At 32.5% G+C, this 70,328-nt stretch overlaps 9 protein-coding genes across 15 annotated transcripts in view; 5 read left to right on the forward strand and 4 right to left on the reverse strand.

Annotated features, from left to right (window-relative positions):
• The first annotated feature begins 1,850 nt into the window (after window positions 1-1,850).
• On the forward strand, window positions 1,851-7,125 carry LOC114712824 (metacaspase-1-like). Of its 4 annotated transcripts, none has more exons than XM_028897374.1 (7): window positions 1,851-2,325; window positions 2,464-2,659; window positions 3,269-3,599; window positions 4,085-4,202; window positions 4,306-4,485; window positions 5,007-5,070; window positions 6,887-7,125. In XM_028897374.1, exons 1-6 carry the CDS (start codon window positions 2,020-2,022, stop codon window positions 5,064-5,066), a joined length of 1,191 nt encoding a protein of 396 aa, XP_028753207.1. In that variant the 5' UTR covers window positions 1,851-2,019; the 3' UTR covers window positions 5,067-5,070; window positions 6,887-7,125. The 4 variants fall into 4 exon arrangements, with proteins under 4 accessions (XP_028753207.1, XP_028753208.1, XP_028753206.1 ...); XM_028897375.1 differs by lacking the exon at window positions 6,887-7,125 and adding an exon at window positions 6,137-6,563; XM_028897373.1 differs by lacking the exon at window positions 6,887-7,125 and adding an exon at window positions 5,196-5,472.
• LOC114712826 (metacaspase-3-like) lies at window positions 6,894-9,758 on the forward strand. The gene is made up of 6 exons (XM_028897377.1): window positions 6,894-6,987; window positions 7,533-7,998; window positions 8,376-8,712; window positions 8,874-8,994; window positions 9,095-9,295; window positions 9,548-9,758. The coding sequence occupies exons 1-6, from the start codon at window positions 6,913-6,915 to the stop codon at window positions 9,605-9,607; spliced, it is 1,260 nt and encodes a 419-aa protein (XP_028753210.1). The 5' UTR covers window positions 6,894-6,912; the 3' UTR covers window positions 9,608-9,758.
• An 8,874-nt stretch (window positions 9,759-18,632) lies between these two features.
• LOC114712726 (metacaspase-1-like) lies at window positions 18,633-21,945 on the forward strand. The gene is made up of 4 exons (XM_028897273.1): window positions 18,633-19,005; window positions 20,364-20,697; window positions 21,411-21,531; window positions 21,736-21,945. Exons 1-4 carry the CDS (start codon window positions 18,633-18,635, stop codon window positions 21,943-21,945), a joined length of 1,038 nt encoding a protein of 345 aa, XP_028753106.1.
• A 4,175-nt stretch (window positions 21,946-26,120) lies between these two features.
• On the forward strand, window positions 26,121-29,216 carry LOC114712780 (metacaspase-3-like). The gene is made up of 4 exons (XM_028897316.1): window positions 26,121-26,579; window positions 27,416-27,870; window positions 28,430-28,615; window positions 28,911-29,216. Exons 1-4 carry the CDS (start codon window positions 26,201-26,203, stop codon window positions 28,968-28,970), a joined length of 1,080 nt encoding a protein of 359 aa, XP_028753149.1. The 5' UTR covers window positions 26,121-26,200; the 3' UTR covers window positions 28,971-29,216.
• A 55-nt stretch (window positions 29,217-29,271) lies between these two features.
• LOC114712781 (monoacylglycerol lipase ABHD6-like) lies at window positions 29,272-32,650 on the reverse strand. Its single transcript, XM_028897317.1, has 4 exons — window positions 32,005-32,650; window positions 30,686-30,778; window positions 30,024-30,091; window positions 29,272-29,947 (listed from the first exon to the last, which is right to left on the reverse strand). Exons 1-4 carry the CDS (start codon window positions 32,638-32,640, stop codon window positions 29,764-29,766), a joined length of 981 nt encoding a protein of 326 aa, XP_028753150.1. The 5' UTR covers window positions 32,641-32,650; the 3' UTR covers window positions 29,272-29,763.
• A 1,703-nt stretch (window positions 32,651-34,353) lies between these two features.
• On the reverse strand, window positions 34,354-42,805 carry LOC114712720 (outer envelope protein 64, mitochondrial-like). The gene is made up of 13 exons (XM_028897268.1): window positions 42,442-42,805; window positions 42,102-42,254; window positions 41,897-42,021; window positions 41,236-41,361; window positions 40,571-40,753; window positions 40,238-40,382; window positions 38,292-38,460; window positions 36,853-36,987; window positions 36,533-36,736; window positions 35,731-35,858; window positions 35,588-35,639; window positions 35,096-35,165; window positions 34,354-34,774 (listed from the first exon to the last, which is right to left on the reverse strand). Exons 1-13 carry the CDS (start codon window positions 42,684-42,686, stop codon window positions 34,692-34,694), a joined length of 1,818 nt encoding a protein of 605 aa, XP_028753101.1. The 5' UTR covers window positions 42,687-42,805; the 3' UTR covers window positions 34,354-34,691.
• A 1,629-nt stretch (window positions 42,806-44,434) lies between these two features.
• On the reverse strand, window positions 44,435-50,630 carry LOC114712813 (probable protein phosphatase 2C 9). 4 transcript variants are annotated; one of them, XM_028897358.1, is made up of 6 exons: window positions 50,370-50,630; window positions 50,099-50,190; window positions 48,351-48,590; window positions 47,769-48,045; window positions 45,874-46,028; window positions 44,435-44,981 (listed from the first exon to the last, which is right to left on the reverse strand). In XM_028897358.1, the coding sequence occupies exons 2-6, from the start codon at window positions 50,132-50,134 to the stop codon at window positions 44,841-44,843; spliced, it is 849 nt and encodes a 282-aa protein (XP_028753191.1). In that variant the 5' UTR covers window positions 50,135-50,190; window positions 50,370-50,630; the 3' UTR covers window positions 44,435-44,840. The 4 variants fall into 4 exon arrangements, with proteins under 4 accessions (XP_028753191.1, XP_028753190.1, XP_028753193.1 ...); XM_028897357.1 differs by having other exon boundaries at window positions 50,099-50,195; XM_028897360.1 differs by having other exon boundaries at window positions 50,099-50,195; window positions 50,537-50,624.
• Window positions 50,631-58,888: 8,258 nt separating this feature from the next.
• On the forward strand, window positions 58,889-65,894 carry LOC114712727 (tobamovirus multiplication protein 1-like). The gene is made up of 11 exons (XM_028897274.1): window positions 58,889-59,050; window positions 59,724-59,814; window positions 59,898-59,950; window positions 60,216-60,308; window positions 60,401-60,472; window positions 60,600-60,672; window positions 61,156-61,201; window positions 61,271-61,334; window positions 61,775-61,828; window positions 61,932-62,013; window positions 65,806-65,894. Exons 1-11 carry the CDS (start codon window positions 58,889-58,891, stop codon window positions 65,892-65,894), a joined length of 879 nt encoding a protein of 292 aa, XP_028753107.1.
• Window positions 65,895-67,973: 2,079 nt separating this feature from the next.
• LOC114712794 (calmodulin-binding transcription activator 2) overlaps window positions 67,974-70,328 on the reverse strand; it is a 10,287-nt gene continuing 7,932 nt past the window's right edge. Inside the window, exons 10-12 of the mRNA XM_028897334.1 lie at window positions 69,162-69,747; window positions 68,466-68,792; window positions 67,974-68,363 (exon numbers count right to left, since the gene is read on the reverse strand). Of these exons, the coding sequence (XP_028753167.1) occupies window positions 68,253-68,363; window positions 68,466-68,792; window positions 69,162-69,747 (1,024 nt within the window). The 3' untranslated portion in view covers window positions 67,974-68,252. The remainder of the gene's footprint in view (window positions 68,364-68,465; window positions 68,793-69,161; window positions 69,748-70,328) is intronic.

Raw genomic sequence — 70,328 nt, forward strand, 5'->3', positions numbered from 1 at the left:
TTTTGTAATATGATTTATGTAACAAAATATGTTTTACATGAAAGACTAAAGGAATAATAAATATTATATACCTCATTATTTGCTATTATATTTGTAACTTTGTATTTCATAATATTAATGTAGGCATTTTGTTTATATAATATTTGATATTTGATACTATTGGATTACATTTGATTATTGTGGAGCCTAAGATGAAAGGTAGCTCTCCCAGACAAATATGTGCACACCTTTTCTCTTGAATAAACATTAATAGAGATCATATTTCATTTTTCATTATAAAAAGTTATGGTTAATATAAATTTTCATCCTTCAAATTTGTTATCATTTTCATTTTGGTCTCTCAAGTTTCAAATCATAGGTTTTAATCCCTTAACTTTCTTTTAATTTAAAACATTGATTCTTATAATTTAATAAAAATCTAGACCATTTTACTTTTTGAGGGACCAAAATTTACAATTTGAAACTTGAGGAACTAAAATCAAAATAAGGATAAACTTGATAGATCAAATATTATATTAATCCTAAAAGTTATTATACTTCAATTAATAATAGTGCAACTTATATTTGACAAAATGTGAGTTCGAACCCTAGGTTTTTTATGCGTTTTCTTTGAGATAACATTAAAGAATTTTTTCCAATAAAAATAAAAATGACATTACCTTCGATTCTAAATATAAGATTTACTTGTTTAGATTCATGATTAATAAACACACTCATGTAAATTGAAACAATTTACCCTATAAATTATATTATATATATAGAACTGAGGGTATAATATATTTTTAGATGAAACCAATTTGTAATCTTAAGGAAGTAAAAATGATTAACAGTATGAATATGATGACTTTAATTTCTATTAAAATTTACAAGTCTTATGCTAAGAACATATTTTATACATTTCAAATAAAAAAGAAGATATCTAAAAGTGTTCTGATTAGTTTTTCAAAACTAATTTTGCAGTTTTCCTGATGAACAGATAAGTATGTGAAAATTTTTATGGGTTTTTCAAATACCCCTAAACAGAATATTAAACATTTTAGTTAATCAATCAACCAAACAATCTCAGTATATGGAAGAATCCGCGTCGTGGGGTACGTTCTGTAAGCTGTCATGCAGTCATGCACAAGGTGACACAATATTCCGAGGAGAATTTCTTGCTCGCCGAACTACGTAAGTCGCAAATTGATGACTGAACCACAAGTTAAATTACCTCAGCCAGACGTTTGATCTCGGTGAGAATCGCAATCATGAATCCCGATGATTATCTTGAAGCTTTTTGGTCTTTATGTTCAAGAAGCCAACGATGCCAATCAAGCTACGCTATGGGAAGAAGAAGAAACAAGAAAGAAAAAGGAATACCGATGACAAATTAGTAAATTACACTTTCAGCAACCAAAGAAATCAAAAGTTGAGAGCATCTGGTTCTAGCTGCTTTGTTGGGCGAATCAAGAAAAGCATATCTTAGCTTAACGCGCAAATGAGATGCGTCTTTTATCGACGCAATTTTCCACTTGTTTCATATGAATTAGGTCTTTTCAGTGAATCTCGGCGTTTGGGGCCAGCTTTGCACTTCAGGATTGACTAAATTGTACTCCGACCTATCAAATTCAGCACCCTACATTTGCCTCAAGGGTGCGGTTTGATTCTATATCTACCATAATTTCCGATATCCCATTAATCATTTTTCTGTGTTACTGTAACCATTTTAGAGTATTTTCAGATTTTGTTTATAACGCAACTCTCTTATTATTGATCGCATTCCCTGCGAAGTATTCATAGGATTTCGCTTCGAATGTGCTTTCCTCAAAAGACACTTGCTACGTCTGGGATAAACTTCTTCAATTCGAGCGTGTGCCCCTTGATTTTGAAGTTATTAGTTGGCAATAGCTTTCAGCCTTTCTATACGCTACTGCCTCCCATCATAACAAATGAATTCACAACGGTGAAAGTGGTTTATGTGGTTTCATTTCATCATATGCATTTTGGTCTACTCTCCCTCAGAAAATTACACAGAAAACTATGGATGCTAAACCAAAATGCGGAACCTGCAGAAGGGGTATCTTGTTTCCCACAAGTACAACTGTATATCGTTGCCATAAGTGCCAGACGATTATTTGTTCACGTCCAAATGAGCAAGCAAAGATTAACTGCTCAGGCTGTGGGGGAGAATTTATAGTTCCCATAAAGACTACTGCATACCGATGCTCTATCTGCCAAGCTGTTACTACGACTTCAGGGCATGGGCAATGGAGCTCTGATAGTCCAGTTCCCGGCCAAAAGCTAAAACTTGGTTCTATATTGTTCAAACATAATCGGCCTGACAAGGTGATGTATTGAATTCTTTACACAACAGTATTTTAATTTGAGAGTATCGAGATTATTGAATTGTCTTCAGGAAGTTTTTCTCGAGCATTTTACTTTGCTACCGCATAACGGGGTTAACAGACATATGCTAATATGCAGAGTCATCAGTTGTCATCATCTTCAACAGGGTCCTTCACCTTGTCTACCAGATGTAAAAAGCGAGCAGTGCTCTGCGGAGTTACCTACAAGAAAAGGAGATACAAGCTCAAGGGAACCATTAATGATGTTATGAACATGAGAGAGATGCTGGTTAAAATATTCGATTTCCCTAAAGAGAGCATACGTATACTCACAGGTGTCTCTTGAAACCTTTTAGCTGGTGATACTATCTTGCGTGCTCTTAACTGTTAACTAATATTTAACTTTTCTGCTCGAGTATATGCAGCTTCTCTGAACCCATAATATGTTAAAATGTCCTCAAAAGTTTGTCTTTTGAGCAAAAGCCAATGAATAGCTTGATAAATAAACCTTTACTTTTCCCTTAAGACTTTTATTTGGGAATAAGACAATATGAACTGAACTCCGAATCACCGGGTTATTAAAGACTCTGAGATAGCATCAAGATCTACTGCTAAAAAACTACGTAAAACCTCATATGTAGTTTATTATAATCTTGAACTTCGATAATCCACGGTAAGGTATCTTTGATAAAATTTTGAAGATGAAGAGATTATTATCAGTTTGTTTCTCAAAGCTTTGAAGTAATCTAAATGTAATTGTCATTGAAGCAATTTTTTAGGTAGCATCATTGATGCAAATTTGTCATTTACCAGGGTTCTTTCTCCCTTAGCATCTGATATCTCTTGTGTCCCATAAGTAAATGCTCAACTTTTCCCTTGTTTAATATTGCAAATACTGATATACAGATGAATATCTTTCCAAAATTAAATAAACCAAATTGCAGAAGAAGAGAAAGATCAACGCTTAGTTCCAACGAAGAAGAACATATTAGAGTCCTTAAAGTGGCTTGTGGACGGCTGCCGACCAGGAGACTCACTGGTCTTTTACTTCTCAGGACATGGGTTACAACAGCCTGATTTGAAGGAAGATGAGCTTGATGGGTTCGATGAAACTCTTTGTCCGGTTGATTTTGTGAGAGAAGGCATGATCGTTGACAATGAATTGAACTCTATCCTTGTTTGGCCACTAAAGAATGGCGTCACACTTCATGCTATTGTTGATGCTTGTCATAGTGGCACAATTCTTGATCTTGCCTATGTCTATAAACTAGAGAAGTAAGTCCATTTTGGGTATTTTCTCTGTTTGTTCTGTTTCCAACCAACCCAACTTCGACTTCCTTGAAGTCAAAATGATCAATCTCTACACCATGACGGTTTCAGATCAAACGATTGGTATACCTCGGGCTTGAAATTTTGTTACGTATCTGGCTCTCAACTACTTCATTATAAAGGCCCTAGGAACATTTCCATTCAAATGCCCAAGCTACTAAATCAAAGCCCTTAACCTGTAATATTTAAGGTTAATACAATCTTTAGTTCCTCAAGTTTCAAATCATAGATTTTGATCTCTTAAGTTTTTTTTTCCCAATTTACCCCCGTAATTTAATAAAACCTTGGATCATTTTGTTCCTTGAGGGACTAGAACTTATGGTTTGGAACTTGAAGGTCTAAAACCAACATGAGAACAAATTTAAGGGACCAAAAATTATATTAACCCTTATATTTATTATAATCTGGTAACATTTGTTAACTGCTTGCAGCCATGAGTGGGAGGACAACAAACCACCTGCAAAAGTGCCTATGAGAAAGCATACAAGTGGTGGTCTAGCCATTTCTTTCAGCGCTTGTGAAGATAATCAGATTGCTGTTGATACAACAGTAAAATTCTTTTTTCTTTTTCTTTTTCTTTTTTCCCCCCTATTTTCCCCGCACAATGCAATGTGGATGCTTATTCAGTACTTGTTTTGACCGACTTATGCAGGCTTTTAGAAAGGGAATGCATGGTGTTATGACATATCTTTTTATAAAAGCAATCAAAGAAAACCCAGATATAACATATGGAGGGATCCTAGAGAAGGTCCGAGAGGGAATTGCAGTGGTTAATCAAAAGAGCTGTAATCCCAGAATATTTCATCGTCGTCACCGGCATTATATTTCTCAGGTTGGTTCCTTTCCCGTTCATTGATAGTACTAGCGGGAGAATATATCCTAAGATACTGTTGAGCAGGTGATTCTCTGACTTCTTCACTAGTAGGTGATGATGGCTACCTCGCTAGCAAAACATCTCCTTTGTAAATATAACTGTCATACCCTTGCCGATAAACTTAAGCTTCCAGGTAGGTTGATAAATATCGAACATAATCTTTAAAACCCCATGCCATGTGAGTAGAATATGATTCTTCCCAATTGGGAGATTCTGTCCAGCATAAAATAACCAAACATACAACTCTCAAGCAAGCAGGAACTTTCTGCAAGTTTTCTTGGGCCAGAAGTTTCTCTTTTCAATTTCTTAAGCACAGAATCTGATTATATAGTTCATCAATGGTAATGAAAGTAGCATTGGGTTAACTCCTAAACAATATTAAGAATATCGTGTAACCACCATTCATTTTCTCCTTCCGAATCATAATTAGCATGCATGATTTATATTAACGTGAATTGAATTTACGTGGAAATTTTCAGGATACTATTCTATCCTCATCTGAAAAATTTGATGTTTTTAAGAGGACATTCGCATTATGAGCTGGTAAGGTGGCAATAACAATCTTATCCGTACAACTTTTACTGTCTATTCTGTCATGGTGTTTCCTTCTAGTAGAAGGAGTTCTTGTTTTGTACAATCAAGCGGAGACAATGTTAATTTTTTTTTAGTTTCTTAGTGCAGGGGTTTGCAAACATGGAGTTCTGAAAATAGATCTTGAGATCATGAATGGGGAAACCAGAAATTGAAGCATAAACTGGGTACTTACTCTGACACTTTCAAGTAAACACTTTCAAGAGCGCAAGGGAAAAATGGAGAAATTCACGAAGAGGAAAACAATTTTTTAGAATACTTAACAGGACATCTCTGTCACTTTACTTCTTGACCCAATATTCCTCCCGTTCATCTGTACCACCCATGCCATGAATGTTACGTATGATTTCATGATGTTTTTGCTTTTGTCATAACCTAACTCAGTAATTGGATAAATATATATCATATTCAGTTTAAACGAGAGACAAAACTTTATAGAATATTTTGTCATTCCCCAATAGAAAAAACATTTTGTCGAGAGAGTTTTGCTGAAGAACTAATCATGTAATGGAAGTCGTGAAACATATTTTTATGTTGGGTGTTTATCTATAGCAAACATTCTAAAAATATAAATGATTTGTATCCTCCAATAAGCAAAGCATCTTTGGTTTCCAGAATCAAGAATCTGGTTCCTGCTTCCTTTGTAATGAGAAAGTAAATCAAGAACAGAAACACTTGTTTTAGTCGGAATTGGCATGCTATGAATGGTCTCTATAAATTTAAAAAAGTTTTCACAGTATTCTTCCCCATGAGGACGCAATTTCCATGAAGTGTGAATTTGTCCGTAGCAGCTACTGCTTATGTCCTGTAGCATTGTATCTTTATGAGAATTAGAACTCTGGTTATAATTGAATTCTTCATAAATGTTGTAATAAACCCATTGTTTAATAGACATAACATAATTTTGTTCTATATCAAGTTTTAGGTAGAATTTTTGTCTTGTCAAAATATTGTAGTCTTGCAGAGATTTTCTGTACTAATTGTTGGCCTAATTTGGTTTTATGATCACCATGTCCAGTCATAGGGATGCAGACGTGGAATTGCATATGCAAAAACTGTGTCATATGAGACATTGCGAAGACACAACTTCGATATAAAGTGATAATTCTTTGGTTAGGTGATGTTTAATTAAGACATGTCAGGATGCATAATACGTCTTCACAAACTAACATGCGTAATGGATGAAGTGACGATTCTTTGGTTAGGTCGTGTTTAATTGAGACATGTCAGCTTACACACTACTACACAGACTAACATGCCTAATGGCATAGAATACTTTTCATAACATGTAAATATGCAATTTTCAGTCTAATCTATTCCTTTTCTCGTTGTGACATAATGTAGGCTGGGCAATAAACAATCGAAGATGTACAAACACGGTCCCACTCCCCCCCAAAAAAATAAAAGAAGTCTTAGCAATTGAAATCTAATTGAACAGAATGCATGATTATTCCCCACGCCTTAACAATTGACATCTAATTGTGCATAATGCATATTAATTAACTGGCCCCAGGTAAAACAATCACTCTAAAATGACTCCAACGAGATGTTTTCTGTTCTGGACATTGACCTATCAAATAGTTCAAAAAATGAGCATTTGAATAATTCTTGAGACAGAGTAGCAGATAATCAATATGGACATATTTCCCTCGATTTCCTCAACTAATTAGGAATTTAGTTCAAAAGCATGTGTTTCTGTAAAAGGACTCGCACGAAGGATGAAACCTCTAAACACTGCGTTTACTCTGACTAATGCATTCAGTTTCAGAAGTGTTCTAGATTTCAAGGTGAAGAATGGAATGCAGAGAAGAGGGGTCAAAGTTGACAATTTTATCAAGATATCATCCACTTCCTCCAATTTCCAATTTGGTACTCTACCTTCTTTTTAATATCATTGTAGCACCTGAAAGCATGACAACCTTCTAGTCCTCGAAACATTGTGCAGATATTATTTTATTAGCCTGAAAGGATGATGTTGGAATGAAATCATATTCTCTGATTACTGAAGTGAGACCAAAAAATCTCACATTGAAAATGACACAATATTCGGAGGATTGCACTAGTATTTTTGTCCAGATAAATCATTGGCCAACGGTTCACAGCCGATTATGAGTCAAAGTTTTTAAATTTATAATCATATTAGAAAGCTAGAAATCACGGATTGCTTATTTTGCGGTTCATGTTTTTATTCTTTGTCTACTGTTATATACATTGAAATTGGCAGCAACAAGAAAGTCAAGATATTCTATCTCCACTATAAAAAGCTAGAGGAATCTGATTCTATGCATGGCTCTCCAATCCCCAGAACAGATAAGATTAAATTTTCATAGAGGTACCTCTAATGAGAAGTCTCCTATGGTTTCACGTTTTCTAAAACCTTTCCTTCTTTTATTTGCCTCACCACTCTTAAAAAGAATACAAAAGTAAACCAGACCATGGCAGAGAGAAAAGAAAGGTGCGGCCACTGCGGAAGACTACTGCTAGTGGCACCAGAGGTTCACACCTTCAAGTGTGCAGTGTGCCATGGCATCACTCGGATTGGTCAAGCCAGCAATACACTGAGTCTGGTTTATAACTCTATGTCTCATGCTGCAAACAGGTTAAGAGGGTTCATAAATACTATGATCACTGGTTCATTTAACAGCAATGTAGGCTATGGGATACCTAATTATGGCTATTATCCTCAGCCTCAGCTATTAAGGCCACCAGCTCCGTTGGTTCCTGCCTCTGCATATGGTTCAAAGAGAGCATTGCTGTGTGGAATTTGCTACCATGGACGAAGTTACAGGCTTAAAGGTTCTCTAAATGATGTTAAGTTCATGAGATATTTTCTTATCAACCAGTTTGGATTCCCTGGCGACTCCATTCTTATGCTCACGGGTAATAATTTCATCTCAGTTAACAGTTGCCTAGCTCTTACAGTGGGTCTAACTCAGTGTAAATTATTTATAATGTTCAATTAGTCCTATGAAAGTGTCTTAATTAGAAAAGTCCACGTGTCAGTCGGGTTGGCTTATTTATACGTATCATGGCATAGCACTATGACAGTGGTTCCCCCCCCCCCTCCCTAAAGTATGAAGCAAATACAAATGTACACTGTGATATCTAAATTTAGCCAAATGAAAAATTCGGGATAAAACCTGTTTCGAAATGACAAGAAAGAAAATGGCAATGAGGTACTGGTCTAATTTGAATCATTAGATCTCAGTTTGCTTCGCTCTACACTAATTTCGAACATTTAAAAAACCTATCTTCAGATGATAAGGAGGAGAAAAACCCACTGAAAATCCCGACCAAAAAGAACATTCAAACAGCAATGCGTTGGCTGGTCGAGGGTTGCAGGCCAGGGGACTCACTGGTGTTCCACTTCTCAGGGCATGGCACACAAGAAGTGGACCATAACATGGACGAGATAGACGGGTACGATGAAGCACTATTACCAGTTGATTATGAGCTCAATGGGATGATACTTGATGATGAGATCAATGCAACGATAGTCAGGCCACTGCCTCGTGGTGCAAAACTTCATGCCATTGTTGACGCATGCCACAGTGGGACCATTCTTGATCTACCTTTTGTGTGCAAAATAAGCAGGTTAGTTGTAGAAAGTCTTGTTTTCTGAAACCTCCTGTTCTTATTGTGAATTAAGTTCTTGACGTAGGTCATGATGGAGAATAAACGAAAAGGAACAAAAATTTTCACAGTACATCAGTTTGATATGTTAATACATTAATGCTTCCTTTTTGATCCGTAAGGGAAGGGTTTTACACCTGGGAAGATCATTCACAGCCGAGGGCTGATTATAAAGGTACAAGAGGAGGGCTTGCAATTTGTATATCAGCTTGCGATGATGCAGGATCCTCTGCAGATACATCAGTTCGTATAATTCATTTCTCATTCTTTTGACTTTCATGTGAATTGATCAAAGGTGTTTGTGAGCATCATGGACTTACGTGGGGTTGCCTGTTTTTGGTAGGCCTTTGGTGGAAAGGTTGTTACTGGTGCCTTGACTTATAGTTTCATACAAGCAGCGCAAAATGAACCAGGATTAACCTATAGTCGCTTGTTCAGTGCCATTCGTGCTGCAATCAGAGGAGCTAAAGTTGGTATAGTTGCCCTAAATGGTCCCATCATTTCACTGCTAAATAAAATGCTAGGCATGGATCGCATCAGACAGGTATTGCATATCTAATATCTATAATATCCATGCTGTCATTATCCATAAAAAAGTATTGCCCATCTACAAACAACCGTTTTAATAAAAAATTACATTTCCTTTTTTATTCATTTTATTCATTCAATCTTGTGCTACTGCCATCACTTGGTCTATCTCTGTACATATATGAATATATATCAGTTCGTAATATTGGATAATTCATCATGATATGTGAAGTTGACGCTACAGAAGGTTTTGAATTGGGCTTTACAGGATGCACAACTATCCTCTTCTGAGAAGTTTGACATACATTCACAGCGGTTTGTGCTATGACTTGGTTTCCTCACATCATTGCTCTTATAAGCAATTATGAGTTCATTCTCAAGTTGAATGAAAAAAAAACAACATTAATTTTCAGAAAATCTTGGACAAGTTGTTGGCCTTTGAATAGTGGAAATTGTAGTCCACATTTAGTTACATTTTAGCTTTGATGGAAATTAATTTCTCTGTTGCATTTTTATATCATGTTAGTGGCAAATGTCTTTACCAATCTATGTAGCCAGCATCCATATTTGTCATGCATTGGACACAAAGAGTATGTTTGGATTACCGTTTGGAATGAAAAAAAACCTATCGGAAAGCGTGAAACTACAGTTTGTGACTTATTTAGGACCAAATGGTTGTTTAGATGGGACTAAAACCCAACCAACTTCTGGCTTTCAATCTCAGTTGGATTCAATGGAGGAAAATATGACTTTTCGATTTCAAACTATAATTTCACGCTTTCCCATATATTGTTATAACTGAACTCACTTTTCTATTTAATCATCTAAACAACTTTTAACTTTTTTAACTGACTTTTTATAAACACCTATCCAAATATAAATCAAATTATATTAACTGACTTTTACTCCAACTTCAATCACAAAAGTCAGTTAGACTAAAAGTCAATTTTACCGAATACCAATCCAAACACAACCTTAGATAGTACCATTTTGGATTCTCTCTTGAGCTTTCTCTCCAGTCGTTTCTGTATACAAGTAAAATTCTGTTCATTCCATTTCAATTTATACAGCTTTTTTTTTTTTGGGGTGTGTGGAGTAATTTCATATTTTATAACATAAGAAAAAATGATTCATTAATGACCTTGTCCCAAAACACCTGCCATTAATTAAGTGTGAGTTAATTAGGGATTAGTATTAAATGAAAGTCATTTTTGAAAGTTTGCATTCTTTATAAAAATTAAGAGTTCGAACTATATCTTCTTGGTATTCACAATTTATTTCAAAAACATCTTATAAATTGAAAGGGAAGAAGTAATAAATTTGAGACTATAAAAACATGGTTTACTGTAAAGTATTAATATTTTGCATTACTTTGAAGCATCCAGACAGGAAGGTAGAAAAATGATGGGAGAGAATCCGAAGACTTTTCTTTTCAATAAAAATACAAATACTATTAAGATAAAAAGATTATAACATAGAGTTAATATACAGCTAATAAAAGAAAATGGAAGAATCACTCATCATAATAGAAATCGTAGTAAAAGATTTTAGCATGGTAAGAAAATCATCCCAAATCGGAAGAAGGGAGAATCCAAATAGTTTATAGCATGTGAATTCTAAAGGTATACACAAGCAAGAAAGGAACAACGTGAGAGTCCATTTTATTATCGGGCTCTTTTTTTTTTAAAAAAAAAAATTCTTAAAGTATGCTAATGCTATCTTCTTGTCTTGTTTGGTATACATGATGAAACAAATTTTTTAAAAAAAATAGTTTTTGGTCTCTGTTTTAAAAATAATATACATAAATTTTTTTAAATAATAAAGATTGGTATAATTCATAATGATGAAACTCACTCAATTAAGTTTTTACCTAAAAAAATTAATGGAAATTAATTATTAAATAAAAATTATAAATATATAATAAATATAATTGGCAAGAACGGGAAAAATAATGTATTCTTTTTCCATGATATCAAAATGGACTTGATCCAACATGAATATCACTCCCTCTAATCTTAATAAAAGAGCTAGATAACTAATTTACAGATATTAAAAATTAGTTAAATTTGTTATTTGTAATAAATATTTATTGATTTCTCCATAATATTTTATTCTAATCATGTTCATTGTAACTACCTTTAAGTAAGAATCCCTTACAACGTGCAAATCAGTGTGGATATTCTGGAAAAAAAATTACTCTTCCGATTCTTAATATAAGATCTAATTATTGAGTTAATTTTGGTCCTAAATATAAGACATATTTCTCATATTTATCAATTTTTTCTAAATTACTCTTATAGATGCTTTATTAATCATAATTAAGTAGAAGAGAGAGATATATGATATCAAGGAAGACGATTATGGTATTTTAGGAAAAATATATCACATTTATTATAATTAACTAATTTATCTCACTTTCTCAATCTAATCAAATTAGTTAAATATGTCTTATATTAAAAATCAGAGGAGTATAAATTTAGAAAACAAAATAAATTAATGTTTTATATTTGGAATGAAAGTAAATTTGTTATTTAGGATAGGGGGCAGTATGGATTCTTGTACTGGGAGCATAGAAAGCAAATTCATCCAACTATAATTTTGCACCCAACTAAATAATGGAAGATCCATAATTTCATAGCTCATACTTCTCAACTTTAATATGATATTCACTTTTATTTGAGATCCCTCAAAAGTATTTAAAAAATTATTTTCATACAAGCTGAAACAAGATTCTTCTTATATACTTATCTTTAATTTGGTAAAATTATTTCTAAAAAACTAATCTAAACAGTACCTAAATCAATGAGAAGATGTAGAGCTTAGGTCCTATTCGAGTAAACATTAAAATTACTCTTCTTAGAGAAGCTTCTTTAAACCATGTTGAAAGAGCTAGAGAAGCTTATTTAAACCATGTTGAAAGAGCTATCCTCAACTGTGACTCTGCAATCCTTAATTTGATGGGTATTATTGTCAGATACGTATCAAAGGAAGCAGCGCGGACTTAGACTATTGACTGCCCTGGAGAATCAAACATCGTTTGAAGCTCTTTTTCGATTTGGTTTTTTGGGGATTGATGATCAAAATTAGTAAGATCAAGGGATAATTAATCCCATCAAGAAAACAAGTCCAACGCCTATAAATTTCTCCGTCATTATTATTGCTACCAACAATCTCGGATGATATTAAAAACGCATAATATTATTATTATTTTAAGGATATTTCATTTAGTTTCGCCTGTTCATACCTGCAGAAAGTCACTAGAACCATAATCATACGACAAAAAAAAGGCTTATAATTGAGGGAAAATTGATGATGCAGATTCATAAGCATCCAATGGCTCCGATTCGTGATCCGAGCCTTTTTTTCAGACACGTGTCGCTCTTTTGTCCATCAAGTTATTTAATTACTTAATTATGACTTGACAATGATTGGCCATTTTGGAATCTATTTACTCCCTCCGAACTTAAAATTTAAGATTCTTTGAAGAGAATTTGCTTCCTCGAACACATAAGATGCTTTTCTAATTTGTCCAGGACACCAATTGAGTTTTCTATTTTTACCTCTTACTGTGAGCCGGTGGCGCCCTCTCAAGTCCCTTGGTTTATGGGTGGTTATGAGTAGTTTGTATTCCTCTTTTTTGAGACTCCAAACGGTGTTTAGTTTGGCAGGGTTACAGCTGATTCAAATTGGGACTTATGCTCCGTTTTGGATAGAAAGAAAAGTTGGGAGAAAAGAAAATAGAAGGAGAAAAAACAAAGAGAGAAAAAAACTAGAGAGAAAATATTATCTTCCTTTCTGTTTAGAGGGATGAGAGAAAATAGAAAGAAAAAAAAAGTAAATATATAAATGATTAAAATACCATTATTCTTATATCAAAATATATCATGTTATAAATTAAATTAAATATCATGGTAAAAAATCATATTAGTGTTAATATCATTAAATAATTTAAAATCAAATTATTTGATAAAAATTTATTACGATGTGATTATATTGTAAAATCCAAATAATTTAGTAAGTAAAATTAAAAAGAAAAACTTGCATTAAAGGTGGAATGTGATATTATTACACTATATTTGAGGAAGGTATATGGGCAATATGAGTTTTCTTTTCGTTTTCTCTCCATATGTGGAGAGAAAAATTGGACAGAAAATAAAGTGGGTTCCACATCTTATTTTCCTTCTTCTCATTTTTCTCCCTTCATCCATATAGAGAAAAACTCATTTATTCTCCTATTTTCCTCCCCCATTTTCTCTCCATCTAAAGATGGGATTAAGCTTTGATTAGTCTTTAAAATGCGGAACCTTTTCGGCCCATGTGTTAATATTTATTCTTTCAGAAGTTGTGGGGTTAGTGTTTCTTTGGGCTTACTCATATTAATCACATGTGATTCATGGGCCTTTCGCCCTTTCCTTTATAATCTTTTTTTAAAGGTCTACACTTTTAATAATTTCCTAATTAGGTTATGAGGCATCATTAGAAATTTCTAAATATTGTTAAATAATCAGAATGCTTCTCATTAATTAAAAAATTGATTATTTTACTCTTTCAAGTTTTCCCTCGTCTCGTATGATTATTTTTTGCAACTAAAAAACATATACATAATTTTACAGTATTTAGAATTTGTAAAACAAAACCTTCAAAAATATTCTAATAAAATTTTTTGAATTACAACACAAATAGCTCTGAAATAAATATTTTTTATTTTTTTGGTAAATATTTATTACAAAATTTTAAAATATCTTAATTACAAGAAATATTTGATACTAAGTTATTATAAATAACCTTTTTCGGTTGGAATCGCTTAAGTAAATAAAACTAACGAAATTATGAGAACACAATATTAAATATTTCTTGTAATTAAGATATTTTAAAATCTTAAAATAAATATTTATCAGAAAAAAATAAAAAATATTTATTTCCAGATTATTTATATTGTAATTTAAAATGTTTTATTAGAATATTTTTGAAGCTTTTAGTGATACATCCAAATTTTAAATACTATAAAAACAGTTGTGTTTGTTACTCCTATAAAATAATTATATAAGATAAGAGATTACTTAGGAGGAAAAAATAATTAATTTTTATTTTTAATTAAAAGGAGACATTTTAGTTATTTGACAACATTCAAAAATCTTAAATTGGGCCTCATGGCCTCATTAAGAATTTGTTAAAAGTGTAAGCTTTAATTTTGGTTTAAGTATTTCAGTCAAATTTTACTGGGATTCTTTCAAAAAAATATACTATTTCTGGTTTTTAATATAAGAGCTAATTGACTAATTTAAGTATATTAAAAACATTAATTATGTTAGTTATTTGTAATAAATAAGTTTTGTCTTTCCTAAAATATCCTTGCTAATCAAATATATTAGTTAGAGTTACTATTGTTATAAGGATTACTTTGAAAAAAATGATAAATATAAAAGACAAAGTAGATTAAGGTCTTATATTTATGACTAAAATAAAAATCAAATAAGCGGTTATATTAAAAACAAAAATAGTAATATTGAAATAAATATGAAAGAGAAGCTGCGGTCTTGTAGTCCAAATAACGTCAGGCACATTCTCTTAGGGCATTTTTAAGTATAATGTTGTGAGTTTAAATCCTTTAAGGAGCATATGTAATCGGGGTAGGAGTTATGAAAAAAAAAACAGAAATTATATAATATGTTAAGAAAATCGAATGCATTAATGAGAGAGTTTGACGGTTTGACAGGAGTAAATGTGAAAAAATATTGTGATTTGGCACAACTTTAATGAACGAGTAAAACTGACATTTTTACGTATTTCGATCCAAGATTTAAGATTAAGTTAAATAAATTATGAATGTTAAAAAAATTAATTTAATTGGTTATGTGTGGTTATTAGGTAAGAAGTGTGTATCAATCACTTCTAAAAATTTCGACTAGTACATCAAATACTATCTCCCATCCTTAATATAAAATCTAGTTGGCTAATTTAGATAGATTAAGAAAATAATCAAATTAATTATTGTAATAAATAAATATTTTTTCATAAAATACTCTTGTTAATTATGTGTATTAGCCAAAATTACTATTTAATAAAATTTTAACATGTACAACTACTATAAGGACTACTTTAAAAAATCAATAAATATTAAGATAAATTGGATTGAAATTTTATATTTAAGATGAAATTAAAAGTCAAATTAACTTTTATGTTAAGAATTGAAAATAATGTGAGAAATATAAAAAAGAGAAAAGGCTGTTAAATTAATTAGAGTGATAGGAGAAAGGTATTTCTCCGATTCTTAATATAAGATCTATTTAACCAATTGATTAGATTAAAAAAGTTAGGCATGTTAGTTAATTTTATGGAATATGACATATTTTTTCTAAAACACTATAATCATCTTCCTTAATATCCTCTCTCCATCTTCTACTTGATTATAGTTGAGGGAGTATCCAGAAGAGTAATTTAGAAAAAACTAATAAATATAAAAAATAGATTTTATATTTAGGACCAAAATCCACTTAATAGTTAGGTCCTATATTAAAAACCAGAGGAGTATTAATTAGGAGAAAAACATTAATGTCTTATATTTTTTTGGTGTAATCAAATGTATCTCCAAGTTACTTTAGCCAGGAATATTTAATGTTTATAAAGTCATCCTAACAAATATATTTTCTAATATTTAAACTTATATTATTCTTTTTACAAGGTGAGGCCGCTTCTCACAATAACTAACAGTTGTTGGTATTAATGTCTTATATTTAGTGATGGGAGTAATATATATGCACGAAATTTTCATTACCTGTATCTAAGATATATTTTTATTTTTTAATTTTATACAAAATTTAACTTTTCAATTTGTCAATTTTTAAACTCTAATCTTGTTAAAAAAATGATAATACCGAAATTTTAAATGTTTGCAAAATTTTATGAAACCCTGCTATATAATATTTTTTTCAAAATAAAAATAATTATTTTAAAAAATATTATTCATGATTATGAGGTTAGACGATATTTTTTAGAATTTAAAAAATTAAATTTAAAAATTATATAAAATTAAAAGATTAAACGTATAAAAATCTTTTGATAAAGTAATAGTAATATTCCCAAGAAAAGAAGCCTGGGCGGTGTTTGGATTCTCTTCTTTTGACCAGAAGTCGGTGCTAGAATTCTCAAACTAACCTTATCAGAAACAAATAATTATGCTTGATATGTTTCCATCATTTCAGGTATCAATCGATCGATATCTCAAAAGCTTTGGCAAGATATGACTAATTATTTTGGTCCCGTATTGTCAAGTTGGATATTATGCCAATAATGAAGCGCTTTTTCTTTACTTGGTAGAAGTATAAAGCTTTTTTTAATGATACTTTTAATTATTTCTCCATTTACCATATCCGAATCTAATGTCTTGTTTTATTAAAAAAAAGCACATGAAATGAGAAATTGTCTCATGAAAAAAATGTTCATAATAACACAAACAGGCACGTGTTAACTTTCAACTTTATGATTGTATTTTAGGATGAACATAATATTCTTATGTATCCATTTCATATGTTAAACATAGCTGGTGTATTTGACGGCTCCCTCTTTAGTGCTATACACGGTTCCTAGTGAGCTTGATCCTATTGGGCCAAAGAATTGGCAAGTGAAACATTTAAGTAATGGTTATAAATATGATGATCTCATTTTAATATTACTTTTTTTACTATATAGAGTGAAAAAGTGATATATATTAATTCCTATTTCTTAAAAATGGTCCATCAAATTTATATTTATGTTTGATATGAGAATTCTAATGAAGGAACTTGTCACAGTGCTGACCAATATGGAGCGATTAAAATTTAATGGTCTCGATTTAATAAAATTTTATTTTGTGTTCTTGGTACATTATTATTTTGATAGATTTAAAATTTAAAATAAAAATGATTTTATATTTGGTAAAATTTTTTTTTGAATTTAGACTATTAAAGTTAGTTTTAAATGGTTTATAGGCATTGTAATATTGAAACCAAATCCATTTACATAATACTATTAATGTTGCGTAAGCTGCATGACGTAATAAAAAATATGCGCAAGATTGAAGAATATTTTTTATAACAATTATTGTTAAAAGATTTTTCTTAACTATTCCTCCGATCCTTAATATAAGACCCATTTAACTAATTTGATTAAATTAAGAAAGTTAGGTAAGTTAGTTAATTATAAGAAATGTGACACGTTTTTTTCCTTCTAAAACATCATAATCATCTTTCTTAATACTCCTCTTCATCTTCTACTTGATTATGATTGAGGGACTATCTATAGGGATAATTTAGAAAAAATTGATAAATATGAGAAATGGGTCTTATATTTAGGATCAAAACTAACTCAATAATTAAGTCATATATTAAAGACAGGAGGAGTAACATTAATAGATTCCATCTCTTCCTACATAGGAAAGAATACTCCATAATAATGGAAGAATGTTCTTTTCCATGTGAACACATAAAACATTTCCTTTTTTGATACTTTTTTTGTTAAATGATAACTGAAAATCATAAATCAAAACAAAAAAACAAACTTGGCAAGCAAGACCTACTTTCTTTATTGATACTTCTAACCGTGGTGTCATTTGATTAGGGAAGTGTTTGGAACACTCCAAAAGTACCTTTAAAAAGCATGTTTTCATAAATTGATGTAAATTCTTTCATATATTTATTTCATATACCGTAAAATTATTTTTAAAACTATGGTTTGATTTCTATCCAAATACTCTCTTGTTTTCACCCAAGCACCACTTAAATTTTAATTTTTCATCTGCTTTGAAATATCAAAAAATATATAGAATAAGAAATATCATGACATTCCTATTCCTAATTCAAATTAAATAATAGATACTCTACTGGTCCTAAATATAATATCCATTTTGTAATGCAATTTAGGATTGGAGGAGTATTAAAAGGATGTTCTGATTTTTTTTAAATTTATTTTTCAGAATACCTAACTAAAAATGCATATTCGAACATATATTTTTAAAATTAATTTTGCATCTTTCAAAACAAAAGCTGTTTTAAAAATAGGAAATCAAACCACCCCACAGTAGCCCGGAATGTTAGTTAACATATATAGGCCGGAAGCTTAATTAATGGCCAATAATGTATATACCATTCCTGCATTCTAATATGAATTTTTCCATTTCTTTGGTTCTCTTATCAGAATCCAATTCTGTCTCCACTAAGCATTTGTAGAAGCTAAGTAGATATGATTCTGAAGTATGCGTTCAGCTTTCCATGCACCTTAAATACTCCTCAATCTAGTCGTCCCAAATCACACACAGCTCATCTTCGACATCTCCATTAAGTTCAAATCTCACCCATTTTCTTTCTCAATCTTCAAAAATGGCAGCCATCTCACAAAGATCCTGCTGTGCATGTGGTGCACCTCCAGGAGTGCCACATTATTGCCCAGCCAACAACAACCGGGTCGTCGTCTATGGGTCTAATAAACACGGGGCTCGGAACCGTGTGTACCACCAGCAACTGCCCTGCAGGCCAGCCGTGGCGGCAGTGAGGCCACGGCGACAACCACAGCCACCACTCATGGGTGGTGAGTATTACTATTGCGGCGGTAACAAGAGGGCGTTGTTATGTGGTATTACTTATGGGAATGGACCTCATCCACTTAAGGGCTCAGTGAATGACGTCCTCTTCATGAAAGAATTCCTCATTCAAAACCTGGGATTTCATCCTCATTCCATCGTCCTTCTCAGAGGTATAGAAAATCAAAATCACATCCTTCATGAATAGCTACATGTATATGCACACACATATACATACACATCCACACCTACTTTCTCGGTTATTTAACTAATTTGGATAGATTAAAAAAGCTAAATAAATTAATTAGTTATGATATAATGATATGATCTTTCTAAAATACTTTTGTATAACATTATACTCCCTCCGCTCCTTTTTATAGGAATAATCTTTCTCATAATGATATTTCTAAATATAAAAAATAAATCCTATTTGTTTGAAATTTTAAACTAACTAGTCTTTTCATTTTTACCCCCATCAAATATATACGTCATTCTGTGATAAATTTTCACGCATTATCTTTTACGTGCTCTTTTTACAAACAAGGGTATAATTAAAAAAAATATGTTTTATGTAATTATTACTTTTAACTAAATTTAACTAACATTTTAAATTGTATAATTTTGATAATTGTTCATTATAAGAAGGAAAGAATGGAGTCTTATTATATATATATATATATATATATATATATATTAGTTATAGGTTGTACATTGAGGTCTTATATTTAAAGTTAAATTCAACCATCCATGACTAATTCTCATACTAGAGGCTAAAGGAAGTATACATCTCCATCTTCTTAGGGTTAAGAAGTCTACTGAAGATCAAACAACATGCATGTTTTTTTTATTAGTTAATATTATCTTCGGTTCTTAGTATAAGAGCTAATTGACTAATTTGAGTAGATTAAAAAAATTAGTTAAGTTAGTTATTTGTAATAAATAAGTATCATCTTTCTTAAAATATCCTTACTAATCAAGTATATTAGCTACAACGACCAGTACTACAAGAATTTCTTTGAGAAAAACTATATAAATATAAGAGACAAATTAGATTAAGGTTTATATTTAGGACTAAAATAAAAATTAAACTACCTCTTATATTAAAGACTGGCGGTAGTACTATTGTTGTTGGTCTTTATAATTTGATTAAATTTTGGTTTTAGTCTTTTTAGTTTCAAATTGTTGTTTCTTTTAATCCCTATCGTTTCATAAAGATTTATTTTGAGTGTAACGGTGTTAAAAATACAAAGACTAAAAACAAAACTTGTTAAAAGTGCATGAATTAAAATTAGTTTTAATTTTAGTCTTGATATTTAATCTTGTTAACTCAAAACAAGTCCTTATAAAACTATAAGGAAAAAAATATAACAAGGATTACATTCAAAATTTGATCAAATTGTAAGGATCAACATTAATATACTAACAACACCCCCGGCCTTTTTCCCAAAACTATATATTGCGGTTAGAATATTCTTAAAATCAACACATTTATGATTTTAATCCGACAAAACCGAGTAACAATGTGGTGCAGACGATATGTATAACAACCCAAAGACAGTCCCGACAAAAGCCAACATAATAGAAGCCATGAGGTTGCTGGTGAGGGGTTGCAGGGAAGGAGACTCCCTCTTGTTTCACTACTCAGGACATGGATCCAATGTGGTGGACGACGACGGCGATGAGGTCGACGGCTACGACGAAGCAATATGCCCTGTGGATTACGAGAAGGCAGGCAAAATTGTGGACGACACCATCAACGACATCCTCGTTAAGCCTCTCCCTCGTGGCACCAAACTTCACGCCATTATTGATTCTTGCAAAAGTGGCACTGTTCTTGATTTGCCATTCATGTGCCGGATGAACAGGTTCGTACGTTACTCATCTGTTTCATTCATGTTCATGTAAATATGATTCATGTAATACATGGATACGATCCAACTGGTATTTTATTTACATGACATGATAGCATACTCCTTCTCATCCTTAATATAAGAGCAATTTAATTAATTTAGGTAGATTAATAAAGTTAATTATAATAAATGTAACGTGATCTTCCTAAAATATTCCTATATAACACTAGATTATACTTCTTTAGTCCTTAATACAGGACCTAATTATTGAATTAATTTTGATCCTAAATATAAAACTCATTTATCATATTTATTAATTTTTTTTAAATTACCCCTATGAATGCTCTTTAAAGGCCTCAACTGTAATCAAGTAAGAGAGAGAATGGGGATATTAAGGAAGATAACTATGGTATTTTAGAAAAAAATATATCATATTTTTTATAATTAACTAATTTACATAACTTTTTTAATCTAATCAAGTTATAAATAAGTCTTACGTTGAAGATCGGAGAAGTATATCAGTTTATAAGTTAGGTGAATTAATCTAAGAAAAAATGATAAATATGGAAGACAAAAAGTAGATTAAGATGGTATATATATATTTATAATTAAATCCAACCATTAACTAACTTTTATATTAAAAATAGGTGGAAGTACATTCTCTGTTTGTATGTTTGTTCATATCTCTGTGTGTGTGTGTGTTAATGACGTTTGGTTTGTGAAAGCAGGTTACGTGAATACATGTGGGAAAATCAAATGAGAGGGAGAGGACATCGTAAAGGAACAAATGGAGGGACTGCCATTTGTATATCTGCTTGTGATGACGATGGATCAACTGGGGATACCTCGGTGATGATAATTGATTATTATTATTATTATTATTATTATTATTATTATAGATTCTATACACTTTAAAAAGATTAAATTTGGATCATCCAGATTTCGATACTCTTCACAAGCACTGAAGCCACTTTAGTGTAGTTATATGTATGTTAGGTAGGAATTAAGGAATCAATATTAAAGTTTATTAATTGGTTGTTGCTGGTGAAATAGGCATTTGGAATGGGTGGTGGAGCCTTGACTCACAGTTTCATCAAAGCCATGAGAAACCAATTAGCCACTACGGGTGGATTGAGTTATGGACACTTGCTTCATTCAATGCGATCCATAATCCTCCAAACTAAGCAACCCTTTGCCTTAAACTCTTACCACCAACAATTCCACATCAACCATCGCCAGCACTATTCTAATGTAAGACCTTAATCTATGTTACGGATCATTAAAATCATATATAGCCTTAGCGAATATATATTTTATCTATAATACTTATTATTTCTTTTCAAATTTATCTAACTTATCAACTATAATATATAATTTAGTGTGATATAAGAATATTTTAGGGAGATCACGTTGTATCAATCTGATTGGTGACTCTATATATAGGAGGAGATGCTAAATGAGGATTTTGTCTTGATTTGATTTGCAGGAGCCACAGCTTTCGTCTTCTGAGACGTTTCAACTACATTCAAAGTCAGTTGTAATATGAACCCACCCATCAACTTCAAATAGTGAAGCCCTCATCACGTCTCATGAAGCAACAACATTAATACCAACTTGTGAGATATATATGTATTGTAGGAGTGTTGACAAAAGAAAAAAAGGGGGTATGAGTTCAGAGTGCATGTTTGCAAATAATGTACTGTGTGGCCAAATCATGCAACTACTATTACAATAAAAGAGCTTGTTTGTACATAAAATTTGAGAGATATCAATTATTCATCGATCAATCCATCATCATCATCAATCAACTTCAATCATCAACCAACTTTACTCTTAAAATCTTGTAATACATGTGAAGTAAAAAATGGGTTGGTTCGGATCTAGCAATCAATGTAAATGAATATTTTTTTAGAAAGAATTAAAATGAGGTTCTAAAAAAAATAATTATTAAAAAGTATAATAACAACTTAAATAGCATGTAATAATAAGTTTTAGAGTAAGAAATGACAACTTTTGATACTTGTTTTATAATTATTTTCCTTTTTTGAGACCTGATTGTAAGTCTTCCTATTTTTTAGAGCCATTAATTACACATTATTAATGATTATTCCCTTCGTAAACTGCATAAACGCTTTCATCAATTTCCTTTTTGTAATCAGTATCTTTTTTTTTTTTTTGGTTTGTATTTGACTGCTTAAGCAATCATATATACTACTATTTGCATCCGTGATCTTAGGAAATATACATAGAAAAGGGATCGGAAGAACCCATGGCAGAAACTGAATATTTCAATTGCCATCGTTTTCTTTCAAATATTATTTATTATTTCATCTGGTGCTGATGATTTGTTGAAATAATAAATATGAATATTTATGATTCCTTTTCTATATTTCCCGATAGTTCAAAATACTTATGTTTTTTGTTTCCAGATATTTGACTTCAAGGTTCTTCTACTTTTTGTCATTTTTGATTGGTTCGTCAATTGCCCGGTTATTTGATTTTGTTTAAGTTAAGTCTTTGTTTTGGTTTTTATCTTGGAATTCTTTCATTAATTTTTAACCGGAGTTATAGTTAAGACAGACGTTTATCTTTGTCATAAATTTATCTTTTTTGTAAACTAAATACGTATAATGATATTTTTTGTTAAAAAATTGATAGTTAGTAATAGTATTTGTTAAAAATTGATAGTTTAGTAATAGTAAATAAAATATCATTAATTAATATTATAAAAAAGAAAGAAACTTTTGTGGAGGCTATCCATGGAAGCAAAACTCAGAGCCTCAAATGGCAGAATTTCTTTTATTCCTCCTCACATATTTGAAGAAATTTTGCTGAGACTAGAAGCTGAAAACCTATTTATATTCGCTTTGGTTTGTAGCTAGGGACTGGAATGAGCTTATTACTAGTCATGATTTCATATCCTGTAGGTCAAATCGAATTTTTAATTACAGAAACCAAATCCTGCTTATTATTAAAGCTAATTGTCGCTTCAAAAGAAGTTTTGAATGCAGATTTACTCATTTTCCATGGTGCCAATGAGTAACCTATACTCTCCACTGTACTGGGATAACGATCAATTCAATTTTTTTCGCTCAATAGAGAGTCCCACCATTGGTGCTTTTAAAGGCACAAGAGTAACGGGTTACTATACCTAGCCAATAGACTACCTTTCAAATTTATTCTTTGAAACCCAACTGTTCGAATGTTTGGTTTTAATAATCGCAGGAATGACTCTAGAGTTGTCAACTTTTTTATATCATAGTCATTATGACCATATTGATTCTGTTTGGGTTTTCTTTATTGAAGAGGCTTGGTCTTTTTTATAAAATAACATTCACTTATGTCTAAGTCACTAACTACAAAATAAATAATTGATTAAGATAAAATGAATAATTAAAATTAAAATTAAAATAAGAGAAAGTCCTAAATATTTGCATAGAAAAAAATAAAAACCAAGCAGCTAAAAATTAATAATATCAAAATGTTTATTATCTTTATCCTCATCCTCATCCTCATCCTCATCACTATCATCAAGATCAACAATATTTGATTATTTTTCACTACAAACGGGCTCTTTTTTAGTGATAAAAATATCAAGATTTTGGTTTTCATCACTTTTATCTAAAATAAAATTATGCAGCACTTACGGGTATAAATGAGAGCTTGAGTATTTGTTAGAATAAGAGAATTTTTTATATTTTGTTCAGACATGTGAATTTATGGTAAAAGAAGATTCACTAGCTACTATAGTGATTATAATGCTAAGAATATCAACTACCATCTTTGAAAGAATTAAAAATTGATTTTAGTTGTTCTTCTACTAGTTCAAGACATCTAATTCTTATTAATTATCTAGTTTAAGTATTAGTTCTTTTAAATAATTTTTTATTTCAGACTTGTTCCTAAAAGACTGATCCATAATTATACAAATATCTTAATAATAATTAAAAAAAACGCAGGTTCAAAAGGCTAACCCTCAACCTTAATGGGCTAGTTTTTTTTTTTTGAGCCCTAACAACTAATCCTTTGAAGCCCAACGAAGATCGATACTACAGCACGTATATAAGTTTGAATATGGTTCAAAGGATCCATTAGATGTAATTTTTTGCTATTTAATTTTCATATGATATTAATTAATTAGATTAACTTAAATATGCCAAAGATATTATTTTATTTTATGTCAAAGTCTATATATCATGCATATTGATTAATTTTTATAAAATTTGAAGATCCATCGTATTAATTATTGTCCCCTAATCGTCATCATACAATTACAATATGAAAATATAAAATTGTTGTATTCTTTGTATATAATTTTTTCCTACATCTTAGATGTACTGTTTCATTTTGTACATTTTTCTAAAAGAATTATAAAATTATATATAATCTATTATTTTATTTCTAAGTCATAAAATTATTATAAAAAAATATTAATTATCAAAAGAATTTACAGAAAATAGAGAGTTTAATCAAGCATATAAATTATACATATTATTAATTATTTAAAACCTTAGCGGCCCGCTGTTTTGAGGATAACTTCCCCCCTGGATAGACAAGAACAAACATATACCAATTTGATAATATTTCAGGAAGGAATCTCAGAAGAAATTAGAAACACACGTCTCCACCCATTTGCTACTGAATATATCTCCAAGTTAAAAGCCAAATGTATGCAAGCAATACCACTAATCCCCATTGATTTTTCAAATTCTTTACGCATCTTTTGGTTTCCTCAGCTACGTATAGAATCCTATTCGCTGCTCAAAATTTCACTAATAAATATTAAACTAATCACAATAAAGAAAGGGAGAAGCACTATGGGATTCTAAGCAAGAATACAATCACAAAATAATAAAATTCCATAAGTGTGCAATGATGAGTTTTGGTGTGAAAAATAACACTTATATTGAGGTCTTATGCTCCACTTCTTTTCTAAACGTGGCTCTCTGTCATGTTGCTCTTTGTAATGTCCTAATTAACTTCCCTTTTTTTTTCTTTTTATTATTAAATTTTATATAAAATAAGTGATATTCTACAGCAATAAAATGATGCAGTTTTAAATTTTATATGATTTTTTAATGATATAAAATTATGCATTTTTTATTTCTTTTCTTTAAAAATTCTAAAAATTTAAAATCACATAATTTTATTGTCAAAAGGGAGCTTTAGAAAGGCACATAATTGGCACATTAGAGGCCTCAAGTCCAATTCTACTATAAAGAGATCCAATAACCAGAGATATATACAAACATACATACATACATACATATATATATATATATGTATATATTCCCTCTCCACCTTCAAATTAATAAATACGAGTGCATCTGATTCTGATACATGCGTGCCTCACCATATACACATGCATCCTAATATATATACCAGCTTCAACACACAGTATAATTATGAGTCACCGTTTACATTGATATATATATATAAATATATAAATATATAGTTATATAGCTTCTTCAACCTCTGTTCTTCGTTGGGATCCATTCTCTTTCTCAGTCTTGGGGAAATGGCATGCAGGAGAGGGAGATTCTGCGAGTGTGGTAAGCCACTGGGAGTGCCACATTATTGCCAAGCCAACAACTGGGAGGGAAACGGGTATAGAGCTCCGCCGGCTCGGTACAACAGCTGGGCCGGCGGGTATTACCGGCCACAGCCGAGGCCGGTGGTGATGAGGCCACAGCCACAACTAGCAGCACCACCGGTGATGGGTGGTCCTTCTCCATTCTACGGCGGCGGCGGCGGCAACAAGAGGGCGTTGCTGTGTGGAATCACTTACGGGAACGGACCGCATGCTCTGAAGGGTTCAGTCAACGATGTCCTGCGCATGAAAGCCTTCCTCATTGAAAACCTTGGATTCTCTCCTCATTCCATTGTCGTCCTCAGAGGTACAAAATTTTGAAGATTGCCTAATCATAAATATGTTACCTCGATTCAATTTATTTGAAAAATTTATAATTTATAATTTTCTAAATAACTCTACTGATTACGTGTATTAAGAGGGTTTTTATTAAAAAAAAGTTTTAACATAAATAATTAAAGGGGTATTTTAGAAAAAAATAAGTACACATTTGTTATGAATAACTAATTGAATTAGTGTTTTTAATCTCTTTAAATTAGTGATGTAACTCTTGTATTTAAGACAGAAGGGAATACTATGTACAACATCATAACTTCTAGTCCTTAATATGATTAGCTATTTAATTAATTTTGGAAGATTAAAGAAATCAAATCAATTGATTAATTATGACAAATGGGACATAATCTCTTCAAAATACCTATACATAATATTAGATTATAATAATCGTAGTCTTTAATATCATAACTAATTTACAAATATTAAAAAAAATTAATTAAGTTAATTATGTGTAATAAATGTATGTTGTTTTTTCTAAACTATACTTATTAATTATGTGTGATGAAACTTTCATATAATGAAAAACCTTTAATATATATAATTACTGTAAGGATTACTTTAAAATAAATAAATAAATATGAAAGACAACCAAATTGAATCTCCACCATTCTTATATATTAAGATATTTATCTAAATATATATATAAGTTTATAAATTTAATATACTTGTTTTTCCCCAAAAAAAAAAAAGAGGGAATGAAAATCTTGTGTTTGGCACCAAATTCAACTTTTAAGTTAGTTTGTATATTAAGCTATGGCAAGAGTAACCTTCCTTTTGATAAAGGAAGCTATGAATGTATATGTGCAGACGATGAGAATAGTAACTGGAAAACAATGCCGACAAAAGCAAACATGATAGAGGCAATGAAGATGCTGGTGAGGGGATGCAAGGCAGGCGACTCACTGGTGTTCCACTACTCAGGCCATGGATCAAGGATGGCCGATAACGACATGGACGAGGACGACGGCTACGACGAAGCACTATGTCCGGTAGATTACGAGGATGCCGGAAAGTTACGAGACGACATCATCAACGATGTTCTGGTGAAGCCTCTGCCGGCGGGAGCCAAACTGCACGCCATCATTGATACTTGCAGTAGCGGAACAGTTCTTGATTTAGGGTTCATGTGCCGCATGAACAGGTTTGGTGAATATGGATGGGAAGATCATGTGAGAGGGAAACCTCATTATAAAGGTACCAATGGAGGGCTTGCTATATGCATATCTGCCTGTGATGACAACGGATCCTCTGGAGACACCTCGGTTAGTTTTCTCTTTTCTCCATTCTTAAATATCCCTTAATTTGATTGTTAGGTTAAGTGCATAACATGAAGTAGGGATAGATTCACAATGTTGAATGTAATATTGAATCCTTATTTGTTTTATGCTACCAATGGCATGTGATTATTAAGTTATGAGAAAAATTTCGGGTAGATTCAAGATAAAAACATCAAATATAAGTATGTTTTCTTAATTTCATTTAATATTATTTAATAGTTATAAGTTTGACTTGTTAATGACGCAATTCATAACTTATAAATATTAAATCCATTGAGATCTATTGATATTAAAAATATCACCTATTTGCATTAATTTTCTTGTTTGAATATATGACCAATTTCATTAAATATTTATGGCCTGTACTAACCTTAAAGATCTCGTAAGAACCCAGTGACTTCATTAGGGGTGGGGGGGGAGCAAGAAAACATGATAAGATATTCAGATCCCTTGTTGGAGTTAGTTAATTATCCTGTTGGGATTTAAATTGGAAATGAACTGATTTTTTTTTTTTTTGGGCATGGGTTGATGATGGATGAGATAGGTATTTGGAATGAATGGGGGAGCATTGACAGTGAGTTTCATCCAAGCCATGAAAAACCAACCAGGAATGAGCTATGGCCACTTACTTCATTCAATGAGATCCATAGTTATTGAAGCCAAGTCCCAAATTGGCTTAAATGCTTATCAGCAAAGATTCCACATTAACCATCCTCAGCATTATGTCCATGTACATCACTTCTCTTCTTTTAATTTATGATTATGATCTATTGATTCTAATATTGGATTAGTCTCTGTACATTTTCATTGCAATATCTAGTTTTGAAGTAAACACCTATGCAGTTTTATAACATTGTTTAAACGGATCTAAAACTGACAACCTGCTCGTTTAATTTGTATGTAGTCATTGAGTTCAACTTAAATTTGTTGGTTTACTTTATGATTTTATTCAGTTTTATGAGTTTTGTTCATTATTCTATAAGAAGTTGATTCTAATGAATGTGGTTTCCTAATATTATTTGCAGGAGCCGCAGCTTTCATCTTCTGAGAAATTTGACATTCATTCAAGGCCTGTTGTAATATGAAGCAGTAATAATGAAGCAAATATAAGTACTGAAATAATAATAAAGAGAAGCAAATATATGAGCTTGCAATGCTCATGATGGCAGAAAATAAATATGTCTTTAAAAATCGAATTAATATTTGTAACTCAATTTTCAGAAATTGTCTGGCGTCTTTTGATACCTTACTGTCATTCTCCTTAAATTTAGGCTTTATATGCCTAATACTCTGTGGGGAATAAACTATATTCTCATTATCATTGTATTCATTATCCTTCTCTTCTCTTATACACACACAAAACTGGGCTTAATTGGAACAAGATGGGGAATTTGAACCTAAATTGGCTTAAAGGAAAAACCATGATGAAAATCATTGCCTGTGAAACTTTGAACATAACTTGCCAGCTCAATACAGCATAATCACAGTAAGAACAAGTGTGAAAACAAATTAAAGATAACAGTATTATACGTAATATGTACGTTAAACTGGCATTCCATTCGTCACTGTACATAGGTTTCTGGAAATTTCGTGAAAAAGAAACAGAGGCTCCTCTGCATCAGACTTGGTTGCATGTACTGATTGATCCACTTACCATCACATGAAGAAAGCATTGATCTTTCCATACATTCTTTTTTGGAAAAAATCTCAAGCATCATATAGTGTAGAGATAACAAGTTGGCACATGGATCCCGGCATCCCGCATGTCGTTTTTGGCGCTGTTTCTACACGATACTTCAGAATTTCTCTCACTTTTGAAGCAGAAAGCACTATAAATAAAGGTGGTTCCAGCTTGTGGATGCTTTGGGATATGTTCTGTCATGACCTGTGGAAGTCAAATATTGTCTTCTGAATCTGTTCTTTGATAGAAGGTGAGTGGTTACATGACTGTGGTCCAATAAGGAATGCTTTTAAGTGCTTGGCAAATTCTTTAGGCTTCTCTATATTCAAAGCGTGCCCTGCATTCTTAATAACTGCCATTTGAGCAGTTTCTCCGATATGACTGTCCCAGAAAATATTCACATTTCAATCGTTTTTCAAATTATATCAGATGCCAATTATGAGTAATAAAACCTCACCTCTTTAATCTGAGGGCTAATTCCAGAGGGAACACCTGATCTTGATCTCCCCATAAAATTAATGTAGACTGTTCAAATAGAATCCCACAATATTTTTAAAATTAAAAAAGAGAGTACGATTTTTGTTCTTTTGATTCACTAGCATATTTTGAAAGAGAAAATTAGGAGTCAATGCATCAAGAGAAAGCAAATTGTCTGGCTTTGTTGTAAGTTGTAACTGGCAAGATATCCATTCTAGTACAAGATTCTAAGAACTAGAGTATTCTTGTAAGTTCCTGAGTTTGAATCTGTGTCATTATTGTACCATAAGAAAAAGTATGACAAATTAAACATAGCGGAAATGGTAGCTAACTTGTAAGAAATAACACTGACATACTATTTTCTCTAAATCAAAAGCACAATGCAGTCAGGTGTTTCATATCCAAATCTTCGGTAAAATTATGACAAGCGAGGACATATAACAGTATGCTGTAATAAGTGGTATGCGTCGTTAAAAATCTTGACAGCAAAAGCAAAATATGATCAAGAATGACACAGTGCCAGGAAAGAATTGGCCATATTCCTACACTTTCATATTTAAAGAATCTGCAGGTAAGATACTACTAAAATTGTCCATCAGTATGCATACATGACATTTATGTCCGTAACAGTGAGGAATCTACCTGGGTGATCTTGGGAAGGTTGGAAAGGTGTCGACCTTTGAGTATTGCTGCAATGAGTTCTTTCTTCTCTCCAACATGTTTCATACACATCACCTGTCCAAATTAATTAACAAGAACACAGTTAATTATCTGAGAAGATGAAGAGACAATGATAAACTACAGAATGATGTCATAAAATAAGTTAACTTCCGTATCAGTACAAGCCTTAAGCACAAGAATTTCAGCCTCTTAAATATGAGATTTAAGCTCATTTTGCTGGTTTGACTTCTTTCTGAATGAATGTTCAAGCACAGAATTCTCAAGTATGAGTTGAATGACATCATCTTTTGAGCGTTTAGCCGAAAATTTCATTTTACAATCGCATTTTTGTGGTAATTTCCTTCAATTCATTTGCAGTAGCCTTCATTTGCCAAGATAAACTGAATCTTAATTATATCGCTGAGTCTCAAAATTAATGAGGATATTCCACAGTGATCACATATAAAATACAGGTGATGATCTAAAATAGTACAGCGTTGTCGCAAATCCAATACACACCCATCTTGTAAGTTTGATAAATAAGGATAACATACACACTTCGAGACAACAGAGTTCCATTACAAGTTTAGGTGCGTTATTGAAAAGGAAAAAATCAGGGCTTCCAACTTCTCATATGATCCCCAGAAAAAAGAAAAAAAAATCATATGATCAGGAACCTATCTGCAAGCAAGGGTGGTGAACGAAAGGAAGGCTCCACAAAATCCAAACTACTTTGATAGAACAGTCAGATTTGTTTCATATGTCATTTCCTACTTAGTAAAAGTTACCTTAATTAAAAGAGATTCTAGCTTTGGTCGTACTAGAATCTTATATCAGCTTTATGTCATGTAAAATAGAGTCATAAACTAAAAACATTTGCCTGGGCATCACATAGAATTTGAAAAATGTTCATGACAAATTGCTAAAGGTTTTATTATAAATATAAACTAATATATTGAGATCCACAATATGTATATCAACATATACATGAGATATACCAAAGAGTTAATTGACAGGGACGATATATCTCATTGTCACCCTGTTTCTTCAGAAGAAAATTCCTTAGCACTCAAAAAGTAGGCATACCCTTGGGGGAGGAGATTTACGAGGGTACAGTCATCATGATATACCAAAAATATGTAGTCATTAATTAGGACTCTATTTGTTGGCAGCAAAAAAAAAAAAAAAAAAAAGAAGAAGAAGAAGAAACAAGGACTCTCTGTTCTTTATGCTTTCCCTGAATTTGAAACTTCAACACACAAACAAATTCACGTTTCAAAGCAGAAAATCCAGAAGCTTACCTCAATGAAATCAGTAAGGAACCAAGAAGGCACGCCTCTGGCAGGCCTCACAAACGAAAACCGCATCAGTTCTCTGAGCTTCTCAGGCGTCTGTGGCACCAAAATGCTGGTAGCCTCTTCCAAATCCGAAACCTTAAATAATCCATTTTTCATATCCTGTTCTTCCAAGCATACCCCAGAGCAACATAACACCAATTTATCCACCGCCTCCGGGAACTGCGCCGCCACACTGTACCCCACAAAGCCACCATAACTAATCCCCACCACGTTCATCCTCCACACCCCATGTGCTTCCATCAGCTTCTTCACGCATAGAGCCTGAAACGACTCCGTCCGCTCGGGACGCGACGTAGATGACTCGCCGAAGAAGAGGAGGTCCGGCACGAAGACGTTGAAACGGGGGACAAAATGCCGAAGGTACTCACCGTATTGCCACATTGCGTTTGCCCCAAATCCATGGATGAGAATAAGCGAAGGTTTGTTCGGTTTTAGGGATTTGGGAACCCAACAATGAATGGTGGTCCCATCACCGAGGTCGGTTATAACCGATCGGAGGCCGGCGTTCGTGAATGAATAACGGTAAAGCCAATCTCTGTACACGGTGAAGCTGAAGCATTTAGAAGATTTAGAAAACATGACGGGGTTTCAAATCTCAATACTTCACAAAAATTTGACAATGGGGTCGTTATTCTCTTTTTTTTTTTTTTCCTTTCCGTGATAATCAATTGGATTTCTTTCTCTTCTAATTTATTGTGGTTTGAATCGGTGGAGTCTTCCTGTTCCTTTGTTGTCTTCTTCCTCGCACAGAAATTAAGCGAAGCGTCTATACCGATGACATATAAAAGGGAAACAGGACGTGTCGAGAGAAGATGAAGAGGAAGCAGGCATCGACATGCAAGGATTGAGATTAGAGAATTGCCAATTCAGGAAACTGGTACATGCAACAGGTTTTCGGTTTGTTTGGTTGCGGGAATAAGATATTCCTTGGAGGCTTTAAGGACGCGAAGAAAAAACAGTTATTGGCCAAACCGAAAGGCAAAAGAATCCAAGAAATACAATTGATCTTGTTGGGTATTCCAGAGTGATTTTTGGAATCCAGTATTTGAACGTTGTATATCTTCTGGCCGGAAAAATTGGTGGTGTTTTTCAATTTTTATTTATTCTAAAATTACTTCTCCTTAAAATTAGCAATCTCAGAACTTATTGTGGCAAATAAATAAATAAATCTCATATTTTAGAGGTTTATTTTAGTTTTAAGGAAGTTTATATTTAGTTTAAACGTATGCCTATATTGATGTAATTAGACTACTAGGTTACTAAAAAAGATATTGAGAATTGCATCCGCAAATAAAAGAAAAAATATATTGAGAAGTCAGCTATTTGGGATTGGATTGGCAGAATTTTATATTGATTAAAATATTTCTTAAAAGAAATACTCCCTTCGATTCTAAATATAAGATCCATTTTGTAGTGTAAATTTGTAGTGTAAATTACATTACAAAATGGATGTTATATTTAAAACTAAAAGAATACTAAACTTTAGTTCCATGTATATGGTAACCAAAAAAAGGATGAGTTTGATCCAATTTGATTTCATTAACAGAATCACTGTTGATTATTATTTGGAAATATTGTTCAAAAAATCCCAATTAACTAAAGTTAATTATGCAAAGCTACTAAAGACTCAATCCTTACATAATATAAGCATATTTAAAACATAAAGAAAAATTTTAGAAAAATATTTACTTCCAATTTTTAATTTAATACCTATGTACTTTTTTCTCTTAAAATTATTTAATTTTATATTTTTAGCAATACTCTTTTAACTTTGTTTTTTTAGCATTTTTAATCTTTATGCAAAAGTTAAAGATTTTAATAAAGCAAAATTAAAAATAGTTCAAAATACACCTTTGCATAAAATACATTGAAAATTGAAAATTAAAAAATATACATGTATCCCCAGTGCGGATTTTCCAAAATTTTACCAGTTGAAAACACATTCCACCTGACTCTTTAAACACATTCCAAACATCTTTGCATAATTAATTTTCTACTCAAACTTATGATCAATTACCCCTTTTTATTTTCACTCCAGAGCCAATGAAACATTTTTCATTTTTCTCGTGAGAAATAAACTGTACATCATTTGCCAATAAAATTTTCCTGCTATAAATAGTAACTATTCCTTTTTCTTTCCTATCCACACCAGGCTTGACCATCCATTTTGCATCACATGGATGCTACATTATGTAGCATTAAATAGGCTAGGCCATGCCACAGGCCTCTGACAGGCCGCCTGGCCTATTTTCACCCTTAGCTACATATAGCCCACTTTCTGACCTTAGGCTGTAAACATGAAATTCTTGCAGTCAACGAATTAACAGGGTTTATAATTCTTGTACAAAGCTAGTCATTCCCCCAATGACACAAAGTAAAAGTATATCGAAAGTCGCAAATATACAAACTTATTATATAACCAAAAAATAAAATAAAATATACACATAAAAGGACCAAAATTTGCAGCACCTAATCAACATAGGCACGTCTACTCCGTCCTCTTCAAGTCACCTGCACTTCGAAGATAGACAGTAATGAAAAGAATCCAAAGTCTCATTTTCCAGCAGCCATTGACATTCTCTCCAGCAGGGAGGGAAGTCAAGGGGAAATGTTTTCTAAGAGAGCCAAATTCAACTCATCGATTTTCTGATTCTTTTCTCAGCATCGCTTGCAGTCTTGTTCTGTGGTTCAAGAACCAGAGCATGCTTGAAATCTGCATAGCATGAGAAATTGAAAAAGGTTAAAAAGAAAAATTTTGCAGATATAAAATATGAAGTAAAAGTTCCCAAAATATTATTTTTCTCCATAAAATCTCAATATTTTTCATAGATGTTTAGGATCATGCTGCAGTAATGAAAAACTTGCGGCTTCAAGAATCAGGAAAACAAATTTGAAATGCAAAAGTCTAGGCAATCTTGGACATCTAAATCTAAAATACAGGAAATTGCCTGGAAATGGCCCCTGTAAACTTGGCATATTTCAAAACCAGTTCTTTAACGAAATTTCAGGTGATTCTTTAAAGATCAGGACACACCTTCTAAAGCCTCTTTATATCGTAGTTGTGATTCTCTAGCAGTTCCACGTCTCAGATATGCCTTCACATTCTGCATGGAAATAACAACACACTATTCTTAGCAAAATTGAGACGCAATATAAACAGTAGATGGCAGATTTGGCGGGTATCCAATGATACGAGTGATTCAGTTGCTACTCGTCTGCTCCTTAAGACAGATACCCTCACATATCATGGTGTGACCAGAACTTTGATTTTCATTTCTCCCCTTTCAGTAATAGAACTTGTTTTTTTGGCAAAGTTGGCAATAAAACTTTACATATCGTAATACCGATCATGATATTATGAACTTTACATATTGTAACATTCATCATGATATTAGGAAGATCCTATCGTGCAACTGATATCTACGAGTTAAAACATTATAATTTCAAAAAAATTACTAACTGCTTTTGGCCGAAATAAACAAACAAACAAATAAAAGTAGTCACTGCCCCTTGCCCGTCTTCGTACCTTCTTATCATGTAGTATAGCTTTATTGCAGTCGTCTTCTGCTTCCTGAAAGCTGCAAATCCCACAACGAAAGCACATATCAGACAGAGAAAAGAATGTAAAAGATGGAAGTGAAAATTGATAAATGGTAAAAACCTCCATACCATCCCAACTTTAAGTAAGCAGCTGCTCGATTGGAATAGTAAGTTGCATTCAATCCATTCAGCTTGATAGCTTCAGTATAGTAATTAACTGCCTTATTCCATTGCCTTCCCTTAAATGCTGCATTTCCCTGAATAAGATTCTTCTATTAGAAACCATGTTATGCCAAACCCTACAAACCTGCTTCCTACTGCAGCACACACATTCGACAACGGGATCTTCTTGAATAGCTTAGATAAAATTCACCCTACAGCTATAAAAGCTGCTATCAAAATGGTCTAAACTAAGTGCGTATAACTGGAACTCATACTCAGCCCATCTCATAATAGTGGTTAAATACACATACAAATGATTATGCGCACAGACAACTGGGCCAGGCTTATTACACAAACGAATTAGCATTGCATTTAAACATCACACTTCTAAAACGCCATTTTACATTGTCTAATGTAAAAACCTTATTTACCAACTCAGATGATTCATAAATATCATCCCCATTTTACTAACGTAACCAATTATTCTGAACTTCTTCTCTGGCCTGAATTATTTCCGAACCTCAAATGATAAAGTATTTAAGTTTATGTTGGGGCAATTAGGTCTACATAAGCTAAATCATAGAAACATAAAATATGGGCTATTTACATAATGGACTTCAAAATTTTCAAATCTGAAACTTAAAAAGTTGCTCATGGCATGATAATTATCCCTTCCAAAATGAAATTTGACATTATTAAGATTAGATTAAATTAACAATTTTTTAAGGAAAAAATGTCTAGGATGATAAAATGCCAAGAGAAAACTAACCTTCTCCTTCAGAAGTTCTGAAGTTTCCATGCTACCATTCATATCTGAGAACGACAAAGAACAGGAGGATACATCACTAACTTGCTGTTGAAGAGTTGCATGCATATCCAAGACCGTATTAAGAAGAAATTTATCAGCTCCATGGAAAGAGACGAATGAGACAGAAACAGAGCAATCATTGGAATATCCTAATGGAATTGTAACCTGTAAATGATGCAAGACTATTATATAAGTCAATCAAAGTGTGAAGTGTCAGATCAATAACTAATAGAGAAAGGGAGAAAAGGATCATATTTGAATCCTAAAACACTTTACATTACCTGACAACATCCAGACATACTAGAAATGCTTGACAATGCGAAAGTTCTGTCATAAAACTCAGAAGAAAACCTTTTCTTTGTATCAAGCTTTAAAGGACTGTCTGCAACAGTGGGAATAACTAGTATTCCATCGTCCTGGTACAATCAGAACAGAGATGGTAAGAGGCTAACATGTGCAGACAATAGAACTGCCAAATTATTTTGCCACTTCGTAAGAGAATCAAAGATCTCAGTTATCTTCCAATTAGAGTAAAACAATGTCTCAAGAATTTTATGTCATATAATGCCTTCCCTATTTTCACTTGAAGATGTCCTGTTATACCAGACTACTTAATCTTCTATTTTCCACCTACCCTACAATTTTTCACTCTTCAGTAACCCTTGAATATCACAGACTAAATATCGTATCATTCAGCATATTTTCCCATTTAAGTAGTTTTATTATAATTTGGTAACTTCTCTAATATCACTTTTTTTTTATAAAGTAATATCACCTTTTATTTATTCTAGAAGACATTAGGTTATTTATCATCTTATTTTGGGATAATTTTACTTTAAATTTTAATTTCTGACCCTATATTTCTGTCAAGATATGTTAGTTTTAATTTATGTATCAGCTTTATCCTAGTGCTCTGAACATCTATTCATAATCATGATATTCAGCCCTCAAGAATGATAATTAGGGCATCATTAAGCTCAAATTTTTTGCTTCCACAAAAATTTCCTGGAACAATACGTCATGACAACTTGATAAAGGTATTGATATTGAAGTGAACTCACTCAGGACAGAGTCCTCTGAATCCAAATGACCAGAACACTCTCCAGCTAAAGCACACAAGTGAAACTTCTCCAGTTCCACTTTACGCCACGTTCAAAATTCAGAACATCGTTTTAAATGGGGTATCTGATATGAACAGTTTCAACAAATCTAAATCCAAGTCCCAAGGTGCAGATTCATAACATTTGTTTCTCCCATGAAACAGGTCAAATCTTCGGGAAGATATCTTCATGGAAGTTCCATATGTTTCTTACAAATTAAGAAACAAATGTGGCGAGATGTTTATGACTTGGAATTATATATCCTAATACACGTTTTTCACAAGAATATGTAAAATTAAATAAAGACTTGTCATGCTTAGCTGCAATAAGATACGCTCCTGCCTAAATGATGCTACGGGTGTAAGGATTACTTACTTCTCAAGAAATTTCAGAGGCAAATTGGAAAGCAAACTGAAAAATAGTTAGGATATCAACTATAAGAACAAAAAACAGATAAATAAATTACCGGTCATTCTAATATCAGGAGATCTGCATGAGAATGGAAAATAACAACAACATATCTTTCTATTTCATTTTTGGTGTAAAATCATTTAAATCTTGAATTATTAATAAAATTGCAATAAAAACTACTGAGGGAATAACCGCAGATGTTATGGTACCTTCAATAAACTTTGAAAAGCACCTCGCATCTCATTCTTAACTTTGTACAATATTTTTATGTTATCATACGTGGCACCAGTGGCTGCCCTAACATGATCACACACATCACAACCTAACCGGGGTTTGACTGATTCAATCCACTCTTCATGATTTGTTTTGAACTCATATCTGAAAAGAAGATACAAGAATCCCTTAGTTTGTCAAAAGGAATCAAGCTCTGAACAGAAATTTTTGGTACAGCATATTCTAACGAAAAAGGGATATGATCACACTACATGACATGTACTTGAATGATTAACCACCATTAATTGCAAAGAACACTAAGAAGCCTTTTAAATATAATGCAGACGCTTCAAAAAAGAGCTGTGCCCATGTCTGACACATGTAAAACAATCGTAGTAGCTGCAACACAACACTTTAAAATGCAATCAAACACTTCAAAATCTGTCATGTTGCTGTGTTTATGTGAGTGTTGTGTCCCATGTCCATGTCAATATCCATGTTTCCTAGCCTTTAAACCGGTCACGACAAAAACATCAAAATGCTAATCCATTTGATAGGAAATTTTAAAGAGAATGGAAAATTTTCCAAACGGATTCACATTTTCATTTTGCCTAAAAACAGGAAGCACTAACAAATGCGCAACACCTAGACCTGCTTTGAATGAAACTAATATTTTGCCAACTATATGTTTCAAATTAGAAAAATAACAAAATATTTAAGCTTCCAGAACACTAAACAGTAGGGGTCATACCCCCCCCCCAAAAAAAATCCCGAAAAAGGGAAAAAAGAAAAAAGAAAAAAGAAAAAGAAAAAGAAAAAGAAAAGAAAACTAGGTGTTGAATAAGCATATTGCCAATCCGCCACTGATATTTCAAAGATGGCACAATCTTTCAGACATAAGTACAACACCAGAAAGGATTATAGATTTTACAGACTCCCTTTTCGTGTAGTTCCCACTGAACGTTATGAATGTCAGGTAAATTTTTCAGCCACAATAATTTATAAACCAGTGTACGCAATGTTCACTGTCCTTGTATTGTTTCCTCTTCTCTTCAATAAACTTCCTTCTCATCCCTAAAAGAATGAGTGAGTGCTAGGGTAATGTATTGCCTACCAACAATCAAATAGTTACTCTCTCATCAAAGTAAACCATGTTTTGGGGGGGGGGGGTTGAGTTTCCCTTCTTTAATACAACGTTCTGGCCAAGAAAAACTTTAGCATAAAGCATAAAACCCTAAACATATTATGTTATATAAAAACTAGAACCACAATAGCCTTGACCTCTCAGAAAAACTATGAGTAAACTTTAGCTTTTGCTTTTTATCAGTTCCAGATTTTCCTGAGCTAGACGCAACAGTTGCTGAATACTTTCGCATTATGCATTACATTTCATTATTTTCCTGCCATGGTCACTTGCACCTGAGCAGAGAGGATACACAAAAGGAAAAGCATATATAAGATGACAGCCTTCCTACACAATTAATACCACATGACAATGAATACACTGCCTTTTAAGCATCATAATTCACAATGAAGCATCCAAATTTAAATGGGCTTCCCTACGGAAAAGAATACAACGGTGCACTTAATGGAGTTCTGAAGAAAGATCCAAACCATGAATATGAACAATAAAAACAAATAGCGACAAAAACAGGCCTTATCCCAGAGAATCTCTTATAAATCCTGACACACCACCCCAAAAAAACAAAAGAAACCGAAAAAAAAAAATTATCCCAGTAAGCTTTATTGTCTTGATTTTCTGTCTACTTATATTTGCACTTAGAGATCATAATTCTGTCTTTTCTTGCAAAATATCTTTTCTTTCTACTCAGTAACTTTCTTTTATCAGAAAGAAATATAAATAAGCATCACATACAATATGAAACATAACATAATTTATTGGTGGAGTTTTGATGATGAAACCTTAAAACATGTAGATTACCCTTGTAACGAAAACATGACAGAAGCAAGAGCTTTCAATAAGAGTACTCCATTTTGTTCGCGGGTTGATTGTTGACAATACCCTTTTAGACTGGGTACATTAGAAGCAATATACTGACAAAGATTCATGTGCTTTGATGACTGATCTGTTTAGAAAAAAAAGAAGGGGACCAAAACACTTCAGTGGTTTAATACTGACAAACATCAATAATTCTTTTAAACAAGAAATGGATGCATTTTATAAAATCAGTGGTTTAATATTAGACCACATGCTCAGGAAGGATGAATAGATAGAAAGCACAAACAATCAGTCTTCAAAAGTCCAAGAACTTACACCCGGACAAATTCTCAATCGCTTTGCTAATTGCATATACTGTCTTCTGCATAGGAACTTTAGACAATTGAAAGAGATCATCTGCAAATATAATACGCCTTGCTCTTCTAGGCTCCACCGAGTTTAACTTAAGTAGAACATCTCCAACATGACATAGTACAGATGGATCACGGGCAAACCATCCTGACACATTAAAATAAAAAAAATAAAAAAGAAGAAGAAGAAGAAGAAAGAAGAAAGAAAAGATAAGCAATTAGAAGAATAACATTTCAATTTTTTTTTAAGAAAAAAATGACGTCTTTTTTGGGAATGAAAGATCATTTTATATGGTAGGTAAAAGAAACGGCACTGCTTTAAAGGATAATTAATATAATAGAAAAGAGAATGAGAAAGGCCATAAAATGAAGCTACAGAAAAGCAAATGTGCAACATAGAAGACCAATCTCTCTGAAAATCAGAAAAGGAAAAACTCCTTTTAAACACCCACACACACTACCAAAGTGAACCCATAAACACCACTTCATCCCCTGGCAAATGCCACAGCATTGAAACTATGTAAAACACTATAGGAGTAGAATCATCTGTAAATTCATCAACCGATGTATCTAATTGGTCCAATTAACTAGTGTCAAATCAAAGCATCAACGTGTAATAAAGTTTCATACCAACAGTGTCCAAGCTTTGTGCATGTGGAAGAACCCCAACTGTGGATACAGCCCCATGAGATGGACGAAATCCAAGAATACTACAAAAGGATGCTGGTATTCGTACACCTCCAGTAGTATCAGTACCTGCAGAAACACAATATTCCTCCGCGTTCACATATATTAATCAAGAAAACGAAAGCAGATGGTTCTCATCAGCATAATATTAGTCACGATGCACATAAGCATATTCTAGACAAAACAAGAAACAGACCACGCATAGGGAGCAATGCTCCACATACCAATTGAAGAGATCACAATACTAGACTAAGAATCATGAAATTGATGCTGCTATCATGTATAGATCAACAAGAAACAAAATTTACTGTCAGCAGGTTGGTGCTCAAGTCAAACAGTAAGAAGCATTAAAATTAGGTCTAAAGAATCAGGAAACAGAGATAATTATTTCACATATGTAGATGTTATACAAAAATTGAAATGGAAAAATGAGGGGCAAATTCTCCAAGCATCTAACTTCAGATTTAATATCTCATAGTTTCATCAAAACGCCCTGAACAATACGAAGTGGCAGCTCCAAAAGTAACAAAATAACTATTAAAAAAAAATCGTCAAATACACTAATTAGCATTTCAAGCAATTAGAGAGGACTATGCAAACTCACCAATGGAGAAGTCAACAAGCCCAGCAGCAACTGCAACTGCTGAACCACTCGAAGAACCCCCTGGAATACACGATGGCATCTGAGGATTTGTTGGAGTTCCATAGTGCTTGTTCTCACCCGAAATTCTGACAACGTCTTGAAAATATCACTCCTAAAATTTCTTTTACAGCTGATTAATGGAAGTAATGAACATAAAGATTCCTACCCAAAAGACAATTCATCCATAACAGTCTTCCCGACACAAGTAGCCCCGCTCTTCAACAGCGCAGTCACCACCATGGCAGTCTTCTCCGCCGCCTCATGCGTCTTCTTCCAGTCAGGATTTCCAAACCCCGTCACATAGTCCTTCACATCAAAACTGCCAATCCCCACAACAAGCATTGCACGATGAACTAAAAATAAGTTAAACAGGACTAACTAGACACTCACACACTGACATCAAAGACTATTACTGTCAACGAAATTCCCTTTCATATTTTCCAAATGAATAAGGAAAAGGGGGAAAAAAAAAGTAGCAAAGAGTTATTAGGTCTCCAGAAACAAACATGTCGGCTATGGCAAATGTTAGTCCAGAAAGCGCTTGCTTGGCTGCAGGAGGAGGAGGCTGAGGGAAAGGCAGTAGCTCAAAACGCTCAACAAAAGCACCAAAACCCTCCTTCAAAGTCTTCACCTTTCGTCGTCTCCTCTGCGTCTCCGCCAGAACCACGATCCCGGCAACACCGATTCCGATGACTAACCAGAGTTTCGGGTTGGAAGCATTCTCCTTAATAAGTTTTAATGATCTGGACATGATCGAAACAGAGAGAGACCAAGGAAGTGTGTATAAGAAGGAAATATTAGAAAACGTTCAGAGATATTCGAGGGTTTTGGGAGGGTTTAGGAAAAAGGAAGGTATGTGACAACGCTGACAAGGGCGTCGCCCAGCAAAGAAAATGGTATCGTGCGCTTTCGCTTCAAGGTATTGTCACTGATTCAGACAAAAACAAAAAAACGGCGGCAGGCGGAAAGGAATTTCTTACCATAATCTCCCTCAATCAAAGAACACAACTATTAGATCATGATGGTATAGTATTGAGGTGGAAACATTTATTTATTATTTAAAAAAATTACACAAAATTTCGATTCAATTTCTTAAATTTAACAAGTATTTTTTCAGTTTAAGGGTGGAAACAGGCCAGGTCAGACCAGGCTTTGCTCTTAACAGGCCAGGCCTGTTTTGGAGCCTATTAGCCTGAGCCTGGCCTGTGGCCTGTTACAGGCTTATTTTTCGGCCTGAGCCTGGCCTGGCCTGAAGCCTGTTAAAAGGCCTGTATTTTTAAAAAATTCAAATTATAATAATTATTTTTTAAAAAAAGCTAAGATTAAAAAAACGTATATAATAATTAAATTTTTAGTTTTGTCTTTTATTTAAATTTTAGTATCATAACTACTATTTTAAATCTTAATTATAATTTATAAGAATGTTATTGAAAACTAATTGTAATTATATGTTAAAATTTGGAATAAGACTACGTTTAAGTACACACAAAAAATTAAAATTAAGACAAATAAGTAAAGAGGAAAAAAATAATAATTTTATAATGAATAAAGAGGATATCATACTTAAATTAACATAATACGTAAGTTAGTTAATTTATCATTCTTGAAACAAAATTTTTCTTTCCTATTTTTTTATATTTTTAAGATTTAAAAATCACATTATTTATTAATATTATTATTTTAAATTATATTTTTATCTTCACTTGTTATCTAAACTTCAAAATCTAAGAAAAGATTAAACTATTAACTATATATTAAAATTAAAAAAAATTAAAAAACACATTAGCAATAATAGCATTAATTAATTTTTTATATATTATAATTATAAATTCTTAACAGGCCCAGGCCGGCCTAACAGGTTTAACAGGCTTTTTAAAAAGCCTAAGCCTGGCCTGTTTAACCAAACAGGCTTGAGCCTGTCATTTTTGGAAAACAGGCCAGGCCAAATGTAGGCCAGGCCATAGGCCCCTGACAGGCCGTCTGACCTATTTCCACCCTTAGTCCTCTAGTCTAAACATGGTTCCCTGTAAATAATTTTTATAAAAATTGTTTTTTTAAAAAAATACATTTAATATATTAACACTGAAATTAAAGAATTAAAAAAAGACCTCATGAAATTAAGGGACTAGGGTTCGCTTTTGCCTTTATAACTTCTCCTCAGTGCTATTTAATCACAGTTCAATGGTTAATATATATTGTTTAATTAAGACTCAATTGAGGAAGGCTCGATCCGTGGAAAGAACAGCCAATCTTCATTCTCATTGGCAGTTTTAAAAAAGGAAATCGCTTCAAGGCCCTTCATACTTGACAAGCATATAGCAATAATGCACATTTTCTAAAGACAATCACAATGTTCCTTCGGGAAAAAAGAATTTATATCTGTTCAAGACAAGAACTTTGCAATTAATGCAGCCAAAAAAAAAAAAAAAGGTAATTAGGAAATAAAATGACTTAAAATAATTTCTTAATTTCTTAACTCGCTTGCACTCTAGCATGAGATGAAATTAAGCCGCTCAAACTAAGGGGCATTCCCATATACCATACACTAAAAGTTTATACAAAATGCATACATCCCATGTTCAATGAAGTCAAAAAACAAAAATAATAAAAAGGAAAAAAGGGGGAAAAAACTATGGCCATTTTCACAGTGCCCCGTTTGATAACCCAAGTTACAGAGAAAAATGATGGTATGAATCTACACAAAAGAGAAACTAACAAAACCACAAAAAAGTACAACCTAAATTCCAAGGACTTTTTAATAAATTTTACAGAGGAGGGTAAGGGGAAGAGGATATATTGCACAGAATTGCAAATTCATGATGGACTTTTTCTTGTTTGTTTTGGTGAGACACAGACGTCCAAACTAATTGAAGGGTTATGATTTATCTTATCAAGTTCCCACGTTTCATGACCTGAAACGAACTACAATGCAAGAAATATCATCCTTGCTGTCCCTGTTCAATGCCTCTGCTACTAGCTGTTTGGCTGCTCTTTGTGGATCCTTTATTTTCCTGGCAATATCAACTGCCTCTTGATTTGCCATCACCTGGCAATGAATGTTAATAAGAATAACATCATCAATTTAGAAAACCTCTAGAAATCATATATAAAACAAATCGCAGACTCATCCGGTTTCTCTACTCGATTTGGAGACACCGCATAAGGCTACTTGCAATCTTGGCCCCTCCAAACAGTGGAGGTCAAGATTTTGAGCTGTTTGGTCTCTTTTTTTTCCCCTTAAAAAAAAAGTGAGAGACAAAAAACCAAAAGAAAAAGAAACGGCGGAGAATCTTTTACACAGTAGACCTTCACCAGACAACTTTAGGGCCTGCTTCAGAGTTTTGAAGAAGGGAGGGTGAAGTGTAAAGAGGGAGAGGTTCCATTCCATTGTACAAAGGGCTTTTTTTTTTTTTTTTTTTGGTTAAATGTATGAAGGTTTAATGAAAATGTGAACGGTCACTCCAAACACTCTCAAAGTGGAATTTTCGATATTGGCCGTGGGTAAAAGGAAAGTTCAGGGTGTAAAAATTAGATGATAAAGGTTAAGCCAGCAAATTAATCAAAAAGGAAACTCAAACTAACCCACCACTTTATAAACCATACAAACACTGGTGGATTTTCTTCCACCCCACCCCATCCTCCTTAAACAAATCCTATGCTTTTTAAAATTAAAAGTGGCCATTGACCTAATTTTGAAGCCTGTATGACAGAATGATCAAAAGTTTGATCTTTGTCATCCCCTCTCTTAGTCGGAATTAGGTTACCACACAAGGTTTGTCGGGCACGGACCTGTGATTCGTTCACACATGAATGTCCATGAGACGAGGATGTTAATTGTATTAAAAACCAATGAAGAACCTTCTACTAACGACTTTAGCTCGAGTTAAATTAGTTTTTTGATAACTCATGGGGAGAGAGGAGAGAATTTGATGTATGACCTTCCAGAGACCATCACTTGCAAGAATCAAAAGCTCCATCTCAGCATCAATGTTAGCCTGCTGTATGTCAGGATCAGATCGCAAGTGTGATTTGAGGTTTTTGTCTCCAAATGCTCGAGAAACTGCAAGCTGGCCATTCACTCTGGCAACATCTCCTAATAAAATATCAGGAAGTGAACAAGTTATTATGAAGTACAGAACACTGAAATAAAGAGACACTTCAGCGCTGCATATTAAATATTGTAATGGCTAGCCAAGACTCGTGAGGTTTCCATTTTGGTCCACCAATTAACATCTATGTCCCAAGAATACAATTTCATAGCCACTTTGCAAAATGAGCAGATGTGATGGATGAAAATAAGACTGTAACACTGAATCACAGCCAAAATGAATTGCATAACACTCTGGAACCGGACATGGATTCTTATAGGATCTACCACCGAGCCAAATGAGACCAGAAAACTATTCTTGGAAGCATTATAGGTTTTTTACCCAATAAATAGTTCCCTTGTCTTAATTTTGCTATTATCAGGTCTTCTAGAGACTACGGTCAGAAGGGCCCAGTGAAAACCTATGACTTACAATCAAATTGCGATATATAAACAACAAACACTCTGAAGTAATTAATGTGTCCATGGATGTCTTTGTCTTTTTCAAACTCAATGAGAGATTTTAACCTACGGGACATAAGATAATAGAAAAAAGTAAATGATAGATACCAAGCCTTCTATAGGCATCTCAAACCACTATTTCTTCTAGAACAAGTAGCACAAACTTTGAGTTATAAATCCTAATTCAAAACAGACTAATCCACCAAGGAATAGCAAATAATAATGCTTCAACATTTGAGCATCATTAAACGATTAAGGTTTTTAATACAGTAAGAAATAACAATGCTTCAAAAATTGAGCATTATTATAAGATTTTTCAATGTGATCCTGAATTTCAAATTTCAACGGTCCATTGACAGTATAATAATTTATGTGCAATTAAGATTGTGAACTTTGATATGCACAAACAATCCCAGATTAAAATTATATTACTGAGATTCAATAACAGCCCAGAAAGCATTAATATATGGAAATTTGGTATGCATAGAATTTTGGTCCATTCTTCAAATTCATATTTTTTTCCAACTCCATCTTCCTTTCTTTTAATGTGGAACCAACTGCAGGAGTCAACATGCCACATTGAATGTCCAGTACTCAAAAAAGTGTCACTCTACTTTCAGCAGCTAGCATATAAAATAAGCACACATCTAAAGGGTAACCCTCTCTTTCTCTACAAGAATATTAGCCTTCTACACTTTAAATCAACCCTCACATTAATTCCTCTTTAAAACTTGACATTTGTGTTTTTTGGATGAAACTGAGAGGGAGAGAAAGTGAGAAGTAAGAGAAAGCGGCAATTAGAAATGGCAGCCACAGGATGTACCAAAGTAGTGTTGCTGATAGAGAGGGATAAGTAATGTGGAAAAAGAGGTCATCAAAATAGAAACGGCCTCCCAAATAGTAAAACCTTTTTACAGTCCTATGCTTTGTGTTTGCCCAAGGTTCTCTATGTACCTTTATTAGTATCAGCCTCCCAAACAGGAAGGAGAGAACTAGGGCTGTTTACCTGTACATGATGGATTATTGAACGAAATGCTATTCTTTCAGTAGATTTAACAAACAAAAGGACCTGTATCATTTTGAAAAATTCTAGCTGGCTCAGTTTTTCAATTAAGTCATGTCCATCAGATCAAAACACTCTCTCCTTGTACTTTGAATTTTGAAATTGTAAATGAAACACATAACCCCGACAACCTTACTGAAGACATCATATATATGAAATCTATAAATCCTGCATCAAGTTTGTGAGTAACATGTCATACAAATCAAGGTTTATAAGCGAACCTGGCATGTTAGAGACAAAGCCACCTCTGTCCTCGATGCTGCCCCTCTCAGTATTTGGCTCATGATCTATACTCATTTGTATTGCTTGCCCATCCTTTGACAGAACTGCGCGTGAATCTCCAACGTTAGCTACCCATAATTTCCGATTATTTATAACAATTGCAGTCACTGCAGTTGATCCACCTCGTCCCAAATCAGGACTATGAGAAAGAATTGCTTTATCTGTTGCCTCATAAGCTTTTACAATGGACCTGGCTGTGTCAGTCCAAAAGTCCTCCTGGAATATAATTAAATTATGAAGAACGACATTATTTAACAAGCAGATTAACCCAGCATACTGTTACCAAAAGAAAATAAGTTTTAGCAATTGCATATAGAGATCACTTAGAAATATTTTCTAAATCAATTAAAAATATTTTCTTAGCTAAAAAGTATGGGAAGTTGGGAAGTAGAATAGAATCTTCTATTACATGTAACGTAAACCAGAAACGGGCCAACACTATTTTCATGATCCATTGAGTTAACTTTAAGTAAAAACTAAACACATAAAATTAATAGTTTAAAATTAAATCGACAACTTACATCATTTAAGATATTAGAGAAGAGATTCTTTTGTAGATAGGCTGGCACACTATCCCCCAAATGCCCATCATAGATAGCAAACAGTCCAAGCTCTTGCCCTCTGGCCTGGACAAATTTTGCCACATGATAGTCTTCCATTGGATGGTTTGCTTTCCCTTTGACAAGGCTAAAGCCATACTTGACCTGATTCTGATGGCTTCTGCCCTTGCCAGAGCTACTTGACGAACGTCCTCCAACCACCTGAAGATATTTGACCAAAAAAGACACCACATAAAGACATTAGTTTTTGATAAAATAGCAAGAGTAGGTAGGCCTTATTCAACATAATTGAACAAGATATGTTAAAAAATTGTCAAGTGTAATTTGTTTGACTAACCAAAGGCACATATTACATAATACAAATGCTATACAAGGGAATAACTGAAACAAATAATAAGAATATGCCACAATTGGAGTCCTAGAAAAAGTCGATACCAGCAAAAATGAAAAACGATATATCATAGGCATGACCCGATTCTCATCTGAGTCTGAACAAAACAACTCATATGAATGGGCACTAAAGAGGAGGGAAAGAAGAAAATCAGAGCAAAACCCACTATCAAAAGACGATTAACTAGACAGTTTTGTTGCCACGATCGCATATAACCGGGGCAGCATTTTCATATCAATTATATCTGAAAAATGTAACAAGCCGCAGAAAATTCAGGGCTGAGTGCTCAAAATACTTCTAGCAGAAAGTCCAGATAGATCTTCCACTGCCCTCACTTTTCCATGCAATTACTGTTTTCCCTTCACCTGTTTCAGGATCAACATTACTTAAGCAGCGAAAAGAATCAGGAAGAAGTAGTACCTACAATATTTATTGCAATCTAGCATCCATATTAACTAGAGTCTCAACTGTCAGAAAAGATCTCTTTCCCTTTCTGCAATTAGTCTAATCCCCAATTCCTCCTATCTCACAAATTAATGCTAACAAAGGTGGCAAAGGAAGTGAGGAAAAATCTCAGAAATGATCATCCCAACAAAACAGCCTTGGAAAACCAATTCTTAAACTGATCATACATACTCAAGTTCAGTCGTTATTTGCTTCCATCTATACCTATATTGCCTTTTGTCAGTCATCACCCCTTGTTTTGAGGTTAATCGATGACCACAAATTAGCCGAAATAGTCCTTACATTTCAATTTTCCTTCAAGTCGAAATGCTTTGAGTAAAATTTGAGATACTCCTTGGCCATTCACAGAGATTAGAACTTAATAGTGGGTAGATAACTAGATATATGACCAGGACACCTGCCTCATACCCGCTTAGAAAATCCATGGAAAACTCCAAAATACCTATGCTTTTGGAATTACTTGTGGCTTTACAAGGCCAGTTTCTCCATTAGTATTCCTAGGTGTAACATCCAAGCCCATGGCATCCAAAAGGGGAGCAGTCCTCTCGCCAAATGTGGCTATAAGAAATTATGAAGATGCCATTGATCCTAACAAATCGCATCAAAGCAAGGTTGAAGGTTTAAATTTGCCGGATGACACAGCTGCGAGAAACTATAACGAAGTAGGGTTCACCCTTGTTAGCAACAACTCAGGCTTTTACTGCAGTGATAGGCACTTGATCCTAACATTAGTATCAGGAAATATCCTGGGGTTGCGCCAGGAACTAAATCCTTTCCCAGGAAATTCTGAAGATTTATAATTTTGGAAGACGACATCAGCATCAGAAGGATAACAAGCAGCAGAAATGCTCACCTGAGTGACAGAGTTGAAGCAACAAAGGCTATCCATATCATTCAGCCCCTTCTCAACCTTTCAAGTCTACAAGTCAACATGTAACTCCTCTGCTAATCTTCATAACAAAAAGATTACACAAAAACAGGATGTCAAATAACCCTAAACGTTCAAATGAATAAACAACTGTGAATTCAAAGAAGAATTCCGATCACCCAACAAGCAATGATATCATCTCCAACTACCAAGATAAAAGAGCAATAATCAACAGCTAACACATAAACCTACTCACCGATCCGGGAACCAAAAAATTATATAAGAAAAGTGAAAGGGAAGATCTGTAGAGGAATTGGATAACCGACTCTGGCGTCCCCCCTCAGAGACGAAGAGAAAACAATAGACACAAACACAAATAACACACAGAAAATTGATATCAAGACCAAAGAGCTAGAGGGTTGCAATTATAATAGGAGAGAGTGATGAGACGACGAAGACGACGGGTGTAACGGCCTGGTCTTGATGAGAAAGTCTTCTCTCATGGCAATGGCAGCCAAAATGGCAAGAGTTTGCCCTTATTGACTTTGCAGTTTCGGGTTTGTTGTTTTATTGCTGACACTATAGCGGTTAATTATTACAGCTGTTTTTGAGGTTTCATTGTTCGTATAAAAACGAGTATTTGGTGGGGACCCCTCAAAAGTCAGCCAAAGTTTCTACCTTGGAAACTCTGTTCTTCACTTAATTACTCGTACGTCTTCCACCCCAAGAGCTCTCGCCCCCAAGCCATTAAAATAATCCCCGCAATAAGCTCTGCTTTTAAGATTAGTCATGGTGTTTAGCATAAATTAATCACTCTGGCGCGTTTACCCGATTAGCCAGAAGAATAGATCATTTTTCCGTCTTTAAATCTTTTGCAGCATGCTTCAAGCTTATGTTCATTTTCACTTTGGAGTTTAGAGTTCATTTTCAGAAGTCAAATAAATACAATAGAGAATTTTCTGAATAATTGATATTACCTCTGGTTTTTAATATAAGATCTCGTTTAATTTTTATTTTAGTCCTAGATATAAAACCCTAATTCACTTTGTCTCTCATATTTATACATTTTTTTCTAAGACAGTCTTTTTAATAATGATAACTAACTTAATTTATTTTTTTAATCACTTTAAATTAGTCAACTAGCTCTTATATTTAAGATCAGATGTTATAATTTTTTTCCCTAAAATTATTTTGTCATAAGAAGTTGACTCTGGGAGAATCAGCAGACCTCCAATCGAGTAGTTTTCAAATGATTGCAGATACGCAGAGATAAAAGGATGAATCAACAATATTGTTTGGGTTTAATTAGTGCTCTGTGTGTGTCTATGTATTTTCAATTTTTAATTAAAAAATATAAATTAACTTTGAATTTGTGGTTGAGTTTAAGAAGGCATTATAAGTTTTATGGTCAAACCAAAGAGGATTTCGCAACATTTCTTATATAATGAATAAGAATATTCATATTATTTTTAAAAGAAGACAAAAGACTGCAATTTATGAAAAATATCCAAGCACTTTAAAAAAATCATCAATTTAATGCATAACAAATAAACAATCATAGAGTTTTTGATATTATATTATCTCTAATACCTAATATAAAAACAAAATAACTAATTTAGAGATATTAAAGAAATTAGTTAAATTAGTTATTTGTCACAAATATATATTCGTCTTCCAAAACTATCATCTTTTATCATGTGTATTAGATAATTGAAATTATCTTTTAGTAAAAGCCCTTTACAATAAATAACAATATTTTTAGAAAAGGTGTGAGACAAAGTGAATTAAGAATTGAGGTTTTATATTCATAATAAAATCTAACCCCCAACTAACTCTTATACTACCTCCAATCCTAATTATAAGACCCAATTGACTAATTTGAGGAGATTAAGGAAATAAGTTAAGTTAGTTATTTGTAATAAATAAGTGTTGTTATTTCTAAAATATCCTTGCTAATTAAGTGTATTGGTTAGAACTATCATTATTAGAAGGACTATCTTGGAAAAAAATGCATAAATATGAGAGATAAAATGGATTGGGGTCTTATAATTAGGATCAAACTAAAAGTCAAACGGGGTCTTATATTAAGGACCGGAGGTAGTATTAAGTATTGAGGGTGTACTAAATTAATACTACCTCTGGTCCTTAATATAAGACACTGTTTGACTTTTATTTTGGTCATAAATATAAGACCTCAATCCACTTTGTCTCTCATATTTATACATTTTTTTCAAAGTAGTCCTTCTAACAATGATAGTTCTAGTTAATACATTTGATTAGCAAAGATATTTTAGGAAAAATAACACTTATTTAGGACAAATAACTAACTCAACTTAGTCTCCTCAAATTAGTCAACTGGCTCTTATAATTAGGACCAGAGGTAGTAGTGATTAACGATTTTGTATAATAATTATTGATCATTGATTGATTGATTTTAAATGTAGTTTTAATTTTTGTTACAAAAGATTATGAGGTTAAATTAGATGAAATAGTTTCCAATGTTCCAAGAAAATATAATATTGACAACAAACATTGCATCCATTGATAAAAATCAACCCCATATTGATATCAAGTCTCACTGTCGTTATAATACTTTTATTAATAAATAATATATATATATATATATATATATATAAATGGCATTCGAAACTCCAGTTGTCAAAAAATTTTATAAATAAGAACATAGCTAATCATCATTTGAGTTACCTCATATGATCAAAATAGTATGGCAAAAGTTTTAAGCACTCCTCCCCCCCCCCCCAATTACATCTCATTTATTATTACTTTATTTTGTGGCAAACCGGCAAACTCGTAAGGCATAAAACAATACAAATAAATATAAATGCAGTTGGAAATTGAATATAAAAAATCGTAAATCCTAGATTTTTCCCCTAACCTTTTTTATTTTTAAAGGAAGATTCATGCTCCTACAATTATTATTTAATTCATATAATTTTAGTTTGGTTTCAACATTCTAAAATTTAAATGGATGCAACTCAATCTTTTAAGTTCTAATTACTTAATCTCTTCATTCTTACAATTTATGATTATGTTATAACTCAATCTTGAAAGCCAAATATATATATATATATTAAAGTATATGGATTAATTTATTAAATGACCAAAACATAAAGAATTGAGTTGAATAAATTAAATATAATTAAGTTAAAATTATATAAATTAAATAAGTGAAAATTGTTAAAAAAAATTATCTGAACAGTTTTTTTCACTAAATAGTTAATTTTGTTATTATTTGTTCAGCTCTGATTAAATGCTGGAGACTTGAATGGGAAGGAACTCTGACAACAAATAAATACTAGAAAGGAAGGAGCAATAATTAAAAAAGATAATCTCAGTAATTGATTAATACTAAAAGAGGGAATTGCATTAGATCTGAAATCAACAAGTCAACGCTGCAGGTTAGATTTTGCAGACAAGACATTAACTCTCACGCCCTTCTCTGATGGAAGAATACAAAATCTGCCACTAAAGACAGGAAAGTGTGAGGGGTTTAATAATAATCTTTGGATTTTTCTGGTTACGGACAATAAATGCTAATTTGAAGGACACAGAGGTAATTGTGATGGGATGCAAGTTTGGTAGGACATAATTCCATAAAATTTTGTGCTTCATTTTACATATATAATTTTGCAACCCGCTCCCTCGTATTTTTATTACAAATTTTAAATAATTGATTTATAAATAAAAATAATTAGTTAAAATTAATTAAAAATAATAAATAAGTCAGAAATAAACTTTTATTTTTAAATATATTTTTATAATAAATGCTAAAAAAATGTGTAGAAAAATATAATAAGAGAGAAATAATTAAAAATAACATTAAATGTTAAAATAAACTCAAATTGAAGTTTATAAAATGAATCATTATAAAATGAGTCATTCTCCTTCTCAAATATAAAGCTTATAAATAGGATCAGAGGGAGTAAGCACCAGATTTTTTTAAGGTCTTTTTTTTAATTAATACTCCCTCCGTTTCTTATTATAAGAGACGAATAATCGAAATACGTTGATAAAAAAACAGTTAAAATTTGTTAAGAATAATTAATGTGTAAAAAGTGTAATTTTTTTTTCTAAAAATGCCCTCATTAATAAGGAAAGATAGTATGAGATAGAACAATTAAATTATTAAAAGAAGGAGAAGTGGGAGGGGGAGAGAGAGTGTGAGTTGGAGATAATAAATATGTGTAAAATAGGAAATCAACACAAAAAAGTAGAGATAACTTTTAAGTGTTTCTTATATATAAAAACATGCTATAAGCATCAAATGTCTCTTATAATAAGGAACGGAGGGAGTATCATTTTAAATTTGTTGGATCATTTAATAAAATTATCAATTTAGGACAAATACAAATCTAGATAGAAAATTCTTAATCTAGTTTCACCACTACTAAAAAGCAGGCCATCACCAATGAAATTAGCGACTGAATTACATATAATCACAAATCCCAGTTAGTTATTTTTTAGTGACAAAAAATTTCCCGGATTATTGGCAGTGAGATGGCGACGAATGATTGGGGCATGTGGCAAGTGACGGCCATCGTCAACAATGACGTGGCAGGAGCACACGGTAAACGGTGTGAGTGAAAAAGAAAAGATTTTCCCAATTTTTTTAAAAAATGAGAAATGCAAAAGAAAAAAAAACAAAAAAGCATCTTATTTTATATTTGGTTTTTAAAAAATATAATTTTTTGTTTTTCAAATACCTAGATCAAATTAAATTACCAAACACGTTTTATTGTTTTTTTAAACACAAAAAAACTGTTTTTAAAACAAAAAATAACATAAAGTCATAATATCTTATAAGAAAAAACTAATTTGAAAGCACTTATAGTCTTACCTAGTTTTGAACTAGGTCTTTAATTTTTCTCTTTGTTGGGTTTTTTTTTAGTTTTTACAGTTAAATCCCTCAGTCCAAGACCAGTAAATTTGAATTGATGGTGTAAGAAATTCTGTGAGAGAGTGCTGGCACGTTGAACACTTGAAATATTTTTGACAACTAAGCATGTACGTGGAAAAAATTTAGCCATCTTTGAAAACAACTTTTTCTACCCAGAAAACAGATGGGTTTGTGGAAATTGCCGATGAAGCTGGCTAAACATTTTCCACACAGATGCTTAGTTGTCAAAATATTCCAAGTGTTTCCTATGTCAGCACTGTTAATTCAAATTTAACAATTTCAAAGATGAATGACTAACAGATTTATTAACTGTGAAACTAAAAAAACCTAATAAAAAGGGGGAAAAACTCTAAAGACCTAATTTAAAACTAGGTAAATCTGTAAATATCTTCAAGCTAGTTTCCCCTTCTTATGATTACAACCTTCATTATACTCATTCGGTTCTTAATATAAGACTTATTTAACTAATTTGATTAGATTAATGAAGTTAAATAAGTTAGTTAATTATAAAAAATGTGTCACTTTTTTCCTAAAATACCATAATCATTTTTCTTAATACCTCATCTCCCTCTTCTACTTGATTATTGTTGAGAAAGTATCCATATGGTAATTTAGAAAAAAATGATAGATATAAGAAATTGGTCTTATATTTAGGACTAAAACTAACTCAACAATTGAGTCTTATATTAAGGACTAGAGGAGTATTACTATTTCTAGCCATAAATTCTTTACTTTTTATCAAAACTAAGAAAAACATTAGAAGAGGTAACGTTAAAAATTGTTAAATTTAAAGACAAAATAAATTAGATTTAAGGTTTTTGTTAATTATCATAAAACACGTTAGAAATAATTTACACATGAGATTAGAAGAAATTGTGTAAAGAAACTTAGTTATCAAAATAAGCAATTTTCAGATGACTAAAATTTGTCATACGCTGATTCCGCCAGAAAGAAATGGTGATGGGATTAAATTAAATTCAGTGTTGGAATTTAATGGAGTGAAGTTAAATTTGTTGGGAAGAGTAAAATAATAGCGTCTGACCAGTTTCTGAGAAAGTTCGTGCAAAATCCTGAGTTATTTGACTTTGCCTTCTCTCTGTTTTGTTTTCTTCTTCTGTGGAGTTTCTGCTACACACATCCCCGGGTCCGCCTGGAGCTACACCTGAGGTTTTCAATATAGGATGCCATAAATTTTAAAATTAAATAAAAAAAAGTCTTTTAAAATTCTTAAATTATTCTGAAGTTTTAAGAAATCTTATTATAAAAAATTTTATTTGTTTAACTGTTAAATTGTTTTTTTAAGTATGTATTAACAATTGAAAGTGTAATAATTAACAACTATCAGGACATGTAGTAACAGCACATTTTCTTAGCTTATCGCAAAAATATAATATATGAGTTATCAATATCTCTCACGATAGTTATTAATCATTACACCTTAAATTGTTAACGACTATATTTTCAGTTATCAATATATACTTTAAAAAAAAGATAAAGATAATTTAGTAATTAAACAAATAAAGTCTCTTAATGAGTTTTTTGGGACTTTAAAATAATTTGATAATTTTAAGAGATTTTTTTGTTTTTAATTCTCTTTGATGAGACCTTATTACAATTTTTTTCTAAATTTTAAATTGAATCGTCATCTTTCTCTAATTTTACCTAGACGTGGCAATATTGTACTGCTAAGCCATAAATCTACATGCCAAAAATTTGAGTTGCATGAAATTCTCCTAATATTTCAAAATTTAAGATTAACCTTCTTGTTATTATTTTTGACGTGGACTTAAAGTAATAAGTGAGATATGATTAAATCCACAATGGGAGAGCTTAATTACAGATGGGATGAAAGCCAAGTCACAACCCTGTACATTAAAAAATCACCACCGAATGCTTAGATCAACTGGAAGGGGGTTGTTTTAGCTTAACCAGGTTAGGGGTTCGATCACTCCTAGGAACACAGCAGCTGGGCAGTGGTAGGGGGCTCCACCCTTAAAGGGTCCACCAAACTCTCAATCCGAATTAGTCTAGACTGTTGTGGTGCCTGAAAGATGGCTTGCCCAGGATACCTGATGCTATTACGCAAAAAAAAAAAAAAAAATCATATCACTAGGTTACAATGACATGATTGGCATGTTGCAATGACATGATTGGTATGCTTGATAAGTCTAATATTGATATTGGACTGACATTATAAAGTAGCGGATGTTGGTAAAGAAATATTAATAGAATATGAGAAAATGTAAATGTATGAGAAAAGTAGTGTACAATCTTAAAGAACGAATGTAATCGTTAAAAAGTCTTATGACCAGTTAATGACAAGTTGCATTGCAAAAAATAACAATAAAATTATGTTGTTTATAGTTATTTAATTATGTCTCATCCCAACATCTCGTCCTGATCCCAATCATTTTGGGATAGGACAAAAATATCTTGAAATGAGATGGAAGTGTCTTGTCTTGATCTCGTTCCGGTATATTATCTATTTTAACTTTAGAAATTTATTTCACCTTAGTATTATTTTTTTTATTATGTTGTTTACAATTTACAATTTCTTATTGTATGAGTTATATGATTTTTTAGTGAATATTTTGAATTTATATATTTTCTAAAAATATTTTTTTCTTTGCCAATTTTCAGCTATTGCTAATTTTCAGTCAGTTTCTTTAATATGTTTTATTTGTATACTTTTTAAATCGAGTTCTTATGTTCCAAGTACACTTGATTTTAAAACAAAGAAGTTAAAAATTTCAAAAAAAAAAACGCAATGGATGAGACGGAATAGGATTGTCCTGGTCCCGTGTCATCCCATAAATATCCCTACTATTCACTTCTTTTTGGGGTTTTTTGGTGATTATATTTTTTTTTTTTGCCTCATAGTGATTTTTCCAAAATGCATTCCAGCAAAACTGATTTACTAACAATTAGGTCTTAAAACAATTTTAAGTTGCAAATTGTGGAGTAACTACAAATTTATATATAAATAAGGAAGAAGGACGAGTATTAGTTACAATGAAATGGGTAGAACCTACGTTTTATTCTCTCAGTAAAATATTAATATCATCTTTAAACAATGTTTATAGTTAAAAAGAATGCTTTATAATCAATCATGATAATGTTCTTTTGTTTCTATAATTATCCGAAGGAAGATAACTTTCTCATATATGCTATACAAATAATATTTTTTCTTATGCCTTAATTTCACAACTAATAGCATTACGTCAAGATATTCCTTTTTTCCTTAAAATATCATAATTTGTTTATTCTATACTTTATAATTTGGCATTTTTAGGAATGCTAATAAATATAGCATTATTGCATACTTCCTTTATACTACTTGTTCTGTACTTTTTTTATTCTTAATATAACAACTAATTAACTAATCCAAGTATGTTAAAAATATTAGTTAAATTAGTTAACATGATATGATTTTTTCCTAAAACGTCTTAAATATATATTTTTTTAATTCTCTTCCTTCCTCTTCTACTTAATTATTATTAAAAAATATCAATAAGATTAATTTAAAAAAATTAATAAATATGTAAAATAGGTTTTTACATAGAGGACCAGCAGAGGAGTATTATTTTTTTAAAAATGAAATGAAATAGTAGCAATGGGAAAAAAGCAGCATGCAAAATATAAATGCACGAGGTCGATCCGGCAGTTACAAAATCGCACGTGTAGAATCGGGCCTGCCAACGTGTACGAGTAGGGTGGCGCCACGTGTTTCCATCTCTCTCTGTTCTGTTAGCTGAACACACACCCACACAGAGAGAGAGACCTCTCGACTGTGTTTAATCGATCATCGTCTTCTTTAGTTTCTTTACTTTGTTTTTTTTGTTTTGGAAAGCTCTCGAATGGCGCGATTGCTATGGACAAATGTCTTTCCTCTTGAAGGAGGAGGAGGGGTCGTTGAGGTAATAGATTGGTGGAACAGCATTGACGGATCGGATCAATGGCAGAGAGGCATTTACTTCGCCCTTTGTGCCGCTTATGCGTTGCTTTCCATTGCTGCTCTGGTGAGTGATTTTTCTGTCTTTTTCCGGGAAAATTTTCCGTTTCATATAAACCTTTTACAAATTATCCGGGAGCCGAGCATTGCGAAAACTAATAAAGCACCGAGATGCATACAGGACGCAATGCCATAGTGCTGAGAAATTTGAAGTATTGATGTTTGATAGAAGAAAACTGAGCAAGATATCTGCTGAGAGTGATGTGACTTTTGGTTTCACTGACATTATTCTGAGGCTTTTACTATTAATCCTCTTGAAGCTGTTTTGCCTCGCTTTTCCCAGCTGCTCTGATAAGTGATTTGCTCTCATTTTCCGGATAACTAATTTGAGAATCTGGCATTGAGAAAATGGAGCGAGATATCCACCGGAACTGATTGCATTATGGGCTTTTTTCGTTGATAAATTGATCAGAGGCATTGTTCTCCCTTTTTTTCTTTCTTTTTGCGATCTAAAGATACACAATGATCAATAACTCTCTAATCTAACTGTCATTGAAATGACTATATTTAGTGGCCAAACATTGCATCCTTTTCATCCTTGTGAGTTTTATTATCTGAAGGAAACAAAAATTTTCTTGTTATCCATTCGTTTTGCCAGATATGTGAACTTTCTGATGAACATCATGTTAGCGAACAGCGTGCTTTTGGTTGTTTGGATTATTAAATGTCTTTATCTTCAGGTGCAACTTGCGCGCATTCAATTGAGAGTCCCTGAATATGGATGGACAACACAGAAGGTTTTCCACTTGATGAATTTTGTTGTCAATGGATGTAAGATTTGCCAGTCATATATGAATCAATCTGTTAATAAATATATTTGCCTAAGCTTCACTGAAACGACATTAAATTTGCAGCAAGGGCTCTTCTTCTCGGTCTCTACCAATCTGTATTCCTCATTAGACCAAAGGTTTCTTCCTTTACTCAACTCTACGCATCTTAGCATTTCATAGGAAAGATACGAAGTAGATTAACTAAAAATTACATTTGAGTGTACTCTTGTTCTAATCCTCTCACTTTAGCCTCATGGTATGACATCGGAACCAGGTTTTATTTCATTCCTCTCAATTTCTTTGACCTTGTCGATGCATTTCATTCAGCCTCAATTAAGTTACTGGATCTCTCATCTTGCGATCATATTCTGACCTATTTCATGCAATAATATCATGATTTAGGCACTGGAACAGGTGTTAATGGATCTACCAGGTCTGCTGTTTTTCTCCACTTATACATTGCTTGTCTTGTTCTGGGCCGAGATATATCATCAGGTATATCTGTTGAAAAATCACTACAATGAAAGTCATCTTTGATTAGTTTGCTGATTGTGTTATTTGGTTCACTTTTTTCAACACTGTTTCAGGCAAGAAGAACACCAGCTCATCGACTTAGGCCTGCGTATTTCATTATAAATGGAATCATTTACTTCACGCAGGTAAAGAGTATATATTTTATTTCCTTGTCAGTCATCTTAATTCCTAAGTCTGGGAAGAAGTTGCACCGTGATTATGTAAATTAACGTGACCTTTTCCTTTTTTATATTCTCATCCGGATAATTATAGGTTTGCATCTGGATTTCCCTTACCATAAGCAGAACTTCCGCCACTGTGGAAGCTGCTAAGCTCTTCCTCTCAGGTTATTTCTGTCGACATCATTTGGTTGATTACTTGTATATTCATTTCATTTTGTGACCACTTTTGATAAAATAGTACTCCTCCGGTCCTGAATATAAGACTTAATTATTGAGTTAATTTTGGTCTTAAATATAATATCTATTTCTCATATTTATCAATTTTTCTTAAATTACCCTTATGAATACTCTCTCAATCATAATTAAGTAGAAGAGGGAAGGAAGATATTAAGAAAGATGATTATAGTGTTTTAGGAAAAACATGTCATATTTCTTATAATTAAGTAATTTACTTAACTTTTTTAATTTAATCAAATTAATTAAATAGGTCTTATATTAAGAAACGAAGAAGTATAACAAACTCAGTGATTTCTTTCAAAACACATTAGGATGAATTTATAGTCAGATGCTTCTTAGGAAAATTCAAATGTATACTTGGATGATGTTACAAAACCTGTACCGACTTTTTTTGGGTCCAAATCTTGCAGTTATTTCGTTCGCTGCTGCTTTTGGATTCTTGTTGTACGGTGGGAGGTAAGCTATTGTCTACCTGAAGAGCACCATTCTTGTTCTTGGTCACTGAACACGTATCTTTTTATGTAGGCTGTTTTTCTTGTTGAGACGCTTCCCCATTGAATCTAGAGGTCGTCAGAAGAAGCTTTATGAGGTTCGTATCTACGAGTTATGTTATAACTCAAATCTTAGAAGACAAGTATGTCCTACCTATGACATATTTCTTGAAATATGGCGAGAAAAAGTTTATAATCTAATCTAAATATAATTCCTCCGTGTGTGTAGTTTGCTATTATACGTAATCTGTACAGCATGACATACACTGATAAAGATGGAGCCGCAATAATGAGCAGTCAATTTTTTTTAATTGAAATTTAATTTTCGAACACATTGGAAAGAAATTTTATTCTGTCTCTGATCTATTTACTGTAGTATTTTAAGATAGAGTGCCCAGAACGTATAAAATATGATCTGTAAAAAGTAAGTTGAGCAATTACTTATTCTATGAGATTTGAATCAGGCATGAATAGATAATTGTTGAGAAAGTCCGATACTGCTAATAGTTGTTGGAACCTAAACTTTTCTACTTGGCAGGTTGGCTCTGTCACAAGTATATGCTGTGCTTGTTTCATGATCAGATGTGTTTTGGTGGGTTACTTTCACTTTGGATTTATTGCACATAATCATATGAAATTTTTATTTATATATTTATTCTTGATTCTTGACAAGGCATCCTTGGTTCTTATTGTAGCTTGCAATCTCTGCATTTGACAAGAAAGCAGATCTTGATGTTTTGGATCATCCCATTCTTAACCTGCTGTATTACTTGGTAAGTTATAACCTATGATATACTTTGTCGGATGCTACCTTTCCTGGTTCTTAATATAAAAATTAGTTGATTAATAGATTAAAAAAAATTAATTGAATTAGTTATTCATAATAAATGTGTTATTTTTCTTAAAATACTCTTACTAATCATGAGTATTAGTTAGAATTATCATTTGATGAAATATTTAACATGTGCAACTACTACATGGACTACTTTGAAAAAATTGATAAATATGAAAAACTAAATAGATCAGGGTTTTATATTTAGAAGCAAATTAAATATCAAACTAGCTCTTATATTAAGAATTGAAAGTAGTATATTACATTTTCTCATTATGCTTTAAATTGTGCCACACAGTCTCACGGGCTACATATTAAATTACATTAATGTAGTAAATGATCATCAGTTTATTACTGTAGAATATGCAGACAATTGATTAAACGAATTTACAGGCTTGATTAATTGAGCAATTGCTCCAAAACATCATAGCTTTAAAAATGAAACGTAAGCTGTTTTATTTTTGTGTGATTATTTCATTAAAACTTGAACAGAAGGATCACATGGTGGTTAAGCCATAAGATGACACGTCAAAGGAAAATTAAATAGTATAGTCAAAAGTTTAAACCCAACGGGGAGATTAATTTTAGCAATGAATGGCACGTTACCCCACCTTTTTCAGGGTCATCCTCAGTTAGAGTTGGGATCATGCCTGAGTATACCTCCAACTGCTTCAATGATATGACAACACCAAAACCATGTGTTTTGGTATATGACAAGGAAAAAAGTAAAGAAAAATTACGAAAAATAGGACCATTTTTTCTGTATAATACAAAGGAGCATCTCCTTGCAATATTCTCCTTTATTGCCTTTTTCATGAAATTGACTCCTCCATTGTTGCAAGGAGAGTATTCCTTTGAGTAAACTAATTATCTCCCTTTTTCTTTTTTACCAGAAACGAATTACCTCCTTAAATAACGAAAACAGAGAGTCATATTTCACTCATTAATGAGTTGGTTATATAAAATGCTAGACATTGTTATACTTTATCAACAACTAACTAATTAAATATATTGTTTACCATGATATTTCCTTCTATAGTAACTTTAAAGTATTTTTCTCAACTCCGTCTATCTTTTTTCATAGAACTAAAAAAGGTTTGCTCAATTTTCCTTACTACTCCTCCGGTCTTTAATATAAGACCCATTTACCTAATTTGATTAGATTAAGGAAGTTAGGTAAGTTAGTTAATTATAAGAAATATGACACGTTTTTCCTAAAATACCATAATCATATTTCTTAATACCTCATCTTTCTCTTCTACTTGATTATGGTTGAAAGGGTATCCATAGGGGTAATTTAGAGATAATTGATAAATGATGAAATGGGTCTTATATTTAGGACCAAAACTAACTCACCAATTGGGTCCTATATTAAGGACTGGAGGAGTAATACTTTTAACAATCTTCTTTGCACATGTAGCTGCAAATCAGTGAAGAATTAGAAATGAGAATAGATTTTTCCCCATCTTTCAAATTGAAGTATAAAAATCCACCACAAGTCATCATAACTAAACCGTAAATGCCCTTGATGTATTGTTATGAAAAACCAACTTGTCAACATAAAAGTTCTAATAGGATAATGACCTCGAAGGATGTCCACAAGAGACGAACAAATTTTCAAAATTACAACATGCATTATTAAATTAATGAAAAAATAAAAAGAAATGAATACTGACATTAGTTTAGATATTTAGTTCGTGTTTTTTTTTTGGTAATAGATATTTAGTTTATGTTAGTTGTTGCAGCCAACCATCTTTGAACTGGTCAACATTGTTTTATTTTTCATTTGTGAGAATGACAAAACTGAAGGAAACTTCCAGTGTTCTTGTTGTGAGTGAAGATAAACAAATGAGTTTTATATCTTTAACCCAATTATTCGCACAAGAATTATTGGGCCTTAAAACATGAATGAGACACGTGTTTGATATGGAGGGTGTTTTGATTAGCTTTTTGAAAGTGATTTTACATTAAAAAAAAACATATGTGAGATGGGTTTTGTCTCTATTTAAGAAATGCCAAATATAAGAAAGGATCAACTATGATTGTCAAACTCAGCCGTTTGGTCATGAGGTTTTTGCATATTAAATCTTATGTCATGCACAGGACTTTTGGTCCCATGTGAACTTGCGAGGTTTATTTAGAAGTTATATAATTTTGGAAAAAAAGAAGAAGCTTACTTTATAACCTTGTCAAGAAGATAGTATTTCTTATAGGCATGTCTGTGTATGAGGAAAACATTTTTCCATTGATAATCTTGCATGGGACAAGGTGCAGAGGGACTTTCGATCAACTTTTAAGAAGGTGAGGATGACTTTTGTTGATTTCTAAGGATTTACTGGGAGTTTTAAAGAGAGAGAGATGAGTTATCATAAAAGTAAGATGACGTGAGGTATAAGGGGATGAGAGAAACAACTTATTCTGTTGATTGGAAATTTTAATTGAAAAAACGGAGTGTATTATTTTTTATTTTTGGTTGAGTCCGATATCATAAGATACTCTGTGAATAGTTTCATTTTTAGATGAAGTAGAGAGATTTATGACTTGAAACAGGAAAAATGTTTATTTAAATAGTGTTTAGGGTTTAGGGTGTAGGAATGTGTAACCATTTCTTATCAATTGAACTTATAGCCATTACTTTTTCTCACCCAAGTAGCCTTGTTATGTGATTAACACAGATATTTAGATAACACGACTAAACTTCATTTATGGATGTTATGTAATTAGTGATTTAGATAACTGTTATTTCTAGAGAGTATTCTAGAACTTTTTCATTAGAAATTGCATGAGTAGGGATCTGCTGCTATTTTCATCTTTGGAAATTATGGTAAATTGTTTTGAGATGATCGTATATATAGATTTATTTAAGAGATTGAATCACATTAAATTTGTGACTTTTTCCCCTTAACTTCCTTTAGTGTGCCCTTTTTTTAAAAAAAAAAAAAATCCCATATCCTCCTTTTTTTAACGAGTCATTTGATAGTTTCAAAAATATTAAATATTTTTTTTTCATATATGTCTATATTCAACAAGAGTAGTGAGAGTAAATGGAAATTGATACGATGTTGGATTTACTATAATTAATAAGAAAAATATTGAAATTGAAAATCATTTGAATTTCATGATAAATTTAATGATTTTATCTATTTCAATTGGTATATATGAATTAGTTAGAAATGAGTCATACAGAAGATGAGATATCGTAGGTTTTAAAGAATTCATTCTATTATTACTAGAAAGAAAAAAGCACTTCAGGGTTTATTTTAAAGTATTATGAAAATTAAGATGATGAAGGGATAATCATCAATGGTCCTTAATTTACCTCAGCAAATTAATTTTCAAACATTCAAACGATGGGTAGTTGCTCATTTCATTAGTTCATTTTATACTCATTCCCGAACCATCCTCCAGCTCAAGTTCTTAGAACCTATTTAACATACAATTAAAATCGAAGAAAATTGGGGAAAAAAAATCAGTTTTCAAAAACTTTCTCTGCATAAAAAATGAAAATTATTGAAAAATATTAGATAAAAATTATAAATACAAGATAAATAATGTAAAGATTAAAAATATTTCTTTCCCTATCATCAAAACTTAACGTACTTGCTCTTTGTGCTTGAGCTATTTTCTACGTAAAATACAATTTTGTTAAGAGAAAAAACTCAAGATCTGATCATGTCTATTTGTAGTCACTGTAATGGTTTACATATTTATTTTTGTGTTTTCTGAATTGCAGACAGTAGAAATTATTCCGTCTGGTTTGGTGCTCTTCATTCTGCGAAAGCTGCCTCCTAAAAGAATATCAGATCAATACCAGCCCATCAGATGAGCTCTTCTTAATTTTCTTTTAGCATGCAGCAATCCCTTTTATTATTTTCATAGATCTTCTTTTCTCAACAAATCCTCTTATTTTTCTATATTTTCCTCATTTAATGAATTACTATTGTTCGTTGTCTACTATAAAATAGCATAGTTTTTTTTTCCATCTACACGCATGTCTCCTCCCATTGAAAGTAATCTTATTCGAAACATTATTGGTTATTAAATGAGTATTTCTACTAACAGGGGTTTAAACTTGGATTTGCCATATTGTGAAGACTAAGTCTTTCTGCTAGATTCAATTCCTCTTAGTAAATAGCATAGGTTTTGAATTTGACAAACTCATGAAGCTATTCATGTCATCATTCCCAGAAAAAGACTGGTCCAACTTAACATAGGATTCATTAACGCACATCCACATTATGTTCTGGATTATAAATTATAATCTCTAATAAGAAGAGCGATTTCATAAACAAAGCTCATACCATGATCAGTCCTGCAGTGTATTCGTGACTTGTATATTATAAGGCAACTTGCACATAGTCTTGCACTAATAACGAAAAAACATGTAAACAGTACATGTGTTGAACTACTAATTAACTATGTAAAATAACTTATAAGTAGTTTTTTAATCACGATTTACAAAATATGACATCAACATATGAAAAGAGATTTGTCTCAACTTGTGTGAAATATTTTTATAAGTAATTTCAAAGATGATTCCAAAGGGGGGCTAAGACAGTAATAATCCCCAAAGAGATTAGTGCAAGGCCTAGCTGAAAATAAATGGAGCTATTGACTGCGCCACGAAGGCCCTTGTATTGTTTTAAACAGAATTATTCACTTTCAACTTGGTTTAAGGCTTTGTATTTTATTGGTTAACTATCATTGTCATTTGAATGAGTCCAGATTAAGGTTTTCATCTGATTGGTTGACTTTCATACGGAGGAACTTTCCCTAATCCCATTGGAAAGCGAAAGTTACATTGAATTCTTGTTTTATGCGTCATGATGGAAGAAGATGGAATACAAATATATTCATGGGGTTAGCTATGAGAAAATCAATTAGATAACCATGTGTGGTTGAATTTGAAAATAAAATGGGTGATCAGGAAGAATACTGATAGAAGTTATTGAATAAAATGTCTTTGTGAATAATCAATTATAACTTCTTGATTCGCTATTGAATCTGAAAATGAAATTGTTTAAATGTTAAAAGCTAAACTTTGTTTGAGAGGCTTAGTTTTTTTTTTTTTATAAGATAACATTCACTTTTATCTAAGCATTTAATGAGTTTTTTTTTTTTATTTTACCCTCATATATTCTCTCTCTTTTTTGATTTATTTATTGCATTCTTTTTACTTGTTCTCTTCATTAATAAGGATATATTTGGAGAAAAAACTATATGCCTTACCCATCTATTGTTTTAAACTAATTTCAGTTAGTTTCTTGATAAACGTAAATAGATAAAGTTTAGCTTATATTTTAAATCGGAGGATCTAAAATTATATAGAAGTTAAAACATTTTCCATCTGTTTTAAATATCTTTTCGTTTAAAGTGTATTTTTTGCTTCAGTTCATTACCGTCTCCTTGATTATTTTGATGCTTTGACAGTTGAAAGAAATAAATAAATCTACCCTAACAACCATTTTTTTGGGGGGAAGATAGAGTCATTCGTGCGGAAGAGATTATTCTTGATTTTTCAGGTCTCGATAATTATTTTTAAGTTGAAAAACTACGGTAAGGCCTTTTGTAATATGATGTGGAATACAAAACACAAAAAATGACTAATTTCACTTCGTAAATCGTAACGTCATAATGGTCACCATTCAAATTCAGTTTTTTATGTTTTATTTTGGCAATAGATTTGATACGTATTATATAATTGTTATAATCGTCTAGGCCTAGCCGCAAGTCCAAAAGAGATATAGTGACCTTCTCTTTGTATCTCTGTATTTTTCTTTTCTTTCCTTTGTTGTTCCTTTTTTTTTTTTTTGGCCACAATACTCTTCCGAATTCAAACACTAGCGTTTAAATGTAAGCCTGTCCTGAAGTTTACAACCATCTACAAGATCTTCAGCAAAACTCATTTTTCGACAAGTATTACATCCCCAACCAATTATAAATAGAATCAACCTGTCTTGCAAGAATTAGCATACAAAAAACATACCATGTCACATGAAATTACATTACATTTTACTGTCAAACCTGAATGTATTCTAGCTTTGGGTCCAAATAAATAAAGATTAGGCATATATACAGCAAGAGCAACACCATGTTAGGACTTGGGACTTCCCCAATGCCAAATACAGCCATATAGCTATCTATTTACAGAGGGGAGGATCAGAGTAGCCAAGGCGGCTGTGAATCAGTCAAATGCTATAGGTAGGAAATTATCATCTAAAAGCATATCAAGATCAATCAGCTGCTCCACACCATCAACCGTCTCTTCTGAATTAGTCATGTCCATATTGCCCTCCTGAAAATTGCCAAATGAATATTATAAAAAGGAAATGTCAAATGAACACACTCAAGTAGAATAAGAGGAGTTCAAAAGAGCTACTAGATGGCAGAGAAATACCTTGGTCTGACGGAAGTCCTCAACAACATTCAGCAGCCGTCGATATTGAGCCCGTGCTTCAGGATACTGAACCATGGACTTTACCCTCAAAAGGGCTTTCTGGAACCTTTCCTCACTTTGTTTCCTACCTTCCTTGAGAAAGTCATAGTCATCCTCTTTCAAAGATTCACTTGGTTGGCTGGGTTCCTTGTTAGCAGCAGCATCAGGTCGAAATCCACGTAAGCCACTGCCCTTGCGTCTCCAACGCAATATGACCTTCTCCAGGATTCCTACAGACCAGATGATGGACTTGTATTGCTTCCTTACCTGGTGCCCTCTTACATGAGCCTTAAAAGTAGAGAGTTCAATCAGTACAAGGATGTGTCAATCGTAGAGGGGCAAAGCTAAAGACATAGTAAAATGAAGATACAAGGAAATCAGATTATAAGACTCCTAATAATTTCTCACGTTTTCCAAACTGCTCCTTGATGTATCAAAATTTAGGAAAGCAGTTCACATTCTTTTGGAAAAACATTATTTAGCTAGCTTCATTTTATCTAAACATTATACTTAAAGAAAGCTTCAAAATTCAAATGATCATCTTGGCCAGCATAAGTGGTTTTTAACAACAGGATCTGAAAGCAAAGGAAAAATAAATCATTTTCTAAATAATGAACAAAGGCACAAAGCCAGCCAAAAGAGATCAAGACAACAAACCTGGATTTTAACAATTCTTTGACGAATTATTAGGAATTCTTTTCTCTTCTTCCAGCCACGAAACTTCTTCTGTATTTGTGTTGCTGCAGCATTGGCTAACCCATCTCCTTGTCCAGCCTTGCCTGCCTTAGAAGCTAGAAGAGAAAGAGTTCGTGGATCCAACAGTCCAAGCTCATCATCCTCGTACTCATTTAACTGCTTTCTTTGGAATGACTGCATTCTAAATACTTGATGTATACGATCAGCGGCTTGTGTAGCATTACGAACAGCAGTGAGAGAATCCTTAAGGCACAGGGCATCAGGCATATCATCACCATAAAACAAAGGCGTTGCGGAACGTTCTGAAACAGTATGCACAGCTTTCATTCCTGAAGCTTCTTGACCACCATCTCCCTTTTGGTCATCCATTGTGAGAGATGCAAGGTGGTCAGTTAATGAACACTCTGCAAGAAAGCCTGAGATTCCTTTGTGTCCATTGCTAGAAGCAAGATCTGCAGGTGTTCTACCCGAAGGAAATGCTGGAGATGGATCGGTCAATGCTCCAGGGTTTGCACCCATGGTAACAAGGAGAGCAACTGTCCGCTCCCTAAGCAATTGAGGACAAGGAATAACATAAGCAGCTCATGTCATGCCAAATGCAGATTAATTTGGGAGTAAATATTAACAATCATGATTAATGCCATAGATAGAGTAGTTTATACAGTAGTTGTAGTAATTTGTCTTTAACAAACCATAACAATCACTATAAGCATGACAATAAGAATATGACTTGTATGCATTAACAAGAGGGTTAGCACCCAGACAGTTTGAATATTACAAAGAGGGTCCGTATACAGTGCTCATCAGGTGATGAGCACCCGGTGCTCATCACCTGATGAGCCATCTGGGCCGTCCAGATTAAATCTGGACGGTCCATATTTAATATTTTAAAATAATTATTTTAAAATAGAAAAAAATATTTTTAAAGAATGATAGTTAGGAGATTATCTTTATTTTTTATCTTATACCTATTAAAATAATTATTTTTAAAAAAATAAAAATAAAAATAAAATTCAATCTGGACCGTCCAGATCAGATCTGGACGGTCCAGATCTGATGAGCATTGGGTGCTCATCAAAACTGATGAGCACCCAATGCTCTCCGATTACAAAGATGAAATATGAATTC

The sequence above is a fragment of the Neltuma alba genome, unplaced genomic scaffold (assembly GCF_004799145.2).
Source record: "Neltuma alba isolate B1F8T4 unplaced genomic scaffold, ASM479914v2 tig00011396_pilon, whole genome shotgun sequence".
NCBI lineage: Eukaryota > Viridiplantae > Streptophyta > Magnoliopsida > Fabales > Fabaceae > Neltuma > Neltuma alba.

Bases quoted from the DNA above. Each gene is read 5' to 3' on its own strand.
- LOC114712720 (XM_028897268.1), bottom strand. From the start codon at position 42,686: ATGTCCAGATCATTAAAACTTATTAAGGAGAATGCTTCCAACCCGAAA. The intron at 42,022-42,101 runs GTAGGAATCTTT...AGACGTTGTCAG, and splicing joins ATGGATGAATTGTCTTTTGG to AATTTCGGGTGAGAACAAGC. The intron at 38,461-40,237 runs GTAATCTACATG...TCTTCTTTTCAG, and splicing joins GTCATGTTTTCGTTACAAGG to ATATGAGTTCAAAACAAATC.
- LOC114712727 (XM_028897274.1), top strand. From the start codon at position 58,889: ATGGCGCGATTGCTATGGACAAATGTCTTTCCTCTTGAAGGAGGAGGA. The intron at 60,673-61,155 runs GTTATTTCTGTC...CAAATCTTGCAG, and splicing joins TGCTAAGCTCTTCCTCTCAG to TTATTTCGTTCGCTGCTGCT. The intron at 61,335-61,774 runs GTTCGTATCTAC...TCTACTTGGCAG, and splicing joins GTCAGAAGAAGCTTTATGAG to GTTGGCTCTGTCACAAGTAT.
- LOC114712824 (XM_028897374.1), top strand. From the start codon at position 2,020: ATGGATGCTAAACCAAAATGCGGAACCTGCAGAAGGGGTATCTTGTTT. The intron at 3,600-4,084 runs GTAAGTCCATTT...AACTGCTTGCAG, and splicing joins TATGTCTATAAACTAGAGAA to CCATGAGTGGGAGGACAACA. The intron at 4,203-4,305 runs GTAAAATTCTTT...CGACTTATGCAG, and splicing joins AGATTGCTGTTGATACAACA to GCTTTTAGAAAGGGAATGCA.
- LOC114712781 (XM_028897317.1), bottom strand. From the start codon at position 32,640: ATGTTTTCTAAATCTTCTAAATGCTTCAGCTTCACCGTGTACAGAGAT. The intron at 30,092-30,685 runs GTAGATTCCTCA...CTATTTGAACAG, and splicing joins ACCTTCCCAAGATCACCCAG to TCTACATTAATTTTATGGGG. The intron at 29,948-30,023 runs GTGAGGTTTTAT...TTTCTGGGACAG, and splicing joins TTAGCCCTCAGATTAAAGAG to TCATATCGGAGAAACTGCTC.
- LOC114712780 (XM_028897316.1), top strand. From the start codon at position 26,201: ATGGCATGCAGGAGAGGGAGATTCTGCGAGTGTGGTAAGCCACTGGGA. The intron at 27,871-28,429 runs GTTAGTTTTCTC...TGGATGAGATAG, and splicing joins GATCCTCTGGAGACACCTCG to GTATTTGGAATGAATGGGGG. The intron at 28,616-28,910 runs GTACATCACTTC...TATTATTTGCAG, and splicing joins ATCCTCAGCATTATGTCCAT to GAGCCGCAGCTTTCATCTTC.
- LOC114712726 (XM_028897273.1), top strand. From the start codon at position 18,633: ATGGCAGCCATCTCACAAAGATCCTGCTGTGCATGTGGTGCACCTCCA. The intron at 20,698-21,410 runs GTTCGTACGTTA...TTGTGAAAGCAG, and splicing joins TTCATGTGCCGGATGAACAG to GTTACGTGAATACATGTGGG. The intron at 21,532-21,735 runs GTGATGATAATT...CTGGTGAAATAG, and splicing joins GATCAACTGGGGATACCTCG to GCATTTGGAATGGGTGGTGG.
- LOC114712826 (XM_028897377.1), top strand. From the start codon at position 6,913: ATGGAATGCAGAGAAGAGGGGTCAAAGTTGACAATTTTATCAAGATAT. The intron at 8,995-9,094 runs GTTCGTATAATT...TGTTTTTGGTAG, and splicing joins GATCCTCTGCAGATACATCA to GCCTTTGGTGGAAAGGTTGT. The intron at 9,296-9,547 runs GTATTGCATATC...TGGGCTTTACAG, and splicing joins GCATGGATCGCATCAGACAG to GATGCACAACTATCCTCTTC.
- LOC114712813 (XM_028897356.1), bottom strand. From the start codon at position 48,991: ATGCGATCGTGGCAACAAAACTGTCTAGTTAATCGTCTTTTGATA. The intron at 48,046-48,350 runs GTAAGTTGTCGA...ATTATATTCCAG, and splicing joins TCTCTAATATCTTAAATGAT to GAGGACTTTTGGACTGACAC. The intron at 44,982-45,873 runs GTCATACATCAA...ATTCATTGCCAG, and splicing joins CAAGTGATGGTCTCTGGAAG to GTGATGGCAAATCAAGAGGC.